This window comes from Gekko japonicus, unplaced genomic scaffold, assembly GCF_001447785.1.
Source record: "Gekko japonicus isolate JY-2015 unplaced genomic scaffold, Gekko_japonicus_V1.1 scaffold1394, whole genome shotgun sequence".
NCBI lineage: Eukaryota > Metazoa > Chordata > Lepidosauria > Squamata > Gekkonidae > Gekko > Gekko japonicus.
The window spans coordinates 14,043-85,660 of record NW_015170321.1 but is presented as its reverse complement, the minus strand read 5'-3'; the positions used below and the strand labels follow the sequence as shown (position 1 = coordinate 85,660).

General features: G+C 45.7%; 3 protein-coding genes across 10 annotated transcripts in view; 1 reads left to right on the top strand and 2 right to left on the bottom strand.

Moving 5' to 3' along the window:
* The window catches only part of MAP4K3 (mitogen-activated protein kinase kinase kinase kinase 3), a 99,765-nt gene extending 87,591 nt beyond the window's left edge, over positions 1 to 12,174 (bottom strand). For all 8 annotated transcript variants that reach the window (XM_015418068.1, XM_015418071.1, XM_015418074.1 and 5 more), the window contains exon 1: positions 11,885 to 12,174. In XM_015418068.1, coding sequence (XP_015273554.1) covers positions 11,885 to 11,992 — 108 coding nt within the window. In that variant the 5' untranslated portion in view covers positions 11,993 to 12,174. The remainder of the gene's footprint in view (positions 1 to 11,884) is intronic.
* Positions 12,175 to 22,374: 10,200 nt separating this feature from the next.
* On the top strand, positions 22,375 to 44,864 carry TMEM178A (transmembrane protein 178A). The gene is given in 5 exon segments (XM_015418079.1): positions 22,375 to 22,893; positions 41,130 to 41,230; positions 41,233 to 41,257; positions 41,742 to 41,879; positions 44,614 to 44,864. Coding segments are annotated over 5 exon segments (945 nt in total). The 5' UTR covers positions 22,375 to 22,454; the 3' UTR covers positions 44,856 to 44,864.
* A 2,135-nt stretch (positions 44,865 to 46,999) lies between these two features.
* On the bottom strand, positions 47,000 to 67,695 carry THUMPD2 (THUMP domain containing 2). The gene is made up of 10 exons (XM_015418078.1): positions 67,598 to 67,695; positions 65,945 to 66,077; positions 64,262 to 64,671; positions 63,483 to 63,560; positions 56,731 to 56,783; positions 55,928 to 56,015; positions 53,966 to 54,037; positions 51,532 to 51,646; positions 48,267 to 48,384; positions 47,000 to 47,380 (listed from the first exon to the last, which is right to left on the bottom strand). Exons 1-10 carry the CDS (start codon positions 67,646 to 67,648, stop codon positions 47,038 to 47,040), a joined length of 1,461 nt encoding a protein of 486 aa, XP_015273564.1. The 5' UTR covers positions 67,649 to 67,695; the 3' UTR covers positions 47,000 to 47,037.
* Positions 67,696 to 71,618: the final 3,923 nt, after the last annotated feature.

Sequence of the window (71,618 nt, the reverse complement as noted above, 5' to 3'; positions counted from 1 at the left end):
GCTATTGATTAAGTCAGCACCCTCTCTTGTGCCAGCTGTGCCCCTCCTGAGCACCCAAACACAGGCCCCCCCCCACAAATGGATCCAGGAGATCGCCCCATAACTCCAGAGGTACGGCACGCCGCATGGAATGCTGTCTCACAGCTCCCTGCTGTGCAGACTTAGAGTAGGTACACACGCACCTCAGTGGTGAGCAAAACACAGACAGGGCACTTTGCACTGCTGGGTAAGGAGAAGAAGGAGGAGGAGAGGAAGAGGAGATTGGATTTATACCCCACCCTTCACTACCCAAAGGAGTCTCAGAGCAGCTTACAATCTCCTTTCCCTTCCCACAACAGACACCCTGTGAGGTAGGTGGGGCTGAGAGAGCTCTTTCGAGGACTGCTCTTGAGATAACAGCTCTGACAGAACTGTGGCTTGCCCAAGGTCACCCAGTAGCTGCATGTGGAGGAGTGGGGAATCAAATCCGGTTCTACACCAAACTGGCTCTCTTGGCGGGTACACACCACAGGGAGAGCAAAGGCCACACCTCTCCCAGATTTTGACTCAACAGGTACACCAGCTGCTCCTCTGCTGGGATCCCAAGGGGCAGCCGCACACAAACAGGTAAGCAAGGCACCCTCTCCCCAACCCCCATCCCCCCCATCCAACAACAGTGGCCACGAGCCATACTGCTGTCGCTGTGCTACCCAGACACAGAGTGCCAGTAGCAAGTGGATGTGGCTAATCTCTAGTATGTGCAGCAGAGACAGGATGGGGCACCATCCCGCTATCGGCTGGCCAGGTCCTGTGGAGAGAGGGGAGAATGTTGATAAAGGTCAAGGGCCTCCTGGGCCAGCAACATACATACCCCCTTTCTCAGAGGCTTGTTGCCTGGCACTCACGGCCCCCTCCTGTTGGGTGATGGCCGTGGCAGGTGCCTGGGGAGGCAGGGAAGGAAAGGGGAATCATCATCTTCCCACAGAGGGCCATGTCACCCCCGCATTCCAGCATGTGGGTGGCATGGCAGCTGCCACACCTGGTAGTGGGGAAAGCCACCACCAGCCTAACTGGACCGAGGACAAGAAGGCACTGATATACAGGTTGGTGGTGAAGCATGCAAGTGTTGCCCTTAAGAACATAAGAGAGGCCATGATGGATCAGGCCAATGGCCCATCCAGCCCAACACTCTGTCACACCGTGGCCAAAACCCAGGCGCTGTCACAAGGCCCACCAGTAGGGCCAGAACTCCAGAAGCCCTCCTACTGTTGCCCCCCAAGTGCCAAGAATACAGAGCATCACTGCCCTTGCCAACGCCAAAAGCAGTTCCACCATATCCTGGTGCCATGCCTTCTGGCGCAAGGCAGCAGAGTGAGTGTCTGCCCCGGGACATGCCATCCAGATGGAGATGTCCACTATGAAGCACTGGAACAATTCCTTTGGTCCCACTCAGGAGCATGTCCAAGCACTCATGGCCAAAGGTATCCCTTACGAGCAGGCAGTGGAGGAGGGTCTGCCTGGAGTGGAAGCTGCCATAAGCGCAGTGAAACCCCCTGTGGTGGTGGGAGGCTGTGGTGGAGAAGAAGGCAACACAGAAAGCAGACTTGATGTCCTTGGATGGCAGCAGCCCTGCTCTGTGGGACAGAGGGGAGGTGAGGTCTAGCAGTGGCGAGTCCCCCTGGGCCAGGTGTTGTGGCTGCCAGTGGCCCAGGGGATGAAAGGGATCCTGATCCCATGCCTGGTCCCTGGGCACGGGGCCATGGCCTGTACAGCCCATCCCACCCACACCTTCCTCCATGTGGGTGGCAATAGAGTGGGAGTGGCCAGAGAGCTTTCTCACATTAAAAGAACTCATGAGCACTCAATAAAATTAATGAGCAGTAGGTTTAGAACGGGTAAAAGGGAGTACTTCTTCACCCAAAGAGTAATTAACATGTGGAATTCACTGTCACAGGAAGTGGTGGCAGCTACAAGCATGGACAGCTTCAAGAAGGGGTTAGATAAACCTATGGAGCAGAAGTCCATGAGTGGCTATTAGCCATAAGGTATAGATGGAACACTCTGTCTCGGGCAGTGATGCTCAGTATTCTTGGGCAACAGTGGGAGGGCTTCTAGAGTCTGGCCCTATTGATGGACCTCCTGATAACACCTGGTTTTTGGCCACTGTGTGACACAGGGTGTTGGACTGGATGGGCCATTGGACTGATCAGACATGGCTTCTCTTATGTTCTTAATTATAAGGACGCTGCCAATTGCCACAGAATTGATAAGATATTTGAACATTTAAAGGTACTAATATAGTAAAAGGTATACCTCACATCAACAGTCAAATTATGTTAATGAATAAAATACCAAGAATAAACGTGCAGGGTCTGCTTACAGAGGACTACCTCTGTTTTCTGTTTAAAATTAACAACAACAACAACAAATTATTAAAATGGAAGTGAAAGTAACCAGCATACAGTTTTTCTCCAGGTAAAGTAATCCAGATAAGCTATGAAATAGTAAGTTTTAGAAATAAAAGATTTTTTTATTTCTAGTTTATACTTTTCAAAGTGTATAAGCACAGGCTTCTAATAGTAGGTCTTACATATAAATCCAAGGATAAATAAAATAATCATAGAAACATATTGAAGTCATTTCCCCAGCTATGCCTTCCTATACTCTGCAGCATAGGAAAGGGCCAATATGACCCAATGGATGAAAACCAGAGATGCATCACTTCTACCTAAATACTTCAACCTTGCAAAGTCCACCCTTGTAATTGTTGTAAAGGGCCCAATGAGTTACAGTGAGTTGAATCAATTGTAACTGCATGACACTTCTTGGCACGGCATTTGTACTATTCTTGAACTGTTTTGCTCTGAGGAACTAAGAGCCTTTGCAATCCTTAAGAGAGCTGCGTGAACCCCCTTCAGTAGTACAAGAGGTGTGGTCCTTGTAGATTTTCACCATAAGCAAGCTGAACACATGCAAAAATAAAGAACAGAGCAAACGATTGCTGGGCCAAAAGCAGGCCCTATCTATCACCCCTGCAGCAGCAACTGAAAAATATTCAACAGCCAGCAGGCAGGAGGTGGCTCAAATCCAAATCTCCAAGTTTCCATCAAGAATAAATTTCTGTTCAATGTTGTACTTTTAACTGTTTGTTGCAATGGTAATCCTCTTAGTTGCCTGAAGCATGCCTATGGAGTTAAAATATAACTCTAATGCAGGTTAAGTGTGCCAATATAACCACAGATCACTGCTGGACCAGTGTGGTGAGAAGTTGAGACAGCACAGTAAATTGTGGGATTGCATACAATCATTATGCCTGTAAAGTCGTTGATTCTCCACTATACACTGTCCCTAAAAACAAAATTGCATATGTAATGTGAGGTTTTTCTGTACCAGGTTTTACAAACTATTAAAACTCAAGTCCCAAAAGAACAAGCCAATAAATAAGTACTCACCATCTTATATGAAATGCCACTAATGAAAAAAATTAACAACCTGTACAATATGCTCTCTTGAAAACTGGTCAGCATGACTGGGATAATGTCACAATTCTCGAAACAAGCCAGCCCAGAAAATCATCAGCATAAAAAGCCTCTATGTGATATAAACAGTTCAGTATAGTAGACACTAATTTCTATTACCTTATCTTGTGAGAGAAATAAAAGCAAGATGATAGCATGAACATTGCAGCACAGTACACTTTAAAGAAGAGTATGTCATTACCACCACCAATCTAAGCAGAGCTCTACATATTCAGTCCCAGAATGCCTCTGTTTCATAACAAAGAAAATAATTAATTCAATTTAGGATGTAAATAATTCTGTACATCTTAGAGAAATCTTTCTATTATAAAGCTGACTCAGCAATTCATGATAGTCATATGGAAAAGACCCCATATATGCTTCATACCTCAAAAATCACATTCGCTACCTTGTGCTACGTTCCAGCACCACTGCAGGGCTACCACTGTGAGTTCTCCCAATGCAAGCTAATTTATCTTTTGTTATCTATATTTCAGTCTTCTTTATAACCCGAGTATAGTATAGAAGCTACCCTGGTTGTCAGACAGATGCTGACAACCAACAGATGGAACATGTCCTAAACATTTAAGTGGCTTTTAATATTACTGATCCTGGTATTCTTTTGGGCCACATACCCGGGATGGGCAATACCATTTTATGACAATTCTGGTCCCACCCACCCTTTCAAGACTAAATTTCACAACTTGGATCTTAAGGTTGTGCTCAGCCCCATAGCCTCTGACTTGTCCCTATGCTACTTAAACATCCGCATGAAACCACCGGGATAGGGAATCTAGAAATATGGACCCAGTTCTCTCTCTCCTTTACATCTAACTCCAGGGAGGCAGTGGGAATACCAAATCAATGAAGGACTGGATGAGGCTGAATAACAAGCATAACCAAACAGAAGTGATGTGGAGCAGGAATAAAGTTGATATGGGAACAGGTCATAGAGTTGAAAGGGACCTTGGAGGTCACCTATAACCCTTGCTCAATGCAGGAAATCCAAAGCTATAGCATTCCAGCCAGATGGCTGTCCAGCCTCCACATCAAAACCCCACTGAGGGAAAAAGACACTCCCTGCACACTGGTAACTGGCTCCACCTTTGAACTGCTCTTAACCATTAGGAAATTTCTCCTACTATTCATCCAAAATCTATATTCCTGTAACATAACCCCATTAAATCTAGTCTTGCCTTCTGGAGCATGTTACAGCCTTTCAGGTACTTGAAGAGAGCAATTATGCCTCCCCTCAGTCTTCTCCAGGCTAAACAAACTAAGTTTTTTCAACCTTTGCTTGTAGGACTTGTGTTCCAGATCGAATTGTGTACAACATGTTCTGATAGTACTCCCTTTGAAAGATCAAGCTTGCAACATGGGTGCTCCTAGGCTCATCACTCTCTCTGGATAAGCAGGTTTCAGAGGTGCCCAAGAGTATATTTTTAGGGTGGTTTGCCAAATGTATCTATCTGCAAAGAAAGCAGTCCTGGCTACTGTCACTACATACTTTGACAACATTCCGATGTGGTAACTGTGGATCAGCTGAACTGAAAAATTCTTTAAAGGTGGCTGACTGAGGCAACAGATTTCTCCAAGGCCTCCCAATGAAGACACAACTATGATGGAACTGGAATGTAGTTCTGCTAAGTCCTACTCCAACATTTTACTGATGCATACTATCCAATCTCTGACTTGCTACTTTCAGGTTGATTAATCTTCTCTTAGAACTCTATGTCTAAAAAAACCACACACATGCATATAATTTATATCTATATACTAATAGCCAAGAGGCCCCCTCTGTGCGGATATCTAAATCCACACATTGGGGCACTTGGGGGGCAGAGAGATTTTCCTGCACACTTGGGGCAATCCCCATGTGTGCAGAAAAGTCTGAAAAGTGTAAAAAACTATAGGGGGGATACTTAAATCCCCTCAAAAGTAAGAGCGTTCCCTGCGCATGTGCAGAGAACGCCCTGGGAACTGTCCCACTGCCAGTGCTGGGGGGGGGAGAAGGCTTGGTGGGCCGGCAGCTGTGAGACGCTCAGGCCTTGCTGCCGGTGCCGCAGGGGGGGGAAGGCTTGGCAGACCCAGCGGCTGGGAGCTGCATGAGCCTCACCGTTAGGGCCGGGGGGAGGTTTGGCTGTTGCTTACCAGGGGGCGGGGGAGAAGGTTTGGCGGGCCCGGTGGCTGGGAGCCATGCGAGCCTCACTGTTGGGGCCAGCCAGGGGAGAAGGCTCACCTGCGGCGGCTTCCTCCTCTACATGGAATTCCTCTCCCCCACAAGTACCATGGGTCCCCACTTCTTGTCTTTATACTATTTCCCAGAGGATTCCTCCTCTACATGGAATTCCTCTCCCCCACAAGTACCATGGGCCCCCACTTCTTGTCTTTATACTATTTCCCAGAGGATTTTTTTGTGCATACTTATTTTCGCCACTCTCCCCCAACAGCTCTTTCTACAGACTCAAGGCCTTTCTTGGGTCTGCAGAAAAATCTAAAAAGTGGGGGGAAATCCCTTAGGGAAGGCTGAATTCCCCCAAAAACCTTTTGAAATGGCCTCTGCAGGGATCTAACTCCAGGCATCAATGGTAACATTTTTTTGTGGGGGGGAGGCTTCTAACTGGCTCAGTAAAAGGGTGGGGGAAGGGCCCTTTCCAGTCCTCTTTTGGCGTTTGAGGGAGGGAAGGAGCCTTGGGGCCAGGCCTGCCAAGGGTTGCCAGTGCCAGGCTGGGGAATTCGTAGAGGTTTTGTGGTAGACCCTCTGGAGGGCAGGATTTGGGGAAGGGAGAGGCCTCAGCTGGGTATAATGCCAAAGAGTCCACCGTCCAAAGCAACCATTTTCTCCAGGGAGTCAGATCTCTGCTGTCTAGAGTTCATTCTCCAGGCCCCACTTGGAGGTTGCCAACCCTAGACCTGGCAGCAGTCTAGGGTTGCCAGGTCCCCCCTGGGCACTGGCAGGGGATGGGAGGGAAGGCTGCCAGATCCAGAGTGGGAAACTCCTGAAGATTTGGGGGTGGTCCCTGGGGAGGACAGGGACCTCACTGGGGTACAATGCCCTAGAATCCACCCTCCAAAGCATCCATTTTCTCCAGTGGAAGTTATCTCAGTAGTCTGGAGCTGAGCAGGAATTCTAGGGGATCCCCAGGTCCCAACCTGGAGTCTGGCATCCCTAGGCAGCACCCTTTCAGTGACTTGATACCAACTGATTTGCATGATTCAACTGGCCCCAGCTGCTTGCTGCTGTTCATCAGTAGCCACCCTATGAAAGCTAGTGTGGTGCAGCAGTTAGAGCTTCAGAGTAGGGTCTGCAAGAAGACCCAGGTTCAGATCCCCAGCTTGTGGTGGAAGCTGACTGGGTGATTTTGGACCAGTCACATACTTTCAGCCTAACCAACCTCACAGGGTTGTTGTGAAGATAAAAAGGAAGCGAGAATAATGTAAGCTGCTTTGGTCACCACTGTGGAGAAAGACTATCATTTTCCAAGGTAGAGGCTGTGGTTGAGGGGGGTGGTGGAGACGGAATGGTGAAGACAGATAAAGGCAGATAAAGGTAGGTTGGCTGTTCGGTGGGAAAGAAATAGGGTTGCCAAGTCCAGGTTGGGAAATTCCTGGACATGGGGAGGGTGGGGTTTGAGGAGGGGAGGAACTTCAGACTGGTATAATGCCATAGACTCCACCCTCCAAACCAGCCATTTCCTCCATGAGAACTACCATTGCCAGCCTCTGGGTGAGGGCTGGAGATCACCCAGAATTACAACTGTTGTCCAGGTGACAGAGATCAGTTCCCTTGGATAAAATGGCTGCTTTGCAGGGTTGAGTCTATGGCATTATACCCTACTGGGGTTGCTTGCCTCCCCGAGCCCCACTGTCCCAAGGCTCCAGCCCCAGAAGGGAGAAAGACTGTGAGACAGATAGGGGTAGAGGGGAGGAGGCAAAGGTATAAGGAATGGGATGACCATCCTGCAAGTTTCTTGCGGGACTCCACTTGTCTATCGATATATATAAAAGAAAGTCCCCTCACCGTAAAATCAAACCACTGGACTTAGAGACACCAAATTTGGGGAGAGCACTCCCACCGTGGTGTAGGTGCTCGAGAAGAAGGGATTTTTAGAAATTCGACCCCAAGGGGGTCAAAAGGGGTAAAATGTGCTCCCCCACTGCTTCCTATTGGGTACCAGGCTGCTGCCTCCTTGCACCCCCCACCAGTGTTCCCTCTAAGCTGAGTTAGTGTGAGCTGGTTCACGGTTTTTTAGCTTCTGGCTCACACATTTTGTCTTAGCTCAGGAAGGATGGCTCCAGAGCAAACTAATTTATGCGGTAGCCAAATCACCTGCTCACAAGTTTAATGCCAGTAGCTCACAAAGTAGAATTTTTGCTCACAAGACTCCACAACTTAGAGGAAACACTGCCTCCCCACTCTCTGATTGGTCAGCTGCAGAGCTCAGTGTTCTGAGGTAAAAAAACAACAACACTTACAGGAGACTGAGGAGAGCCAATGACAGTTGAGGAAATCAGGAATGGCCAACCACCTGTGAGGTGCAACAATGCTGCTGGCCCAGCCTCCCCATGGCTTCAAACATGCCTCCCACCTCCTCCTGATAGGCAGCTGCCTGTCAGGTGCAGCAGCGGGAGCAGGGTGCTTAAAGCCATCAGGGAGCCTGCCCCAGCAGTAACACCTTAGTGATCCTGCCGGCCCAGCCTCCACAGTGGCTTCTAATACTCCCCCCCTCCACTGGACAGGCAGCTGCCTGTCAGGTATAGGAGAGGAGGTAGGATGCTTACAGCTGTCGGGGAGGTTTGCTCAGCAGGACTGCCTTAGGGCTGCTGCTGGCTCAGCCTCCCTGATTCCTTTAAACACCCCCCCTTACACCACACAGGCAGGTGTTTGTCAGGTGTAGGAGCAGGGCCAGGGTACTTTAATCCATCAGGGACGCCGCCCCAGCAGGATCCAGCCTCACCAATGGCTTTAACCACACTCCCACCCACTATGGAAATATACCCCAAATTTGTAGAAAAGTGGTTTCCTTTACTAGGTTATTTAACTTCTCACAATGATGGTTCTAGAAAATTGGTTCATATGAACTTGCTTAATATCTGATTGCTCAGATGGTGTTTTGAATACATAGTTATGTCCCACTTCTTAAATGTAACATAAATGAGAGGAAATTATGTAAAAAGTAGGGGGCATGCCCTCCCCCCCAATTCAATGCCAGGCCAAACCACTGCACCAAGAAACCCAAAATAAGGGGAGCGCATTCCTACCATTACGCCACAAAGAGATTTCTGAGAAACATGACCCCTAAGGGGATAAAAAAGAGGCAAAATGTGTTCCCCCAATCGTTTTCCATGTGTCTGGCAGGGTGCTGCCTCCCCCCGCCCCCCGACTGGTCAACTGTGTACCTCAGAGTTCTGAGGTAAAACCTGCCTGCTTGCACCCACCTCCCTCTGATTGCTCAGCTGTGGATCTCAATGTTCTGAGGTAAAATCACAGTTAAAAGAGACTACATACAGTTGAGAACAGTTACAGAAATCAGCAATTCAAGATTCCTGAATAGACATTTTTCAAAAAAAGCCAGCATGGCAATTGAGTCAATGAATGTTCATGGGGAGATAGTAAAGGACCTTTCTAGGAGCCATTTTGATGCGTGCCTCCCTCACGAACCTGAAGAAATGTCCACCATATCACCACTCCTTCACACCAACTCCCACTCCCACCTCTCACCGCTCCCAAGAAAGCTCCTGGCAAACGTTGAGCTAGATACACCAATGCTACAAGAAGGAGGCAACTCAGGAATGCGGCAAAGATATTTGCACATAGTACTCCCGCAGGGCACTGAGCTGCACAGGCCAAGTACCAGCAAGATCACCCTGAGGTGCTCAGAAGAACACAGTCTCCATATGAGCAAAACAATCCAGGAACACAAGTAGACAGGCCATCACTTTTGTGGAAGGTGGCAGGAATTGACTTAACAGACGACTGCTTCTTAAATGGACAGTTCTATGTGGCCTGCTCCAGAGTGAGCTCACCAAGCAGCCTGGTGATCCTAGCACCTGAGGGTAGAACTACCAATGTGGTCTAGAGAGAGGTCCCTCAGTAGAGGGGGGGGGGGAGAAGTACGCATGTCTCACTTCATTTTTTACACTACAGTCTTCTCCACTAGAATTCCTACAACAAATGTTACACTTCAAACTTCACATAATCAGTATTATAACTGGGTTTATGAAACTTAAATACCGTAGCGAAGCATGGGTATCAGGTTAGTTTTATATATATTTTACACGGAATACTGACAGATTCTCAATAAAGAAAATCTGTAAGGATTCTGTGTAAAATATATCCATTACATTTTAAGACTTAGTAACTTTTTATTTTTTAAAAAAAGAAATTAGTCCCAATTTCACAAGCTTTTTTCAAAGTTCTCCTGAACACCTGCCCCACTTCTCACAATTGCAACCAGGTTTTAAGACTCCAGGCACTCTGAACTTGGCCAAAACATGCATTCTTTGGGATTAAGTATTTGCAATTGTGCTTGCCTTCTTAATTTATTAGCTCTCATTATTTTTCATTGCATGGGGACAGGTGAACTAAAAGACAATCACCACAAACTGCACTGTAAATCTAAATTGTTTTCAGTACAACTGAGGGAGGGAGGTCATACATCTACTGTAGTTTTCCTACAATTTAGAATGAAAACCATGTTAAAATGTTGCTCTGAAGAAGCCCTAAGGATTCTGTACAAGTGAGGTGCTAGTGAATGATAGATCAAGTACTGTTTGTTCCTCTACTGCTTCACTCAGGAAGAAACAAAAATTACAAAACCCAAGCATCACTTCTCATGCCCTCCTTTTATCAGCATATGCTATATCATAGTTTGAGAAGCTGGTATGGTCCTAGTGGCTGGGAACTGACACTGACAACCCCTCTGAGAGTCCATCCTCTACCAAATACATGACAAGCCGTCTGAGACTTCAATTCTTTGGAATGGGAGAAGGATCTCTTGCATACGCACACAAACACAATGCCTTGACAGTTTCTTGATTACATTGATAGGCAGTGGATTTAGGACACATAAAAGAATATTTCTTCACCCAACACAATTAATATATGGTAGTTACCAAGACAGGATGTGGTGATGGCCACCAACTTAGAAGGCTTTAAAGGGGAATTAAACATATTCAGGGGCAGTGCACCACTGCATGCCAAATGCTGGAGGAAGGGCAGATGTAGAGGAGGCATTAGACTCTGCACGTTCTGTAGGCCTCCTATGACATTTGGTCTGCTACCGTGGAAAACAAGATCCTGGGCTAGATGGACCATTGGTTTTATCTAGCAGGGCTCTTCTTATAGCTGATGGTTCCGGAAGACTGTGGTGAATCTTAGAGACCCAGGCTGAGATCCCAACTCTGCCATGAAGCATACTCAGTAACCCTGTGACCTCTGCAGCTTAAACTGCTCCCCAGTGTTGCTATGTGGATAACAATGGGCAGGAAGAATCTTGTGTGCCACCCTGAACTCCTTCAGGGAAAGGTGGGCTAAAAATGAGATAGATAGGATAGATTAGGAGATTTGAGACAGAGGTGTGCCAGATTCAGAGAGAGGACCTCACCAACCAACCTGGCTAGGAAAACTGCATCTAGACTGCGCAGAAAGAAGGAGCCTAGATTAGTGGGGGTGGGGTTGAAGGACTGGCATTTATTGACAAGTCCAAAGTGGGAGGAACAGGGCAGGGGTTACAGCTACTGATGCAGACTAAGGGTCAAGGGGCTAACATGAGGGTAGAGGAGTAAGGCTGCCAAGAGGATGAGTTTAGGATACCAGGCGAGCAGCAGAAATGTTACCTTTTGGCTTCTTTGTTTAGAAAGAGAGGTAGGTTTGTGCAAGGAGGGGAGGAAGGCAGAGTGACAATAACAAGTCCGATGAAGGAAGGAAGACCTGTGGTGGCAGCCCAGCTCCCAAAAATACAGGTAATACTGAGAAGCACAGTTAATCCCCATAGCTAGCACCTTCTACGGGAGAGAGGCACTGTCACCTCACCACGGGTGTCCTCCCTCCTGGCATAAACACACTTCTACCCCAGTCACAGAGAGATGACCTGGAAAGGAGATAGTGAGGACCGGGAGTGCAGAAGAACGGGGTGGGGTGGAGAATAAGATGCCGAGAAAGGTTTGGGGGGCGGGGAGGGCTTGTTGACATGGGGCTAGGCCATAAAGCCTCAGGTGGGAAGGTGTCTTGCTCGAAAGCCCTGCCTTCCAAAGAGAGAGAGAGGAGAGGCCTTTTTTGTTGCTGTGTGTTGGGGGGGGGGGGGCGACCTGGCTTCCAGGATGCCCGCGGGAGGGAAGGAGGCGGGCGACGTGGAAACAGCAGGGGCAGGTACCAGACCGCTTACCTTATAGACGTCGCCGTAGGTGCCGCTGCCTATGCGCTGGATGAGCTCAAAGTCTTCCTGGGGGTTCCTGCGGGACAGGTCGCACACCCGCCCCCCGCCAACACTCATGGCGCGCCGCCGCTCGGAGGAGGGAGCTGCGCCCCCCTCGCCCGGCTCAGGCGCCGCCACACGGAGGCCGAGGGTGGGAGGAAGGGGAAAGGAAAGAGGGTAAACAGGTGGGTGGGGGGAAAGGAAGGGGGAGGGAGAAAAGGCTTGCCTCGATCACCACCAACAACGCCACCTCCCCCTTGCCTGCTCAGCCAACATGGCGCCCTCAGCTGTCCTCTGCGCAAGCGCGCGAGGCCGTCGGACGCCTGGCGGTTCTCTGTGTAGGGCGGGAGGGGAAAGGGAGTCCCCGGAGCACCCGGGAAGAGGCGGGCCCAGGCGCCAGCGTGAGGCCGGGGAGCCAGATTCACGTGTGGCGGCGGCGGCGGCGGCAGCGACCGACGCTGCCTGCCCGTGCGCTCGAGGCCGGCCGCCTCCTGGAGGAAGAAGGTGCGGCGTAGAGCGAACTGGAGCGCGGGGTTGGAGGCTTTGCCCACTTGTCTGTGGACAAGGAATGGCAAAAGCACAAATCTCCTCAATTCATAAAGGACGTGCAAACCTTCCCTTGGATGCATCAGCAGCGCAAAAATTCAGAATAAGAAGTCTTCATTCGCGAACGTTTCGGTAGTTGACCATTTGACATCAGTTATGGGACTACCTGGTCATGGACAAAATATAAGATGTTATTTCCTTGGCGGAGAATCCGGAGTTTCATTCAGATTATTTGGAACGCTGGTTTCCTTTTCCCGAATGTATGGGAAGACATAGTAAGCTTAAAAAGTCACTTCCTGATAATTTGAAGGTTATAGCTATATATTGAATTAGCCGTTTGGATTTATTGCTCTTGTGTTTTTTTGTGATTGTGTTGTTATTGTTTTGGTTTCCTAATAGTATGTGTAACGTTGTTATAGAACTAAAATATTATTTTTTTAAAAGACTGTGGTGAGCCCCCTCTCTGCCATGATTTGTTTATTCGTTACTTCCTTTCTAGTCTGTTTTTCTAGCAAGGAAGAAAACCGAAATGACAGAAGCCATTGGACTTGCTGCCCTATGCTGTCCAACTCCTGGAGGGAGAGATGACTATGATCGCACACACTAAATAATTCATTTTCAATCCACTTTCAGTGCACTTTCCAAGTGGATTTTACTATGTGAACTGGTATTTCCTTGTACCCTTTAAATCAATGGACAGCTTTTGAACTATACTGTTCCCCCCATCACCAAAATGATTATCTCTTTCTAGGCACCACCAAGGTGTCATACCAATGCTGCATTATGAATAGCACCCTGGCAGCTCATTAGGTTAGAATACAGCTTGAACTTTAGACAGCCCCCCTCCATCATGAAATGGTGGTGGTGGAAAGTGCCATCAAGTTGCCACCGACCTCGATAGGGTTTTCAAGGCAAGAGACATTCAGAGGAAGTTTGCTATTGCCTGCTTCTGCATAGCGACCCTGGTATTCCTTGGGGGTCTCCCATCCAAATACTAGCCAGAGCTTCAGAGATCTGAAGAGATTGGGCTAGCCAGGGCCATTCTGAAATATCACACAAAACTCGTAGTTAACAGGAAAACAAGCTCAAGGAGGTATTTTGACCTAAACATTTTAATCCTATCCTTTCTTTATGAACCATGGGCAGTATACATGGCCCTCTGGCATTTATCCTCACAAGCCTGTGATATAGCTCAGGCTGAGAGAGGGAGTGGTCACCCAGTGAGTTTCATGGTAGAAGGAGGATTTGAACTGAGATGCCTCAGGTCCTAGCCCTGGAATAGGGATCTGAAATAATGTTTCAGCCCAGTACTCTAACCAGTAAACCAGGCTGGCTCTATTTTTTACATACAAGGGAATAGCAATCGGTGTGAAAAAGACACTAACACTAGTTCAATAATGACCAAAGTATTAATACAAATACAACCATATAAGCACAATATTAAAGTAGTAATATGGTTGTATTTGTATTAATACTTTGGTCACTATTGTATTAATAAAGGTAAAGGTTCCCTTGCTCGAAAGCCAGTCGAGTCTGACTCTAGGGTTGCAGTGCTCATCTCCGTTTCAAAGCCGAAGAGCCAGCGCTGTCCAAAGTCGTTTCCGTGGTCATGTGGCCGGCATGACTAAACACCAAGGCGCACGGAACGCTGTTACCTTCCCACCGAAGTGGTACCTATTTATCTACTTGAAACTTCTTGCTTTCAAACTGCTAGGTTGGCAGGAGCTGGAACTAGAGTCGGGAGCTCACTCCGTCATACGGCACACTCGGGTCTCGAACTGCTGAACTACCAACCTTCCACAGCCTGCAGTTCAGCGTCTTAACCACTTGAGCCACCGCAGCTCCTTATTGTATTAATACTGAACTAGTATTAGCATCTTTTTCACCCAGATTGCTATTCCCTTGTATACCTCAAGAAGAAACTCTTCTACTTTAATATTGTGCTTATATGTTTGTGTTTGTATTAATACTTTGGTCATTATTGAACTAGTGTTAGCGTCTTTTTCACACAGATTGCTATTCCCTTGTATACATACACTGTGTGTTCCTCTTTGGTTGCTGTTAGTCTATTTTTTACATATACTCAGCATGGTCTTGAGTTTTTAAATCTTAAAATCTGCAAGGGGCAGGGGAGGAATACTTTAAATAAATATCCAGCTAAGCATGCAACTGTAGGAAGGAAATAAATCCAAAATAAGGGAAAGGGTAAAAAAAGGATAAAAGTTGCAGTCACCACAAATAAGGGAGTGTGTACCCCACAGAAGAATGATGAATATGGTATATGTGTATATTGGAATCCATGTCTCAGCTTGAGTTGACATTATTCACAGCCAACTCGATCCTGGGTAACATGCAAATTATGTCCAAGCAGTTTTCCTGTTTCCGTTTCCCTTACAACGGCTGGATGAAGACAGGTGGTCTAAGTGTTCACAGAGAGCAGCGAACTATCCTTACACAAACAACATGCTATCTACTTTGGATAAATGGGGAGCATTTAGAAATCCTTAGGTCTGAATTCTCACAGTCTCTGCCTTCGGACTTATATTCAACTGTCAGCATCACTTCCGTATCAACATTCTACCATCTCAGCCCCGACCTGGGTAGCCCAGGCAAGCTCCACCTCGTCAGATCTTGAAAGCTAAGCAGGGCCAACCCTGGCAAGGAATACCCTCCAAGGAATGCCAGAGCCTGGGGCGCAGAGGCAGGGAATAGTAACCCACCTCTTTAAAACATCCAAGCCCCACTAGGGGGTCACCAGAAGTCAACCACGACTTCCAGGCATACAGGTATTTGAAAAAGTGTACGTGCACATGAAAACTCATACCTTGAATAAAACTTTGTTGGTCTTAAAGGTGCCACTGGACTCTAAATTTGTTCCAGGCATACACACACACGCGCACACACTCAAAATACCAAAAAAACCCCACCCCAAAACGTTCTACCATCTCAGCCCCACCTTTCAGATAGAACCATATGTAAATTAGCATGCTGGCTGCACCTCTCCTTTGAGGTCTTAGCGCAACATTTATTTTTTTAAAAACCTTCTGGTGATCTGGAATCTTTAATCAATTTAATTATGCAGCTGACCTTTTCTCTTGCATGGATTAAGTTTCCAAACACATTTGTATGTTATTTAAAAAAAGAAAGTTCAGGGCATTGGCTCTTTTCATGTTTCTTTAGTTCAAATGCTACTTTATGAATATATCAGATGTTATTTGTTTATACGTTATATGTGTTTTTATTGAATTATGTTAGAATTTTAAATATGTTTTCAAATGTTTTTAATATTTTTATTTGCACCTTTTGGGGACCTTGATGGGTGGAAAGGTGGCATGAAAGTGTTTTAAATAAATAAAATACAACATTTTTCTTGCTTATATGAATGAATATACTTTAGGGGTGTCGAACTCACTGGAAATGTGTTATTTAAAGTTTAAAAAATCTTTAATTATGTTTGTCTGTGTCCTTTATAAAGTTTATATCTCTGCTACCTGGCATTATTAGGAGCTGCGGTGGCTCAAGTGGTTAAGACACTGAACTGCAGGCTGTGGAAGGTTGGTAGTTCAGCAGTTCGAGACCCGAGTGTGCCGCATGACGGAGTGAGCTCCAGCTCCTGCCAACCTAGTAGTTCGAAAGCAAGAAATTGCAAGTAGATAAATAGGTACCACTTTGGTGGGAAGGTAACAGCGTTCCGTGCGCCCTGGCGTTTAGTCATGCCGGTCACATGACCACGGAAACATCTCCAGACAGCGCTGGTTCTTCGGCTTTGAAATGGAGATGAGCACTGCAACCCTAGAGTCGGATTCGACTGGCTTTCGAGCAAGGGAACCTTTACTTTTTACCTGGCATTACCTTTTATGACACTCATAGCCCGGCCCAACAAGGTCTCATATATGTCAGATCCAGCCCTCATAACCAATTAGTTTGAGATCCCTGCATAATGTTGGATATTATTTCACATTAGTTGTTGCTTTGGTTATTTAGGTAAACTCTTTGGGGGGGAGAGATAGATTCAGGTGGGTAGTCTGAATCTTTGAGGGGGGGTTATCAATCATATTCCTCTGATGGAAAGTCCCACAATAGGGCTTTCTCAGCCATGACCCAGTATGTCTAGGTGGAGACAGTCCACCAGGTACCTTATATTCAAGGAATTTACACCAGCAAGTTGTATTGGGCCTGGGACCATACTGGACAAGACTAAAATAATATACTTGCTGTGGCCAGCCCCTAGGAGGACTGGCTGCCATGTTCTAAACCAGTTGTTTGGTAGTCAGCTCTATCTCTCCCTTTCATCAAGATGCATGGAAGCTGTGTTTGATTGTTAAGGGACTGGATGAGGGTGAACAAATAGAAATTAAATATGTCTGAGCAATCTGAGGATCTTCTTTCAATGGAAATTCTAGATCGGGTGATAAATCAATTTTCAGATACTGAGGAAGTTGGGGTAGTGGAGGAAGAACTGACTGAGCTACAAAGTGACATTGAACTGAAGCTAAAGTTTAAGAAATTGTACCAAGAGTTTTGGTTACAGAAGGAAATTTCTGATCGCTATCCTTCACTATGGACATTGCTTATGAAGTTCCTTGTTGCATTTCCAACATCATACTTGGTGGAACAAGGTCTTAGTGTGGCCATGCAACTTCTCTTCAAGCAAAGAAATCAGCACTAGGTTACTAAACGTGGTGATTTAAGACTCCTGCTAAGTGACTTTAAACCAGACATTGGGAAACCTGCATCACTTCATCAAGCCCACCCATCACATTAAGAATTTACTGAACAGTGAAGTAGTTACTAAATGCGGTATCTAAGATTCTTGCTAAATGATTATCAGACTTTTAAAAGCTGCTATTGCTGGGTAAAATTAATCAATTTTGTTGAATCAATTAAACTTAAGTTTTAATTGGATTTTGAATAAAGGTGCAATTAATTCTTACTGTTTTGAAATGTATTATTATTATCTTCCTTAGTGGGTCATGCAAACTGCTATTCTGAATAATGCTTTTTATAACCCAGGAGTCACTAGGGATTAATTTATGGAACCAAGGGGGCAGTGGCCTGAAAAACTTTGGGAACCTTGGCATTAAACTGCCTCCACATCTCATGTATTTGCATTAATTTTATTTATTAAAATATTTCTATCCCACCTTTCCTCATGGCTCAAGGCACCTTCCAAACTACAATCTAAAATTTGAAAACAAAATAAAATCCCAAATAATTAATCTCCCCCTAAAAAATACTGGCATACTTAAAACCCCTGGCAAAATATAATGGCCCTGCAATGCCTCCTGAAGATTTTTACAACAGGTCTCCCCTCCCCTCCCTTGCCTAGGGAGCCCATTCCACAGGGAGCTACAAAAGGAAAAGAACGGACACTGGGTGATGTCAGGGAGGCTACCTTGGGGGTGGGGTGGCAGCCCTGGGACCGTAGTTGACATAGAGCAGAGGTGGCCAAACTGGGTTAGCATAGGAGCCATGTAGAATAAATGTCAGATGTTTGAGAGCTGCAAGACATGAACAAATATTACACACGTTTTTATTGAAAAATATGCAAATTTGCTCTTTATTAGTATTAAATGAGACTGCCAAAAATAAAAACAAAAGGGGTAAAAACATATTGATAATGATATCTATTTGTCCAATGATATTTATTTGTTTGCTAGTGATATTTATTTGTCTGAGAGAGAGTGCGCAAATAGATGGGAGGAGGGAGGGAGATGTGGAAAGAAAGCAACTTTAACTTTAAATGTGTCCTCCAAGCCCCCCCATGCCCCCACGTCAGCTGGCTTGGCTTGGAGAAGGGATTTAAAGAGACAAATGCCTTCTCCAAGCCAACCAGTGGGGAGGGGTATTGAGAACGCATTTAAAGTTAAAGTTGCTTTCTTTCTCTGCTCCCCTCACACACACCTCAAGCCTACCCAGGGAGGGGAACATTGGCTGGGGAAGGGAATACAAATTGGGGAGGCATGCCTCCCCTTCACTTCCCCAGATGCCCTGCCGGGACCCACACAATATGTGTGAAAGAGCTGCATGTGGCTCCTGAGACGCACTTTGGCCACCCCTGGCATAGTGGGACATATGGGAAGAGACAGTCCTTTATATATGTGAATCATAGGCTGTGAAGGGATTTAAGCACCCTTAACTGAATTTGGAAACACACAGCCAATGTAGTTGTTCTAGGACAGCCCATGAAAACCACATTCTGGACCAGTGGCATTATCAGGCTTGCCTTGAAGGGCAGCTGAATGTAGAGTACTGTTGACTAAAGTTCCACTGGAGAGGAAGGAATCAGAATGTACTCTGAATGAGCATATTAAAATGGAGTGGGTTACACCTGTTTTTACCCCAGTGTCTGGAGCACACATAACAATGCAATGGGGTAGATCCTACCTCTGTTCTTCCACTCCACTGAGCAAAGTTTGAAACCTTGCTTCCACCAGCCTAAAGAGCCACTTAAGCTGGAGTAAGGCTCCTTGAAGGGCCATTGGTCCCCTTCAAAATGTCCCTTGGATATTGAAGTATCACAATACAACTTGGCATGTATGTTTACAACTTCACACAATTCCTTCCTTTGAAGTTCAGGCACCAGTTCTGCTCCTATACATGAAGGAAGATGCACTAAACATTCTGTTATCTGAACTGAGGCCCTTTAATGTCTAAGGCTCAATCTCAGAACATGTGCACCAGTCTATATTAATAAAACACAATATTGATACACATGTACCAAGTCTGAGTCTGAAATCAACACCTTTTTCCAACAAAGCCTCTGAACAGGTTGTGTGATAGGTAGAAAATCAAAGCATGCGGCTTGTTTGTTCACTGTATCTTTTACCAGTTGAATGTACTCCTGCCACATAATCTTTAAAGGTACAGGAGTCCTGCCTGGGGTTGTGGGTGATCAAGTGGACCCCTCCCCCCCCGAGCCCCAGCCTAAAATAAGCTACATTTATTAAGATAAATAAATCAAGCTCAATAAATTGCTATGGTTATTATGAGAGAGCTTGAGAACTCCAACTTTTAGGCACCTAGAATAATTTGCATCTGACTGAAGATTTTTGTTGGACTCTAGATACATGGATGGTGCATTATGCAGAATCAGGACCCTTGTCCATCCAGCTGAATGTAAAACTTTGGTGTGTGTGTGTGTATCTATCTATCTATCTATCTATCTATCTATCTAATAGCCATCTAGTGGGAGAAAATGATGTTCTAGGTGGGAAATAATGTGTCTAAGACTAAGGCTGTGGTCACGGTGGAGTTTAGGCATGTTCTGGGTGCATCTCTAAGTGCGCCGGTCAATGCTCCCTCTAAGCGGTGGGGTCTTGTGAGCGAAAATCCTACTTTGTGAGATACTGGCATTAAAGCTGTGAGTAAGAGCTTTGGCTGCTGCATCAATGAGTTTGTTCTGGAGCCCTCCTTCTTGAGCCGAGACAAAAATGTATGAGCCAGAGGCTAAAAAACTGTGAGCTAGCTCACACTGACTCAGCTTAGAGGGAACACTGGCGCCGGTTCATATTGTTGTGGTAAGGACCAAACAGACAGCACACCCTGCGGCAGTTTTCCCGCATGCTCTTCCAGTGGCGAGGCTTCCACATTACTGTAGCACCTCAACCACAGAACGTGCTGCACAGTTGGTTTCTTTAAAAAACAGGCAGGCACATGCCCATATGCACTCATGTACTTATGCGAATATCGGCAGCTACTAAAAACCCCCACACCTGGCAGAAACAGATCTGTCAGTTCAGGCTTTCCCTCCGGCTTCAGTTCGCAACAAGGGAGTTCAGACAGCCGGAAAAACGGAGTGGAAGTGCTGGCATCCGTAAAGACCAGACTTTCCCCAGTGCCTGGTTACTCTGCTTCCGAAGTGGGGCAAAATAGGGTGGCCATGACTAGGGGCATGGAAGGCAGATGTCATTGTCTGATCATGCTCTTTAAATCCACAAAGGTACTGCAAGGATATTGCTGCAAACTGCTCATGTGACTACAGCCTTCGTTATCTGATTTGAGGGAATTAAGTTATTTGCTGTAATATAACACATGTGTAATTGATAAAGCTAAAATGTTAGCATTTGTGGTTGAGACTTTGCTAATTCTGCCCACCCTGGCCTCATGGAAGAGGGACTAAACTAAAGGGTGTCCATCTCGGAAATGGAAATGCAAGACTGGAAAGGGGATGTCCTATTTGAATGTAAATGCTTCAGGCAAGTTCTTGACCTGTCTTAGTGCAAGGCTGGAAAAAAGTATCCCTGGGAAGAGATGCAGCTTACTGTTTGCTGAACTGCTGAATCACTGTACTGAGAGTGTCTGCTCTGGTATGGCCCCTCTTCCTTTACACTTGCACTAAAATCAGTGGGGAAGAGGAAAGGCTTCCATGGTAGCACTTCACTGATGAAAAGTCACAGGAGCTATTGTGTGCTAGGCAGTTTAATTTTCACAATGCCTTCTAGACATCAGGCCAAGGGCATTCAGGAACATCCCTACAGGAACTGTTAAGACCATGTAGGGCCATCCCTGCTCTATCTATGGCACTTTGGCACTGGGTCTTAATGTTATACACTTGGGGGAATGCCTTAGCATTTGGTGCTTGTTCGTGTAGGTTTCCTGTTTTAATTAAATATGGCCCCAGGCACACGGGCCGGATATCGTGCGGGGGGGAGGCGTGGCTAATTGCCCCGGCGCAGTTTGATCCGCGATTACGCGATCAGACGCGCCACCAGCACAGCACGGGTCTTTCCCTCGGCGCCAGTGGGTAAATGAGGGACCGGAGGGGAATGCCGCACGCCAGCATGATCACACCACGGGTGTCTGAAGGCAGCCCATGGCAAACGTTTACTAGTACCTTGGAGGTACTAGTTTTTAAATGCGCATTGTCGGCGGTAAGCCATGGGTGCGCTCCACTTCCCAGATGTTGGGGTGTGATCGGGCCGGATAATCCGCCCACCTTCCATGCCTCTCCCGCGGCAACTTTGCCTGTGACTGGGGCCTACGTTTATTTTGCCCTACTGATTTGTGACAACAGGAACACTCAAACATTTATATGAAATCCCGGTTTGGTGGGTGCAGGGGCTTAAAGCAAGAAGGAGAAAGATCCCTGAATCCAGCCCCTGGCTTGAAGCAAGTGGTTACACCCATATTGTCTATGCATAGCACTGATCCTCCGAGAAAGGCTTTCCAGAGCACCTGGTATCTAATCCCAGAGTGAGAACCTTTTCACTGGAGATTGCAGGGGCTGAACCCACGGCCTGCACAACCACTGATTATTATTCTCGTGGCAAGAGTTTTGAATCCACTGTGTAAAGTAGAAAACGGGGCTGAGGGATACAGTGTAGGTGGCTCCAACCAGCCTAGGACTCATCGCCCCTGGACGCCCTCTCCTCAAGAGGTGTGTTTCTGGAGGGGGCGAGAAGAACAGTTATAATTAGAGAGACAGGAGACACAGTCTTCATATGCCACAATGGAACCCCTTTCTTCTACAGAAGCACTGCACATCTCTTGGCACAGCGTTGCCCGCGCTCCAGTCTTCAATCACTGGCACAGTTCTCTAGGAGTAAGTCCCACGGGAATCAGTGGGTTCACTTCCGAGTAAAAAACATGCGCGGGTTCGGGCCTGCGCGGCGCTTTCCCCCCGCCAAAGGCTTGCGTCGCTTTCCTGCCGTCGCCTTTCCCTTCGCGCGCGGAGCTCTCCAGGGCACGCCGGAGTGGCAGGCGAGACTGCCCTTCTGCGCTGCTCCCCCTGTCGCCCGTCGGGAGTTGCTGCAAGTGCCCGAGCTGTCCTTTGTGCGCCGCGGCCCGCCCTTGGGGAGTGGACAATAAGCGCGGGACGCCGCCTGCCCGCCCAGTCCGTGCCTTGGCCGTGCGTGAGCCGGGGGTGCTGCTCCCTCCTGGCCGCCCGCCCGCCCGCCCGCCCAGCCAGGATGTGCGGGGGCTCTGACGGCAGGGGCGTCCGCTGAGAGGGGAGCAGAGCGGACGAAGGGGGCGTCCCCACCCCGAGCCAGCCATGGGCGGGCGAGCGCTGGTGGGCGCGCTCAGCCTGTGCCTCAGCCTCTGCTCCCTGGCGCTGCTCGTCACAGCCATTTTCACCGACCACTGGTACGAGACCGACCCCCGGCGCCACCGGGAGAGCTGCGAGCACCGCGCCGGCAGCGCCCACCCGCCCGAGCAACGCCGACGCCTCCTGCCCCTGCCGCACTTGCCCTTGCGAAGCGCCCAGCAGCGGCTCCCTCGCGGCGGCGCCTGGGAAGCGGCGGCGGCAGCGGCAGCGGCGGCGGAGCCTCCCCCGGGCGACGTGCTTCTCTTGGACCACTGGCCAGCCCTCCTGGGGCTCGGGGTGCTGCAGTCCCGGTGTGGCCGTCCGCTCTTCGCCACTTACGCCGGGCTTTGGAGGAAATGCTACCTGCTGGGCGTCGACAGGGACCTCGATAGCCTGGTGGAGCGAGGTAAGGGGAGGAGGACGAGAAGGGGGGTGGCACCAGCTGGCGTTCTTCTCCTCGGTTCCACCCTCCTCCCCAGATGCACCTCCCTCATCGCCCCCTCCAGTCCTTGGATTACCATAGAATGCAACACACACACCCCGGACCACCGTGCACCCCGTCATTACTGCTCTAATGCATGGCTGGGATACCTTCTTCTGGCTCTTCCCCAAGTCGCGGCCACTGGTAGTCTGCCATTCCCCACAACTCCATCCGCATCTTCCCCGACTACCTCCATGCAAAGTCAAGACACCAGTCTCCTCCCAATGCAGTTACCTTAGGTCCCCCTTACCCTTGTGTTCACGTACCATGGGCACATAACTCACAGGCACACCCCTCTTCCACTCCCCCCAGTGACACTTCTATGCAAAGTCACTTGTTTAGCGCACAAGATCACTTAACACAGCATTGGCACATCCCCCCATTTCCCTGCTGCATTGTCACTGCAACTTGTGTCAGTTCTGGTAATTGTCCTTATGCCCTCCAGTGAATTGCTGGCATGCAGTTCTATCTTACAACTCTCCTCCATATCAACCATGCTTTGTACCCTACTCCGCTTCCTCCTAATTAATGCATAGGGTGCTCTATAAATGTGAAGATAAGAGGAGAAGGGTACAGTCCATTGAGAATCTGCTGGGTGCATTAGTGATAGTGTGCATTGAGTAGAGACCACAAACTGGCAGGATCTTCAATATATTCCCTAAAAGTAATCAAGATGTTTCTGATTTATGTTCACTATTCAGTGTAGCCCAGTACTTCTCAGTTCATGGACACTGGACCAAACACATCAAACAAATGCAGTGCGTGGTCAATCTGTAGTCAGCTTCTTCATCAGCCTCCTTATTGCATTAATGCTATGAATTAGTCCATCTACCTTATGTATAAAATTGGGCACTCTTGATCCATTTCTCCTAATCCTTCACATTTTCTTCCATGCTCCCCTGAGTTTTTTTCAGATACCAAGGCATAGTAACTGCACATAATCCCTCACATATACCCGTTTGCCACATCGAAGCCCCACACTCCCATTCTCTGGTGTTTTATTCACAAACAACATGACATGACTGTGCTTTTAATAATATTTTGGTAGTGGAATTATCATGCTAACAAATAGTAAAATAGCTGCCCTTCCCCCCCCACAGGTGCCAATCAAGAAAGCAGCTAAACCAAGCCACCCATATACAAGGTCACTATATACTCAAGAGATTCACTAGGTATGCAGGGAAAAAACCCTTTGTAAATTAACCAAAAGAAATGGAATCCCTTTGCCCCCCCAAAAACAGGCTTGTAAGGACTGAGTATGCTCCAGAAGCTATGAAATGCTGAGACAGTTGTGAGTCAGGAGAAGGGGGAAAAGTTGGGAGAGGAAATTAGTCTGTTCAAGTCACTTATACAATCCTGGGGAGGGAGATATTTTTTTGGGGGGAATTTTCAGATTGTTCCTGCCCCCAAAACGATTTCCTGAGGAGTTCCCTCAGTTTGTGTTGTCTTTACTCCTCAAAATACAAATCCCCTTTGCAGGCAGCATTTCCTCTTATCGCTTCTACACATTTTTTTTACTCTCTCAGCATGAGTATCTTTTTCTCCTTAACCTTAACCTTCCTTTCACAATAAATAGGCATTGTTTAATGTCTTACCAAACATCCCCAGCATTCACTTTTGCTTTAAACACCCAAGAACCATGAACCATCTTCATGCAATGATATGACAGGTCTCCTAGCCTGAACAAAACCTAGCATCTTGTCCCTTAGTGCCTTAGTACTATGTACTGCTCTTGCTTCTACCTCTGGTACACAAACCTCAAAAGCAGGCTTCTAACAAAGCACTGGGTGTTTATCAGAGGCACTTTATGTGAGGCACGCAAAAATTATTCACACTGAAACCTAACAGGGCTGGAGTTTAAATTACTTCAGTTTCATTAGCTTTAATTTATGGATGTAAATTATTTTTAGCAAAAAAAAGTGAAGGTATTTTTATGGGGTCATAATGTTAACAGTTATGCCGGCGCAGACTCTGTGTTAATGTCTTGCTCACTGCTAATTCACTTAAATAACATGCATGCGCACGCGTGCACACACACAGAGTTCTGCATTCTTCTCTTCTCTTTGCATCCTTAGGTATTGCTGCTTCTCCTTCCCAAATCACACTACTTGTGAACCCTAAAGGAATGTTTGACCTGTATAATCTATATATATAAAAGAAAGTCCCCTCACCATAAAATCAATGCCCAGGCCAAACCGCTGGACCTAGAAACACCAAATTCAGGGAGAGCGCTCCTACCATGACGTAGGTGCTCACTAAGAAGGGATTTTTAGAAATTCGACCCCTAAGGGGGTCAAAAGGGGTAAAATGTGCTCCCCCCATTGATTTCTGTGCGGCTGCCAGGCTGCTGCCTCCTTGCACCCCCCACTCTCTGATTGGTCAGCTGCAGAGCTCCGTGTTTTGTGGTAAAAAACCCAACAGTTACAGGAGACCGCAGAGAGTTCATGACAGTAGAGGAAATCAGGAACGGCCAACAACCACCTGTGAGGTGCAGTAATGCTGCTGGCCCAGCCTATCTGATGGCTTCCAACACACTCCCCCAACCTCCTACACCTAACAGGTGTCTGTCAGGTGCAGCAGTGGTTGCAGGGTGCTTAAAGCCCCGAGGGAGCCTGCCCCAGCAGTAACGCCTTAGTGATCCTGCTGGCCCTGCCTCCACAGTGGCTTCTAATAATCCTCCCTCCTCCCCCTCCTACACTGGACAGGCAGCTGCCTGTCAGGTGTAGGAGAGGAGGTGGAATGTTTACAGCCGCCGGGGAGGTTTGCTCAGCAGGGTTGCCTTAGCCCTGCTGCTGGCCCAGCCTCTCCGATGCCATTAAATACAATCCCCCCCAACACCAGACAGGCGGGTATCTGTCAGGTGTAGAAGCAAGGCCAGGGTACTTTAATCCATCAGGGATGCTGCCCCAGCAGGATCACCTTAGCATTGCTGCTTGCCCAGCCTCTCTGATAGCTTCCAAAACACTCCCCCACCTCCTACACCAAACAGGCAGTTGTCTGTCAGGTGCAGTAGCGGTCGCAGGGTGCTTAAAGCCACGAGGGAGCCCACCCCAGCAGTAACACCTTAGTGATCTTGCCAGCCCCACCTCCACAGTGGCTTCTAATACTCCTCCACCCTCCCCTTCCTACACTGGACAGGCAGCTGCCAGGAGGAGGCAACTTAGGAATGCGGCAAAGACATTTGCGCATAGTACTCCTGCGGGGCACAGAGCTGCGCAGGCCAAGTACCAGCAAGATCACCCTGAGGTGCTCAGAACAACACAGTCTCCATATGAGCAAAACAATCCAGGAATACAAGCAGGCCCGTAGCCTGCGTGGGGCCCACGGGGCCTGGCCTTCCCGCTGGTTTTGCGGCCCCCCTCCCCAATCAGCGCTGCCGCCGCCTCCTTCTCTGGCCCTGACTGTCAGGGTCCCGGCTCCGGCCACAGCCCTTCCTGCCTTGGCGGCGGCCTGCCTATCGCTTCCCACCCCCGCCCCCGGCGGCGGGCCCGCCTTTCCGCCCGCCTGAAAGTGGGGGCTGACCGGCCGGACGATGGAACTCTCCGCAGCCGCAGCCCGAGAGGGGAGGAGAGGCAAGGCGACCCCGGCAGCAACAGGCAGCGCCTCCGCCCGCGCGCCTCCGAGACGCAACGCGGGCGGCCCTCCTCGCCACACGTGCGCCGGCCGTGCCGCTCCGCTCTCCGAGAGGCCTTTCTGGATGTCACATTTCAAACTTCACATCATTGGTATTATAACTGGATTTATGGAACTTAAATACTGTAGCGAAGCACAGGTATCAGGCTAGTCTTAGATATAGCTGTTAGTGTTCTGAAAAAGAAAGTTACAGTTCCTGTGTGATAGTACAAGTTTCAGGTTACATCTTCCTATCATGTGGCATGTTCTGTTTTTTTTTTTTATTTGGACTGAATCCTGTGGATAGTTATAAGGTATACTGCATTTAGTGAAAATTTTTCTGATCAAAATCTTTTCAGACAAACTTCTGCTTAGGGCAAAGTACACATAGATGCAGACACATTTTTGGAACTTGGCAAACAAAAAAGTGACTTGGAAGGAGCGGGAAGTAATCTGCAGGGAAAGGGTCAAGCATACCTTCTCTTTCTCTTTTCCAGATTGATCTCCCCCTACTCCATTGCTTCTCCTTATTTGTTAATGAATGTAATTGTACTTCTGCCCTCAGGGAAGCAGCCAGCGGGTTCATTATTAAATCAAATGATACTATTCCAAAGTTCAGTTCTGTTCTCTTATTGTCTCTATGCAGAATAGGGGCGCTCTGGGAAGAGGTTCAATGAATCCACTCAAGGAATGTTCTTAGAACTTGTTCAGAAGGTGTCTCTGTCCAGTCTATGAGAGGTGACCTGGAGTTTAAAAGTAGAAAACACAGGTGTTTTTAAAGCAGAGGTGTTAAACTCATTTATTGCAACGATCAAATCTGACATAAATGTCACTTTGTTGGGCTGGGCCATGTGTGTGATAAAATGTAACCTGAGGTACCGGAGCTATAAACTTTATAAAGATTATTTCAGATGCTGAATGGCAGTCGACTTGATTGGATTAGGTGTGATATGCAGAGGAGTAGTAGGTGTGGAGATATCAGTAGGGTTGCCAAATTGACTCCCCCCTCGGAGCGGGGGAGCCTTGCCAGCATCTGGGAGGTCGCGACAATGCGCGTGCGCGCGCCTGCAGCACGTCACCAGAAGTGACGTGCGACGTTGCTGATGTTGGGGGCGTGGCCAGGCTCATTGGGGGGGAAACCATATGGTTTTCCCCCCGACAAGCTCAGCCACGCCCCCAACGTCTGCAACGTGGCTGCGTCACCTCTGGTGACGCAGCTTCGGGGGCGGGGTTCCCCCCAGGCCCCAATTCCGCCGGGGCGGAAATCGGGGCCTCCGAAGCGGGGGATTCCCCGCCCCCAGGCCCATTTGGCAACCCTAGATATCAGCATTGGTAATGAGACAGGAAACCTTGGTCTCAGTTTGGTCCAGGAAGATTCAGTCAAGGAGGACGCAAAGAATAAATGGAAGTAAGTCTGAAGAAGTGAGCAGTGACTCATGAAAGCACATACCCTACCACAAATTTTGTTAGTGTTTAAGATGCTACTGGATTCTTACTCTTTCTACTGCTATTAGAAACCACAACATTCAAAAAACAGTGGGGGGGCATTTTAACCTTCCAGGACATTCAGTTGCTGACCTAAGAGTAGCAGTTCTCTTACAAAGGGATTTCAAGGGGAGATTAGAAAGAGGGACTGCTGAATTGGAACTGATAATGAAACTCAAGACAATGCATCCTCCTGGACTGAATTGAGACCTAGGTTTCTTCATGGTTGGATTCATGGACCTCCCACAGTTCTGCAGGGCCGTGAAAACAGAGCTTTTTAGGCAGACATTCTGATAGGAGCAGCACCTCACCAGCTGCGCTCTGTGTTGACTCAGACCCAGAAATGACCTAGCGCTCTCTAACTGCACTTTACTGTTTTCTATCGCCATCGATATAAATGCTTTTAAATGATGTATTTGTAATTTTATAAGATGTATATTGTTTTATTAGTTTTACGGGAGCCGCCCTGAGCCCGCCTCGATGGGGAGGGCAGGGTAGAAGTCAAAGCAATAAATAAATAAATATGCTTGGTTGAAACATCGTACCCAATGAGTGCTCATAAATGGCTCTGTATCTACGTGGAGGGAAGTCTCAAGTGGAGTGCCGCAGGGCTCGTTCCTGGACCCGGTGTTGTTCAGTGTTTTTATAAATGACGATCTCTCCAAGTGCCATGGGATGGACTCTCTCTCTCTCTCATACCTGGAATAAAAAAATTTTGGGTCTTAAACAAAGGACTCCCCCCCATACCTGGAATTAAAATGTTTTGGGTCTTAAACAAAGGACTCTTCCCCCCACATACTGGGAATAAAATGTTTTGGGGTCTTAAACAAAGGACTCTCCCCCCCATACCTACCTCCCTCTGAAGAAAAACTGTGCTTCTACCTACAATAAAATGTTGCTGGTTTTCTTAGAAATCCCACGAGATGCCATTTTCTCCCCTGTCTCTGGTTCTTTCCCTCCCCCTCCCTTCCCAGAGGAGGGAGAGGAGCACTTAGCCAATCGAGGGAAGGGAGGCTTGGCTTTCTTTCTGTCCTCTGTGAAGCAGGAAATAGGAGCTGCGATGCAGGGAACAGGAAGCAGCAGAGAGCCAGTTGCTCGTGGGCCAGATAGGAGCCCTGTAGGGGCTGGATCCAGCCTGCAAGCTGTATGTTTGACACCCCTGTGTTAGAGTTTCATTACCTGAGGCCGTGTAATGAGACTCTAATGGGTACCTTTTTTGACCCAAGATTTGTCCTGTAGCATCCTTGGTATAATATGCAGACTAGATTGGTGAAGCTGTACCCAAGTACAACACTTTGGGACTAGTCTTTTAGAGAGAGAAAGAAGCATAAAGGCCAGGAAAAGATGTATTCTTGTCATTACATATCTTGTTCAGCAAAAGCTGTAATATTGTTCCTGAAATCAAGAATCAAAATGGTAGCTGCAATAGTAGCCGGCGGGCAGGCAAACAAGCAGGGCGGCCGGGGGGGGGAGACCGGCCTCGAAGTGGGCGTGCGGGGGGGGCCCCTCGCTGCTGCCGCCGCCCCCGCGGCCTCGGGGACATCGAGGGTGGGGATGGAGGAGACGGAGCTCTTCTCCCCCCCCCCGCGAGTATCGCGGGTCCCCCTCTTGTAATTTTCTAATGGCCATGTATAAGTCATCTGTGATAGCTTGTTGGGAACTTACTTTCAGGAACATGAGTTAGTATGTCAGGCTAACCAAACTGTTAAATTATTAGTGAGAAAGAACACATTATATTGCATATAGAATATATTGACTCAAGTAAAGCCCCCCATGTTCAAACGTTTCCTGTGGTCTATAATTTTTAATATGCAATTAGAAGCAAGGGAAATAGTTCCAGGAGGGGAAATACTGTGTGGGGTATGTGTGTTACACATCTGTGTGTGTAAGCACCATTCCCTCATGTATGTAGATTGTTGCAGCTTTGTACAGTCCAGAATTTACCACATGAATACCAGAGTATCAGTCTGGGATTTGTTCAGGCATAATACCCTATGCACGTTTTCATTGTGCTGAATAAGCAAATATGAAACCCAAAGAAGACCTCCATACATGAGTACCCACAACATGAAGTGGGGATATTATAGCTCAAGAGTGACTAGAGCTATTACGCCCATAGCTGTGGAGAATCATTTACATGGTATAATAGTGCTTAGCAGAATTGCATAACCTCTTCCAAAGCTTTTGCGCAACAGTGCCAACGGTACTCTTAAGGGAAGGGTGGAATGAATCCAAAATCTGGGGGCTGATATGTCACATTCCTTGAATTTGTGGAGACATTGTTGGCAGGCTAGTAGTGCCTAGAAGCTGGTTCCAGTGCTGAAATAAACAAAAATGACTAACTGTCAGGAGTGCATCAAGCCTACATATTGAGAGACAAGGGTCAGGAAATTAATACACCTCCTGAAGCGGAGGCAGAAGCATAAAAGGAGGAGTTTCAGGGGAGGGGGGAAGATTGTATTCAGATTAAAGAGCTTTTAATGTATCACCACCACCACCCCTTGAGCAGTGAGATCAGGATCAAGCCCTTTACTTCCCTCATAATTCCTGGTGTGTGTAGGAATTAATAGAAATGGATATGTAGAAATGAATCCAGTGATTCCAGGTTCTATTTGAATATAGGATCTGCCTTGAGTAATAGGTTCTGAATTCATTAAGCAAAGTGCTTGCAATATCTACCAGCAAGGGAGATCCCTCATTTCCATAATTTCTGGATGTCTGATCTAGGAATTCAATTTAGAGCATTTTGAGGGGGATGTAGAAAGAAGCAGGAAGAAAGTCTTGAGCCCAAAGCCTACTCTCAGTCTCAGGCATTTTGGTTGTCACCTTACAGGGCTGGATTAGGCCCCATCTGGGGGTCCAAGTCTTTGTGTCAAAGTTATATTTTTGTAATTCTTTGTGCTACATACAAATTGCCTTGCCTGGCACCCCAGTTGGGTCCTCCATTTTGGAATCACTGACCTAGGACACAAGATGGTTAGCCTATGACAATTTAACTTCCCCATTTGTGTAGCAATCCTGCTAACCTCTGTTCTGTCTTGGGGCTTTAAAGATGCCTTGTTTCACTGCTTTATTAGTCTACTAAACCCACTGTGACTCCGGTATACTGAAAAAGACACATGTAGCCCTTTTAATAATGCCTTTTTTTTCCCTCCGGGAGGAAATAGAAAACCTAGTCAGCTGGCATTTTCATCATCTGCTTTCTCCACTCTGGAGTGTGACTTTCTGTTTACAAGCACAACAGTTCACCAGAAAATGAAGTCCTTGGCTGCGGTCACACGGAGCATTAGTCACGCTACAGAGACGGAAAATAGGCGGATTTTCCGGGCGCGATCACAGCGCCACATCTGGGAAGCGTAGAGCTCCCGTGGCGAACCCGAGGCTTCCTGCTGGAAGATGCGAGTAAAAAACTAGTACCTCTGAGGTACTAGTTTCTGGAAATTGCGGGGCAAGGGCGGGCGCCTGATCGCGTTTCCGGTGGTAGGTCGTGGCATCCGGCGCCCTCCCATGTCCCGTTGCTAAAAGGTTTTTTTCCCCAAGTCTCCATGGGATGCACACAAGCACCCAACGGTGCATGCACACACTTCGTTTTAAAACAAACAACAGAGCCCCCTCGACTTTTCCGTACCCCCCACTCCTGGCTCGGCCTGCTCGAGAGGAACTCTCTGCACCGGGCAGCAGAGGGGGAGGTGCAGGGGGGGGCGTGGCGGGAGGGCGGCCCGGCTGAAGCTCCTCCTGGAGGGGACCAGACGGAGGACACAGTTTGCATTCCTCTGCAGCCCTGGAAGGGGTTAAACTCGCGGAGCCTTTTGCTAGAGAGGCCGCTTCTTTGCCGTGCCACAGGATTGTCCTGTGATTGGCACGTCCCCCCTGACCACCGGACCTGGACGGGACCTCTACAAAATGTCTGATCGCGCAACCCTGCGTTATTTTGCTCCGGGGCAAACAGCCACGCTTCCCCCCCGCATTTTCCTGCCCATGTGACTGGGGCCCTTATAGGGCAGCCAAACTTTGAAAAATGGATTAAGGGTTTGCAGGATGGTCAACCAGTTACGGTAGCATGCTGGACTCCTGGTTTACAGGAATGGGAAAAATAATTTTTGATAAAATCTTAAACCAAAAAATATCTAATCTTGTTTGTGATTTTCAGCAAGGGAATCAGGGCGCTGGTGGCTCAAGGCTACCCATTAACTTTATGGGTCAGTGGGGATTTCAGCCTAGGTTCTCTGCAACCAGCTCAGCACTCCAGTCATGGAATCCCCTGACCCAAATCTTGCCCACTGAGCAGCACCAAGCAGCTTCTGAAGCTTCAATCCAAAGGAAAACAGAGGAAGTGATGAATGTGGCTGATATTGATTGATTGGAATGAACCCTGATCCACTGCTCAGAATTCCCTCCTCAGAAAATGGCTTTTTCATAAAACTGGTTGTTGACCACCTCTGGCCAGTAAACTGCATCAGCTGGTAATCTCACACAATCACAAGTGGTGTACATTAATTTAAAACAGGTTTCACTTTAATATTACGTGAGTACATAAGGAACTGTTGATCACACTATTGATTTGAAGAAGTGAGCAGTAACTCACAAAAGCTCATACCCTGCCACAAATTTTGTTAGTCTTTAAGGTGCTGCTGGACTCTTCCTTTTTTCTACTGCTATTGATTTATTCATTTATATTTCACTTTTCTCCCCACTCATGACCCAGGGTGACTTACAACAGTCTCTCCCCACCATTTAATCCCCGCGATGACTGCCTCTGAGGTGGGCTAGGCTGAGAGTGTGTGACTGGCCCCTGGTCGTCCAGCAAGCTTCCATGGCAGAGTGTGGAATCAAACCAAGGCCCCCAAGCTCCCAGCCTGGCACTCTAACCACTATGCTACAGTGGCTCTCATCACTACCAAATAATGTATAGAAATCCAAATAGTAAAGTGAAGCCCACGATGGGAGCCTTCTGCGGTTTTTGGTCAGTGGGAGCTGGGAGTAAACAACATGAAAACCAGATCAGTGTTTGAAACCGTTGCTTGATGGTTCTCCTTACCCTGTTCCATTGCTCTCTAGAAACCCAACTAACTCCGCAGACATAACCTTGGTTTGTTTTACTCGGTTGTTTGCAGATATAGGCTTTTCCTATATATGATGCACACAGCATATCATACTTGTTAAGGCACAGCACAACACTATTTGTTATGATGAAATGTTTCAGCGTAATGCCTCCGAAACAGCAAACATGCATTCACTAGATTGTCTAGAGAATTAGGCTGTAAATTGTTTTAATTGTGATGTGTGAACTGAAGTGATGGAGTTTATGTCAGCATTGGTCAGAGATATGCTTCTCTGTTCGTAGTGAAATGTAAAAATAGATATTGCTTTAAGTGCTTTCATGATCATAATCGGCAGAATCATTATGGCATTTCACTACTTGTTTCTCTAGGGGGGACATTTAATATTTATAGCCATCTACATTGTATAGCAGAAGGAAATAGCTTCCTTGCAATAGATGCTGGGGCTTCTCAACCTGACTCTGCTCATGACCCCATACTTCTGATTATGTCACTTTGCTTGATGCTACAGTGGTTCTTAACAGGAAAGAAGAGCCAGAGAATTATTTGATATGTTAGCGTATATTCAGACGTAGCCCATCTATTGGACAAATGGGTCCACGCACTAGCAACTAATGTGCCACTGTCTGCAGCAGTAAGGCTTCGTCCATACCAGTCATTTAACTGGCTTCAGTGGAGATAATTAAGCATGTTGTACATTCTAGGTGCAGTGGGCTCCATAATAAACTCATCCTTTGTGTGGCAGTTCAGATATTATGCTCACCGTACTGTGGCAGCAAACAGGAAAAAATAATGAACACATTTGTGCAGTGGTGGTGGCTCTACTTGTGAGCCATATCATTTGTGAGATGGTGATCAAGCTGATCGATTGATCATGTGGAGCTGACAAGAATGTATGGCGCTGTCATAATAGAGATGTTCTACCAGCTGAGCTAATCCACATGGTCAGCAGCTCACAAATGCCATTGTCACCCTTCAGGGATTCACCACCAATATCTAAGTGTTTTCTGGGCATTTAACATTTTTAAATTTGTTTTTGTCTGTAACAGACTAATATGGATACCTCTGGAATGTAAAATGTGGGAGCTGTAACTTTTAATCAGTCGTACGTCATGACAGGAGCTGTGGTGGCTCAAGTGGTTAAGATGCTGAACTGCAGGCTGTGGAAGGTCAGTAGTTCAGCAGTTCGAGACCCAGGGTGCCGCATGACGGAGTGAGGTCCTGTCTCTAGTTCCAGCTCCTGCCAACCTAGCACTTCGAAAGCAAGACATTGCAAGTAGATAAATAGGTACCACTTCGGTAGGAAGGTAACAGCGTTCCGTGTGCCTTGGTGTTTAGTCATGCCAGCCACATGACCACGGAAACATCTTCAGACAGCGCTGGCTCTTCGGCTTTGAAACGGAGATGAGCACCGCAACCCTAGAGTTGGATTCGACTGGCTTTCGAGCAAGGGAACCTTTACCTTTACCTTTTAAGTCATGACAAAGGGGCAGGGGAGGAAGACGGAGAATGGAAGCAGCACAATCTGGTCCCAAAACAGCAAAAATAGCTTGGCCTCTTGTGATGGATGACCTCTTAATCTGCAGAAAACCCCAAGATAACTCCATCCAGCTGTGTGAGTTATCAAGGTGTTGCACACACCAGTAATGGTGTGGCCCAAAATAGTTGGATCAGCTAAAATAATAAATCAGTATTAGCATACCTAGCAAGTGTGAAACTGCTGGTGCTCTTCCTCTCTTTTGGACCCACTTGACAGGAAAGGCTGAGGAATCATCCACTGTAGCATCATCCCCTAGTGGGGGGTCCATTTACATGTAGTGGTAGGCTTCTTCTTGTTCAGCATGTCTGCTTGATGTGGCCACCTGCAGTTCCTCTTGTTGCTCTTCAAGGAACTCCCCTCCTCCCCCAAAAAATAGAAACCAAATGAGGGACACTGCCTGGATGAGTTGTGGATTACATCAGCTGCTTCCAGAACATATCATGGGAAACAGCAGAGTGCTAACATTCTTTTCCACTTCATAGTTCCACAGAAATAATTTGCGATACTCCAGAATAAGGGTTTTGTAGATCACAGTATATCACACCATATCTGGCCTTTCCCCATCGGACCATGTACAGAAATTCCCGCCATCTGTTTATAGCAGCACTTTATGTATAAGAAGAAGAGGAGGAGATTGGATTTATACCCCGCCCTTCACTTGGAGTCTCAGAGCGGCTTACAAACTCCTTTCCCTTCCCCTCCCCACAACAGACACCCTGTGAGGTGGGTGGGGCTGAGAGAGCTCTCACAGGGAAATGCTCATTCAAAGACAGCTGTGCCAGAGCTTGTGACTGACCCAAGGTCACATCAGCAGGTGCAAGTGGAGGAGTGGGGAATCAAACCCGGTTCTCCCAGATTAGAGTCCGCGCACTTAACCACTACACCAAACTGGCTCTTATTGTAATTTTAGTATATTTATTGGTTTTATTGTATTTTAACTGTGTAAGCCGCCTTGAGACACTTTATACCGGTAAGGCGGGATACAAATTGAAAGCAAATAAACATTTCTTGCTAGTTTTACAAGCACAGTGATGACTGCCAAACATTTCCAGTTTCTGCTCCCTTATCTGACCACTGCTCTTGTGCTGCATATTGATGTTCAGAACTCCAGGCTTGTTTGTTGTCTTCTTGAGACAGTCGGATATTCTTTGGGTTTTCATCTCCCTGACTCAGTAAGCCCTTTCCTTCCATGCAAAGGAGTTACGCCAGAGCTGGTACATAACAAAGAACTGTTTGGATTTAAGACTTTATTCTACAGTAATGCAAGCTTCTTAGTAGTAGTGGCCTGGCTGTGCCAGCTACTGAGCAACCTGCTCCTACACAATTGCACAGTGCTAGCTGGAGTAATAGGATATACTGTGCACAATCTTATTGCAAAGTAGAGAGTGGTACTCCCTGTAGGGGTCATATCTGCTTTTAAGTCATGTTCTACTTACTACAAAGCACTGCCATGTAGTATTATGCCAGTAGCAACTCCTGAAGGCATTTGTGCTGCTGATACTATTGATGTCACAGGGATGGAGTCTGTACAAAATCTGCAATTTCCTTTTACATAAAGAAGGCACATCACACGTTCCTTTAGGGCATTGTGTGTAATCAACAAACCATTTGTAGATTGTCAGGGGGGAAAAACCTGGAAAAATCAGGAAGAAAACTTTTTTTCTCCCACCTAACCCATTTCCCCATAAACTGAGAAGAAAAATATTGATTGGTTTACCCAGGGGTCGTTTCGTAGAAAAAGAGCTAGGGGAACTCATTAGCATAACTCATTAGCATATGCCACACCCCCTGACATCACTGGAAGTGTGTCATAAGGCCACACCCCCTGACATCACTGGAAGTGTGTCATAAGCCACACACACCACCCCCAACGGTCCCGGTGGCCGCCGCCTGCCTTGCAGCGCCACTGCCAAGCCCCATGAGGGGCCCGGCGGTGGACCTGCAAGGCCGGCGGGAGTGCAAGGAAGCCCCGCGAAGGCCCTCCCTGGCCCCAGGCAAGCAGGGGTGGGGAGAGGCAGGGAGGAAGCAACTTACCCTCCATCTTCTCCTGCCTCCTCCTGGCTGAATGAGGGCTGGAAGCGGGGCGGCCGGAAGCGGGGGGCAGGGCTTCGTCATGTGCCCCACCCCCGTACCTCACCCGGGGGAACTGCGATCCCCCGCGATCCCCCCCGAAGTGACCTCTGGGTTTACCATAACAGAAGTGCTTTATCGAACATTGTCTAGTCAAATGAGTTCAAAATAAAGTTAAAACAATTCTTAATATTGTTATTTCCACCCTACAGAATTTCATAATAATCCAGCCCTCTTTTAAAAATGAGACTATATCCAAGTTACTATAGTGTTACGTAGGAGACCACCCAACCCACTGGTACTCCTATATTTGTTCACCCCAAATGACCCTCTTGATTGGCAGAGGCTTAGATAAATACCCAGCGTGATATCGAAGCAGAGGAATTTCCCTGGACACTGTCACATGGAGTCACCCAACTGCTGGAGTGCTCCAGAGAGCACACTGATTAAAGGCCTTCTCTCTAAAGCCTCTAGAGCTCCCTCAAACCTGTGGCCATGAGCAGTTCACTCATTTGCTGGACAATAACCTGAGACTCCAGAGCCCTCTTCACATTGTGGTGGTGGTAGAAAGTGCAGTCAAGTCGCAGCCTATGGCGACTCCATAGGTTTTTCAAGACAAGATACAGAGGTGCAGGGATTTTTTTGTAGAAAAAGCCCAGCAGGAACTCATTAGCATAATAGGCCATACCCAACAGCAGAAACTCATTAGCATATTAGGCCACACCCCTGATAGCACAGCTCATTAGCCTATTAGGCCACACCCACATGTTACCAGAAGTGTGGTCATCCAGCCTCACCCACCTTTTGCTTCTTATTCTGTTTACCTTGTTTGTTGTCAAAACCCAGGGCTTTTTTTGTAGCAGGAACTCCTTTGCATGTTAGGCCACACACCCCTAATGTAGCCAATTCTAATGTGTTTCTGCTGTTGGGTGTGGCCTGTTATGCTAATGAGCTCCTGCTGGGCGTGGCCAACTCAGGAGCCAGCCGGAAGTCCATTCCTGTGCGTTCCTGCCCCAAAATAGCCCTGCAGAGGTGGTTTGCTGTTGTCTGTCTCTGCATAGCAACCCTGGGCTTCCTTGGTGTTCTCTTATCCAAGTACTAACCAGGGCTGACCCTGTTTAGCTTCTGAAATCTGATGAGATTGAGTTAGCCTGGGCCATCCAAGTCAGGGCCTTAACAGTGCAGCCTTCTCCATTCGTTCAATCAACAGTCCAGGGAATGTCATTAAGTTGCTGCTTGAGCCAGCTTGTGCCAGTCTGTCACTCAAAAAAACTCAATCACCCCCCCCTAAGTTATTTATTTATTTACAAAATCAGTAGCTTGCCTTTCTGCCCTCATCAGAGTCACCAAGGTGGCTAAAAGATTAAAAACATACATCATAAAAACGTGTTTAAAACCATTATTAATAAACAAAAATCATTAAAATATATGATTTTCCTTTCTCACTTTATTTCCCCTTAGCCTCTTCATTTTCACTCCAATTAGGCATAACCAAGGATAATGTTACTGTATTGCACTGTTGTTTTACGCTTTTGCTTTCCCTTGCATTTCATATTATAGCGTTATATCTTTATAGGGTAATACGGATTTTCTAGTTTGTAGTTCTCTCTCTTTGTCTTATCTTTCTAAAGGAATTGTGCTAGAAAGGGATCCATATATACAAAGACTGCAACAGAGCCAGATAAATTACCCCAGAACACACAAAAAGAGTAGGTTTTTATTCCCCACTTTACCCTAGGGAGTTTTAAAGCGGAGTACAATTGCCTTCCCTTCCACTCCCCACAACAGGCACCTTGTGTGGTAGGTGGGGCTGAGAGAGTTCTGAGAGAACTGTGACTGGCCCATGATCACCCAGCAGTAGGGTTCCCAAACGGCGGCGGGGGATCCGCGCGTGTTCGCAGGATCGCTGCCGCGGGGGACAGCGATCCGCGCTGCACCGGCGTCGCCAGGATGTGACGCTATGCGTCGCCCTGGCAACGGGACTCCAAACAGCCCCGTTGCCAGGGCGACGCATAGCGTCACATCCTGGCGACGCCGGTGCAGCGCGGATTGCTGTCCCCCGCGGCAGCGATCCTGCGAACACGCGCGGATCCCCCGCCGCCGTTTGGGAACCCTACCCAGCAGGCTTCATGTGGAGGAGTGGGGCATCAAACCGGGTTCTCCAGATTAGAGGCAGCTGCTGTTAACCACTACACCATGCTGCCATGCTGTACACGACAGACCTGTGACAAGGACCAATTTGGGTAGTAATAGCTGCCTGTCAATGAATTTTATAAACAAACAAAAAAAATCTTCTCATTAAATAGAAGTAGACTTTTTTGCCTGCTTTGTTTGGTAGTGCTTGTTTGTTTGATAGTGGCTGTCAAAGAAGCCTTAACTCCTTGACTGAACCTAGGACTTTCTATTTTGCCACTGAGTAACATTAAAAGGTAACAAAACTATGCGATCTTCTTTGTTTTATTAATCTAGGCCTTGTGTTGAGGGCTTTTGTTACCTCAATTGGTCATCACGCTGGGGATGAATATGTAAAATATCCACTACATGCGCAAAGCAAGACATGGATGCTGGGGGATCTTTGAGTCTCGTGTACACAAAGCTTGGGCATGGCAGAAAATCTTCTAGGAAAGGCAAGAGGAAAAGAAGACAGATACTTAACCAGAAAATAAGTTTATTGACCAAACCCAGATATGGAATAGCATAATAGTGCTGGTACAATACAGCGCAGCTGAACTGTTCAATGAAAAGAAATAAACAGTTTTTGTACAATCCTGGTGCTTAGTTGTAAATTCAGTTAAAGTTACTTTTACTTACATTGTGTTCTTGCCATGTGGCTAGTCCAAAGAAAAACCAACCCAGAAAGAAGAGATAGGTGAGTGATTGCCCCAGAAAATGAGACCAAGAGGTACTGAGGGATAAACAGGGAAGGATTTTGGAGTATGAAACACAGATTCCTTCCATGTGACAAGTGCTAGTGCAGAAGGGCTGTTTAGTCAGGTGAGTGGGTGCAAGCAGATAGAAGGATGTGAAAGACAGGTGTCAGGAAGGGAAGCAGAATGGGAAAGAGAAAAATCATACTCTGTCCGTCTTGATGAGGAAGTCTGGTGATTTCATGCTTGTAGTGATGGAAGAAAAGTCAGGAGCCAAAGCAGCTTTAAAAATGGAGGGCTTGGCATGCCTGCTTTATGAACCTGAATTTAATTAGGCTTGGATAGGGGAAGCAGTGCTGTTGGCCAAAACTGGTGCAAAAATAAGCTCTTCAATGCTATTTGGCCAAAAATTCAGGATCTAATTGCTGTTTGGTGAAATTTGGGTTGCATTGTGATTGGTGGAACTTTAGGATATGGAAAGAAGGTCAGACTCTGAGCTGCCATAGGATATTGGTGGAAGGTCCAACTCTCAACTGCCAAAGGATACTGGTGGAAGGTCAAACTCTGAGCTGCAATAGGATAATTCATACTTGTGAGAATTCTGGTGAAAAGTATAAATACATGATGCAGTAGGGAGGGGAGATATGTCCAGCTGCAAATGATTGAGTCAATTGGGCATTAAGTGTTTGACTCATACCCCTTGACAGTGGTCAGCAGATGGGTTGATGGCTCTTGCTAGTCCCTTTATTAAGTTTACAGAGAAGTCCACATTGTGAGGGAGATTGTGAGAGTGTAATTATTGTCCAGCAAACATGAGTTGTGACTCATTGCCAGGGTATGAAGGGGCCACACAAAAGAGTTGTGTACATGCCTTAACTGAGATAGTCTGACTTTATATCAAAAGACAAATCTATCCAGGCCTCTGACTCTGCTAGGCCAGAGCATTTAGGGGTGGTAAAAAGATAGTTCTTGGTGGGGGAGGCAACACCTTAGCCTCTTTATGTGTTACTTGAGGCAGTGTTACAGATGTGTCCCCATTTTCTGCTTCCTTCCTCCTTTTTTCCAGTGATAAAACTGATACTTTTCCCCCAGAGACAAACAGAATTGACTCTATTGGAATAAACCTCTCCTCCGCCCATCTCCATTTTACCTTCACCCTTCAGTCTTTTCCCACATCTACTTTTCCTCTCATTCAACTAAATGCACCCAAGTCAAAGAACTTCCAGTGACTAGGGGTGAGTTTCCCACTCAGCACAGGTTCTCTTCCATTCATGTTCCAAGGGAAATTATCTACTACTTTCCATGTCACTATACTTTGGCACCCACATAGCTGCTAACAACTTTTTTCTAGTGTTGTCACTGCTCTGGCAAAATTATTTGTGAACGACTGGTAAAAAGATTCCTGTCCTTTGTACAAATGAATGTGCCTTGTTAGCCGCCCTGAGCCCTACGGGGGAGGGCGGGGTATAAATCTGATTAATAAATAAATAAATAAATAAATATTCGCTCATCTTTTCTTTGCCAAAGGAATTGCTCAAAGATGCACAACAATCAAGTACCACTTCTCTGTGCCAATACGTTTACAGAACATCCCATTCAATTTAACCAAGACCATTCAGCAGTTTTTTTTCAGCAGGATGAATGGCATCTGTTACGTAAGTATTTGTGCTTTCAGTTTGTACAAGTAGTCTTTCTAAGGTGATATTAAATATTATGAGGAACTATTACAAAGTCCAGGAAGCGATCCAGAAAATACTGAATTTTGGGTTAAGAAATGTTGAAAGTTATTGTCGTACGTTCTGTTTGATATTCAGATATTTGACAATGGCTATATAAAGTAATTTTTTTTAAAGGATGCAGGAAATTTCCCATCTAAATCCACACTAAATGTATATCCCGTAGCCTAGATGCTGCCAATTTTGGTAGTTTGATGATATGTTGACAATTCTGTTAGATTTGCACTGTCTTTACATTCCTCCATTGCAATTCCTCAGAAAAGGATAGTTTAAACCTGCTTGTCTGTAAGATGGTATCTGTTCTAGTACGCTGTGGTTTATTTGTGAGTATTCAGATCCTTTAGTTTTTTTAACACGTTGGAAGTAATTTAACCTCCTGTTTTTGTTTTCCTTGTGGAAACAGATCTAAGAAGAATCACAGCAGGTTTCCTTGGGATGGCAGCAGCTGTTCTTCTATGTGGGTGTATTGTAACAACAGTCAGTTTCTTTTGGGAAGAGAGCCTCACACAGCACGTTGCTGGGCTTCTTTTCCTCATGTCAGGTACCATTTCATCTCTGCCTGCTAACATTGTTGAGGTGAAATTCTTCTTTTATAAATTCATATGATAACCATTCAATCCTATTAGTTCAAATTAAATCCCATTTTCTATTACATAGAAGCCATCAGTTAAGTATATTTGAATGCTCCCCCCCCCCCCGGTCTGGAGACAATTTAAGGCAGGTTGGAAGGGATAATTTCTTGGGGTGTGTCCAAACATCCTAGATTCACCTCTGTCAGATAGTCATAGGGCATTTTTTATATTTAAAAAACCAAAACAAAACCCATTTCATGAGAAGCGACAACCAGGATAAAAGAAACATGGGAGGTGATGATTCTGTCAAACTGCTTAGGGCCTACCTCTGAGCCATCTTCCTGTACTGAAACAGCACTTGGGGGAGTTACTTCCTCATATTTGCTGCTCCATGTGCACAGAATACACCATGTGGAATAAAAAAAACAGGGAAACAACTCCCTTGTAGTGCTGTTTTGCCTTGGGAAAATGGCCTGTAGGGGGAAGGCAGAAACCCTTCCTTTCCTGTGGCAGCATTCCACTCCCATTTGGGCTCCCTTTTATGTTTTAAAAGCCATTCCCTGAACCTCCTCTGTAGTTGTGGGGAACCCAGGCCCAGCTCATTAAACATCCAAACATGTAATTTGGCCCTTAGTCTTTTGGCATCCAAAGAAGAGAGATTGTAATTCACACTCCTAGCCCAGGCAGAAAAGGAAGAAGCTCTTCAGCACTTTTTTCTTCTTGTGGATCCACACACAACAGCTGTGATTAACATGAGATTTCTGACTTTTTAAATTATGATGTTGTAAATTGGAGCAGAACAAGTCAACAGTGCAGCCCTAGGAAGAGTTACATCCTTCTAAGCCCATTGACTTTAATGGACTTAGAAGGATGTAACTAATGATTGTCCAGTTTAATGTGTAATGGTATGGTACAGGTAAGTCAATACATACTTATTCTTTCCTTATGACGTAGAGGGGAATGACAGGACCTAGAATGATATCCACTTGCTTTTCCAGTTCACTAACCACTCTTGTGTCTGTACAAGAACTAATGTTGGTATTATAGGGCAACAATAGATAATTTCCCATAGCAGGGCAGCTACAACATTTAAAATTGGGGGGGGGGGGGGATAATGTAGATTACCCTGACCTCCTTGGAAGAAGGGCGGGCAGTATACATCATTCTCCCCCCTCAGGTGGGGGATTCTCCCCTTCCTCCATTTTATCTTCAAAACAGCCCTGCAAGGTAGGTAAGGGTGAGGGAAAAAATGTTAATTTTTTTGCAACATGCAAAGCTACCCTTAGCATGATACTTGCTGACAGCTTACAGTCATATAATACATTGTTGAGTGGACAGTCATGGCCTCCTTTACTGTGCAGACACTACCAGGTTCAATCAAGAAAAACATAAAAGTTGAATAGGCAAAAGCAGTTAGGACTCAATCTTACTCAGGTCCGTTCAGTGGGTTTATTCTCAGGAAAGTGTTCTTAGAATTATATTGGAAGTGAATCATGGAGGAGCTTGTGTCTCCATAAGCCGCCCAAGCCTCATTGGAGAGCAATACCTCGTATTTTGAGAGCCAGAATTGAAACATACAAGATACGCATCTTCCACTTTTCCTGACTGCCTTCAAACTGTTAAGAAAAATAATACTGCAGAATGGCTTCCATTCTTTCTGTTTTCAGCAGCTTGGCTGTCATTTTAGAGCTTGCCTGAACGAAGCTGGTTTTATACAAAAATATTATGACCATTTTTAAGAAGGAAATGAAAAAAAATCATACCAGCTCTCTCTCTCACACACACACATAGAATCATAGAGTTGGATTCTATCTATCTATCTATCTATCTATCTATCTATCTATCTATCTTAAAAAAGCAGTTGGAATTTTCAGTGGTATTTCTCTCACAATGAGTTCTTTCTCTTTCTTCAGGAAATTTTTAATGTGTTATAATTACATTGAACCACATAGACATATTCAGAAAGCTCTTAAGACATGACATATGCCAGAATATCGAGGCACATTCAGATACTAATAGAATGAACATCTCATTGAAAACAACGCAATACAGACCAACCACAGTCACGATACAGGGGTGCATTCCGATGCATATTTGCATTGCAGAATGAGATACCAGTGGAGAAATCTGCTTAACACGGAGATCTCCTAAGGTGAATCATGATCCTGCTAAAGCATATGTCTAACTCTCCTACTGAAATCAATGAGATTTAAAAGTGCATAACGGGGACTGGATTATGTCTATTATTTTTACATAAATGGCTTCACTTTACAAATAAGTGCGAAGCTCTGTTCTACAGAAAATAACTTGTCACTGTGTATGCTTAATTTCACTTCTTAATTTTGGACAGGGTAATTATCTGGCTATTCTTGAACACAGTGCAACTTCTTGGTTTCTGCCATCATTAAGCCAGTGCCTATCCAAATGATTCAAAAGGGAAAGCCTGTGGCGCAGTGAGATGCTTTGCATGCAAAAAAGGGTCCCAGGTTCAATCTCTGGCATCTCCAGTTAAAAGGACCAGGTAATAAGTGATCAGAAAGGCTTGAGGCTCTAGAGAGCTGCTGCCAATCTGAGCAGACAGTCCTGACCTTGATAGACTAATGGTCTGACTCAGTATATGGCAGCTCCATATGCACACTGTGATGTTGTGAGCTGTTTGCTAACCATGATGATGTGATTTGGGTTTTATTATTTTTTTTGCAGGCATCTTTTGCACTATTTCCCTCTGTACTTATGCAGCAAGTGTCTCCTATGAACTAAACCGCCTACCCAAATTCATCTACGGTCTTCCTGACGATGTTGAACATGGATACAGCTGGTCTATATTCTGTGCTTGGTGCAGTTTAGGACTCATAGTAGCATCGGGATGTCTTTGCACCACTTATCCCTTCATTAGCAGGAAAAAGATTAGCCATCTAAAGTCAACCAGAGACTCTTCTGTATGAGTGCTTATTGGGAGATAATCTTTTCTTGAGAGGCGGCAGGTGAAGAGTAGGATTTACCAGGGAGCTAAATTCACAACTCCAAGCACAAAAGCCTGACCCTTAAAATGCCAAACATTGTGTCTTACTAGTCAGGAAACAAAAGGGAGTTCTTCTCTACCTTCAGGGTGGCTGAAACAAAAGTTCAGACAACAAAAGTTCTTGTAGAACGGACAATGCAGCACATTGTATATGCACACATCATAAATGAGTTGGGGCAGTTCCCACTCAGATAAGAAAACTGTGTTAAGAATTTAGGGCTGTTTTTATTAATTAATCGTTATTAACATAACAAATCACAACTGCCAAACACCCAGTGGTAAGAATATCCCCTTATGGTCCTTAATCAGTCTTAAACTTGAATTTAGACTATTAAAATTGTGAAATAAGTCTTCAGTCCTCTTCAAAGTATCAGTAGTCATTGCCAAGTGGTAGCATGTAGGAGCCTTTCTCAAAGAGTTCTGATATTATGAATGACTGGGAGGGCAGTGGACATTAGAAACAGTATAGAAGGCGGCACTGGACTTCCAGGAGAGGGTAAGAAAGCCATTTGAATTTTGCCAGCCAGTCCTGTTGGTGCAAGTTTAAAAAAAAAAAAAGATTGTTCTGTGATAGCAACATTCCTGCTCGTAACATATCTCCTTGAAATATCTTTTGTATTTCAGAATAAACCAAATGGCATATGTAAACAATGTGAATGAATGGGATGATGCTTGTTAGTACCGTTGGAAGTAATACCTATTGTAATGTCCTCAGCCTTTGTTTTAAAAAGTTCAGCATTAAAAGTCTCCTTTCTGTTATCAGACTTGGAAATGTATTCTTCTTAAACATAGGTACACGTTTAAAAGAAACACACACATAGCACACACAATCAGGAATGAAAGGCTCCATCACCTTCAGGCATATGGTTACACACTATTTCAATATTTCTGAAGATGTCACTGGAATTTCTCAGGGCAAGGTGCTTAAGTTGAAGAGGGGAGTGTAGATGAGAATGCAAAGGCCGGCTCAGAGCTTAGGTGCAGAATTCAAATGCTGGAGTCAAATGGCACTGTCAGAGCATGGGGTTAGTTTCAGGAAGGGCTGCTTAGTTTCAGGAAGGTTACCGTATCAAATGCTTTCAATACCGTATGCTGGCCTTAAAATGTCTCATCAGATACAGAAACATTCACAGAACTCCTCACCCCCTGTTGCTTATTCTCAGCTCCCGGCACAGAAAGACCTTGCCTTCTTCACTATTAGTAGCACACACTGCACTGTAAGTCAATGAAGACCAAACTAACCATATAACAGGATCTCCCAGTGTACACTATAAAGCAGCTGCAGAACTCCCCTATTTATACAGGGGCTGGAGCAGTGAGATTGGGGGGGGGGGTTAACTCCTTTCCCTACATATTCTCCTTGATGCGAATCATTCACACAAACACACCCCATCTCCTATAAGTACCTGTAAGTAAAAAAGACAGGTACAATATCCCCCTAGAACCTTTGAGGTGGGGTGGGGGCTCGAGTCCTACTGGAGCAACAGCAAAGAGAAAGGGCTACTCTACCTCAGTGATACAGCCCCTGTCCAAGCCCCCCCCCCAGGTTAAGTTACACATCAGGAGATGGAATCACAGATCCTAATGTGCAATGTGGAACAAATGTTTATGACACTGTTTTGAAAGCAACTGCTTGTTCGGCTGCAGCCATGCCCAGAGCCCAAATATGTGACTACAACCAAGAGAATTCCTCAGCTGCTGGCTTGCTTGTTGTTTTTCCCATATTCTGCCAGCATAAATGGCACGTGGGCCTTACTGTAGATATAGTTGGGCTACTGCAGTGTCGTTGTGCGAGCAATAGGTCTGAAGTCTGATGGCAAAAACAGGTGGGATGAGCAGCCACGTCACGAACACTTATTCTGCTGACCACTTGTACAGTATACCCCACCATACAAGCAGTATACATTTTAAAACACACTGTCCCACATAGGGTTAGATCTGGCCCAAGGGTATCCAGCTACCGACCGTTCCTATAGGCCTTTGGGTTTCACTCAGACTATGGAAGCCAGTGCAACTCTGTTGAGCTTACCAAAGCCCAGCTACTCCAGCTCCACATGATCTGAAGCACAAGCTTTTATGTGTACAGTCATTCTGATGTGCTGCTGCTAGCTTTTTATACTTGGAAGGCCTGCTAGTACTTTCTTATATTTGCACATGAATGCATCTGTTTTGCCAAGGCTGACTTCAAAGGATTGTACCAATACGAGAGAACCAAGAATTGTCTTTGTATTGCTGATGTCTTCTTTCCCTGTACCTTGAGCTACTGTGTTACCAGTTTTCTCCTGGGTTTTTGACTCAAGGGATACCACTGCACATTCTGCATAGTCACTCGTAGATTCTATAGAGTTGTGATTCTCAGTCTCAGTACCACTGGAAACGCCACCGTTGATGCGGTTATGGAGTTCTCGACTAAGCAACAGCACAGCAGTCCCTCCAACACAAAGCACCCTGAAAAACAGCAAGGGGTACTATTAATACACCTTGGGTGAGCTCCCCATTTTAAATAATATCATTCCTGTAACGCTTTTCACTGCATAGACCACTGTGCAATTCTTCTCCCATTTCCCCCCATTTACCTTCACAATAGTTTTATGATACATATTATGATAACCTATCCAACTGAATCACAGGATGTTAGCTGCCAGAATTCCATGAATGTAGCTGTCAGTGACCATGAATCTCTTCCTTGTGGCTGCCAGCCATATCCCAGCATATGAAACACCTCTCTGTGAACTGCAGAGAGACAGGAGGAGGGAGGGGACTTGTGTGTCATCCGGGGGGGGGGGTAGATCCCTCCTCATGAGGAGACCTCTGAAGTTGTGTGGGGAACAACATCCACAGCACAATCCTAAACAGAGTTATACCATTGTACGCCCACTGAAATTTAATTCCATACTTACAAGAACTTGCAAATAGCGAGTGGGATTCTTGTTGCCTTGCTTCTGAATGTCTGCAAAACCCAATTTGACTCCTCCCTTAAATCCTTCAATTTGCCACAGAAGACATAGAATTATGCAGCATATCCACACAGAACTATCTGCCAGGAACACCTTTTAGGTCTACAATTCTCACTGCATGCTGTAGCCCACCCTCTCCTTTTCTGCCAGTCTCTCCAAGGTGTTTTCATATAACTCCACTCAGCTCTTCTGAGTTCACTAAGAGCTGCTAGCAAAGTGCTTTTTCTACTCCTGCTTTGAAACTATCACTTTTCAACAAATTTGGTAATAGAAACAACTCCATTTCCTTGTCTTCAGCAATGACGGGTATTTAGCTTGCAAAGCACTAGTAGCCAGACTGGGATACAGGTTAGAGTTAGCCACTGAAACTCACGTGCCTTTCAATTTCTTGCAAAACATCTGGTAGTAACTTCATGTCGTTTGTTATTTTGAACTTCTTACCAAATGGAATGTCAGCAAAAACAACATTGATGCTTTCTGGAGGCAACGGCAATTCTAGAGATAGAAGTCATAAATTTCAGCTGGGCTGTGATTAAGGCAGAACTGCAGAATGTAACTCCTTAACAGTGAAATGCTTAAGCACTGTTTTCTTTTGTTTACAAAAAAACCCTGATGTACTTCAAACCTTGTTCTCACAACACTGAGTATTCATATTGGAGTGATAACATTGTATGAATGGACAGTGTTCTATTCCCTCTTTGAAAAAGTTTTCTAGAAACAGATTTGTAACAGGCTGGCAGGCTCCATCAGCAGTAGAATGGATATTTCCTTTCAACAGTCTTCAGGTATGCACTTTTGAAACTAAATAACTTGGAACACTCATCTGTTGCACTTTGAAATTAGCAAACTGGAAATGTTTATTTGGCACAAGCACTTTATGCCATTAAGAAATTTGGATGAGAATGGAAATGCTTACTGACTGAGCAATATATGGATTATGATCTGGTTGGTTGTCGTATGAATTATGTTAATATTAATACAGATTGTGTACAAGAGTATTAATTGTAAAACACAAATACTATATTTGGTTCATAGTAATTTGTTCATGGATTTCTTGACAGACAACAAGAAGAGATGCCGATTTAGACAATCATTTGCAAGGGAGTTTATTTACCATACTTTTATCCTGCTTTTTCAGCCAAAACCGACTCTCTAGTTGGCTAGCAAGAGTTAAAATCCAAACACAAATTATATTAAAGTTCAGTCATAACAAAGGGAGGCCTGCCCACTTCCTCTCCTCCCTGTGACGGTTCTATCAATGGCTTATGAAAGCTGAAGGGAGGGTTTAGCTAGAACTGGAGACAGGCATGATGGAGGGATGCCTGAGGGGGCCACTTCCTGTTCTTTTTTAGAGGGCCTCATCAATAGCAGTTGAAAGCAGAAGAAGAGATGGATGCAGACACTTGAGAGTTGAAAGTGGTTTGAGAGCAGAAACTCTTCCTGTGCTTTACGCTCATTTATTCTGTCCTGTCACAGCTGGTTAAACAGGTTTTTGGAAGTTATTGAACCAATACAGATGGAAAAGGAATAAATGTACATACCACACCCCTCCCTCTGTCGGAGTGGGTGTGTGGTGGGGGGGGGGGGGGGCTGGATAGTATGGCTTAGCTCTAAAAAGATACAGATCAGGTGGAGATTTTTTTTGATGTGTCAAATAAAACCTTTGAGTTTGGTTATTAAAAGCATAGATATTCTTTCATCCGTACTGGATACACAAGTGACTAAGTTTTAACACATTCTTCGACCATATGATATGTATGCATTTTTGCTTTGAGGAAAAATCAAGCCTCTGTGTAGCCTAGCTTCTAGATTGATATTTGATAATGCACTTTGTACTGGGGACCTTTCCAGTATCTGTTCTGGGAGAAGAATCTGGACAACGGACACTGAAGCTATGGAACCCCAGATGTCCAGGATGTGGCAGGAGAATAGTGGAAAACAAGCCAGAAGGAGAAAGGTGAATACTAGAGGAAAAGGGGGATTTCAGCTTGCTATTTGTCAGCTTGCAGTCTGAAGCACTTCTTTCACTAGTAGGAGTCTACCTTGTTTTATAAGGAAAAGAAGCCATCTGACTGTGCTACAGGGAGGGTCTCTCACTAGTGGGAAACATGGAACTTGCATGTTTCCCCAGAGACTCAATGTCCGATGCCAAGAACAGTGTCCAAATCCCAAACAGACACCCCATGATAAGGCCTCGGGCCAAGTGACCATAGGTCCTTGGAAGACCTTGACAACAAGCTGGTAAAGATCCAGAACTAGGGTAGGGGCTGTGGGTCAGTGGCAGAGCATCTGCTTGATACGTAGAAGGTCCCAGGTTCAATCCCCAGCATCTCCAGTTAAAAGGATCAGACAGTAGGTGCTGTGAAAGTCCTCTGCTGGGGACCCTGGAGAGCTGTGGCCAGTCTGAGTAGACAATACTGACCTTGATGGACCAATGGTCTGATTCATTATAAGGCAGCATCATGTGTAGTTGTATAACAAAGTTGGCCACGATGATTGTTTTTGATTGTTCTGACATTCCTGTGTCAAGTAAGCCTGTGGTAGGAGGGGGAAGATACCTTGATAAGGGTAGAAATAGTAGTAGCAGGGCCCCAGCAAGTCAGAGAAGGCCTCTGGCCTCTCTCTCTGTTCTTTTTCAGGTTATTTATTACCTCCCCTTCTGAGGAAGTCTAAAGAATGCTGGCATTAAACCTTCCCAACCTGACTGCTCCAATTAGATGAGAAGTAGTCAACTCATTCTATTGTTACATTGTTTTTGGCAACTGGCAAGATTATTGTAATCTTGTGTTTTGAAGAGTTAGCACTGAGGTAAAATGTGTTAGAATTTATTGCTTTTTTGGTGCTAGATCTCTTGGTTGAGGAACTAGCAGAGAATTTGTCTTTTAGATTTTTTTTAACTGTAGATGCTACTTCCTCTTGGTTGAGGAACTAGCGGAGAATTTATCCTCTTGGGTAGAGGAATCTGTAATAAGATGTTGAAATGAAAGAATGAACCTCCTTGCCTTAAAATCTTAATTGCTTTATAGCTGCAATAAAGTAGCTGAATAGTATTTTGGGTGGTGTCTCCTTCCTTTCAAATTTGGATTTTGGCTTCTTTTGAGCTGAAGATAAAAGATGTCTTGTCACTGAACGTTAACAACATTATAAATGAAGATAAACATATCAACAAGAACAGACGTCCAAAGGAAGGAAGTAGATTCCAACCAATTAAACAGACCTCACCTAAATATTAATTTTCCAAAGGCTCTAGTCAAGAGAAACCCATCTGAACTTCAAACCAAAAAGGTTACAGAGAGAGAGAGAGAGAGAGAGAGAGAGAGAGAGAGAGAGAGAGAGAGAGAGAGAGAGAGAGAGAGAGCGCACAAGCCAACTTTGCCTTTCTAAGTAGTTCCAGCTTAGAGAAGTGTCGTGCAGAACAAATCTGGGAAACCTGCCATCCTACTCTTCCCAACATAGTAGGTCCATAAAAGGTATGATCTGTGAGCCATATGTCAGTCTACCCATTTTGAAGGAAAAAATAAATAAAAAGATTTTGCTAGCCACAGAAGTCCTGTTTTTATTGCCCCTCACTTACAGAAAATATTTTAGTTAATTCTGCATTATTCAGAATTCTTACAGCTGATAGCCTTGCCAAGCTTTTACCTGTCACAGAAGCTTTCAGTAAGTCGATTTTACCCACCAAGCCTGCAGCTTTGATATTAGAATAAGCTCCTTGTAACTGTGAATCACTTATGTCAGTTCCCAAATAATGCACATTCTGAAGAGGAAACAAACATTTAGTTAAAACATTCTGAAAGGCAACAATGGTAAAACAGTGGCACTTTGGCACCACCCATTATTCCAAAACAAGAACAACTACAATATTATTACATGCGACACAATTCATTGTTTGCTTTTGGGGGAAGTACTAAACTAAAAACGAATTTCCAGAAATAGTGGTCTGGATGGAATCTGGATCCTAAACATTTCTGTTAACTGAAAGGTGAAAGGGGGGAAGGAGGGAGTTTTGTTGATTTTTCGTCTCCCACTGCAAACCTCCAATTCGTCCATGCTGTTCCAGGGGGGCTCCTTTCCCCCAAGAGCAACATTTTGGGAATCTCTTGAGGTGTGGAAGTTTTGTTGTACTGATGGAAATCCCTTTAGTCAATGGGGATTTACCATGAGACCCAAGCCCTATTTAGAAGCTAGGATTTCACCATGGCTGTTGCGTGCTAAAGGATCATAGCGATACTGTCTGGAAAACACACCATATTTGGCTTTTCCCACATAGATGTTTTGCTCCAGCTTGGCTTCCTTACAGCACTGCTTGTCCTGCTTCTATGATTTCTTCATTTTTGCTGTGATATTTCCCAAACCTGGTTTTGGTACAATCCTTTTAGAAACACAGAAGCAAAGTCACTTTGGACACTGCTGACAGAAAGATGTCCCACAGATGCCATATACAGTTTCCTTTCTTCAGTCCCTACAGCAGCTATTCCCACCCCCACCACCTGAGGCCTTTTTATCAATAAAGGATATACTAACATAACATTATTGCAACCAAGCACTATATGCCACCTTTCTTTTTTTTTTTTTTTTACAAAGTAATTCAATAGCCCTTTTTGTTGGGGAGTTATACGGAGAAAGGTACTACATGTTCATTATACTATATATATATATAAGTCCAGTGTATTGGCACTTTCCAGCTCTCCCATTGGCTGTGCTGAGTGCTCCATCAGCCATTGGCCCATCAGCCACCACTCAAGAGTACTCGCATGCCATTGGCTGAGTGCTGGGTCTGCACCTCTCCCTCACCCACTGTCAGCTTGGCCATTCCCTGTCTGAATAAACTGGCAAAACTGTTCTGTGGCTCACTTTTCCCTCAGTGGCTATTGCTAGGCAACCAAGCTTGGTTCTGTCAGTAAAAAGCCAGGGGCAGGAGGCCCTTTCCAGGCCTACTTTGGCCTTTGTGAGGATCTCATTGGGGCCAGTCCTGACTAGTGTTGCCAGCTCCAGGTTGGGAAATTCCTGGAGATTTTGTGGTGGAGTCTATAGAAGCCAGAGTTTGGAAGGGGAGAGGCCTCAGCTGAACAGAATGCTACAGAGTCCACCCTCCAAAGCAGTTATTTTCTCCAGGGGGGGACCTAGGCTTCTTGCTGTGGAAGCTGAGTGGGTGATTTCGGACCAGTCACAGAGTTTCAGCCTAACCTACCTTATAGGGTTGTTGTGCAGATCAAAAGGGGGAGAAGAGAATGATGTGAGTTGCTTTGGTCCCCACTGCAAAAATTGTACTTTTCCTCCTGGGGAACCATTGCTACCAATCTCCAGGTGAGGGCTGGAGATCACTCAGAATTACAACTGCTCTCCAGATGGCAGAGATCAGTTCCCCTGGAGAAAAGTGTGGACCCTGTGTCATTATACCCTGCTGAAGTGGCCCCCCATGACAGCCAGTGTGACATTGATGGTTGGCTGGGAAAGACAACTCCCAACTCCAGTTTGGGAAATTCCTGGAGATTTGAGGGGTGAAGCCTGGAGAAGGTGGGGTTTGAGGAGGGGTGGGATCTCAGACAGGTACAATGCCACAGACTCCACCCTCCAACCCAGCCATTTCCTCATGGGGAACCATTGTTGCCAATCTCCAAGTGAAAGCTGGAGATCACTCAGAGCTACAACTGCTTTTCAGATGGCAGAGATCAGTTCCCCTGGAGAAAATGGTGGACTCTGTGTCATTATACCCTGCTGAGGTCACCACAGCAAATTGATGCCAAGTGCCCAAGGCCGGAGCACCTGCCCGGAGTCTCTTTCTAGAGCTTGTTGTATTTATTTCCACAATGGGCCTTATTCCTAGTTTGTTATAATTCCACAAGGAAAAGGGCTAGAGGCTTACTTTAAAAAACCCCAAAACCCTGAAAGGTTCCCTGGTGGTGGGAGGGGGGATGGCAGCCATGGAAGACAGAGACAAGCAAAATATGGGGAAAACCTCTGTGTGGATGCTCCATTGTCACTGCAAATACCTCTGCATTTACAGCAGCAATGTGAGCTGCATGGAGAATCATCTTCATATGGAAGCAGCCCTTATTAAAAGGACAAAACTTACAGGCCATTCAGTTGCAGCTTCCAGAAGTACTGTTCCCAGGCCACATGTAGGATCCAACACGAAGTCACTAGCCTGCAGAGCAAAACAAGAACAAAAAACTGACACATACATAGGGTTACACCGTCTGTAAAGTCAAGAGAAGTTAACTCTCAGTCTCCTGAGATAAAAATGAGCCTATGCATTCACACCAGCTGAAGAAAGTAAGAGGCAATGAATAATCTGGGGTTACTTGAACCAAGAGGTCAAAGTTGTGCCTGGTGCTGTTCATTTTGGATGAATCCAAGAATACGGATATAAAATACAGCCTGTGCCACTATGTGAACAGAATAATAAACTAGGGGCCTTGGGAACACATATTAGCCACAGAATTAATTAATCAATAGCTTTGGGCAAGTCAGTATCTCCAATCCTCTGGCACATATCTGTAAAATTGGCCTAAAATCTCCATAGAACACTAGGATAGAGTAGAAACTAATTGTAAAGCATTCTGCATAATTGACACGCATAATAAATTATTAATAATAATGCCAGCAAGGTTGTAAGAATTCTTACAAAGGAGAAGAGGGCGATGAGGATGATCAGGGGTCTGGAGACTGAGCCCTACGAGGAAACGCTAAGGGCCTTGGGAATGTTTAGTTTGGAGATTGAGGGGGGACATGATTGCTCTCTTTAAATATTTGAAAGGCTGTCATTTGGAGGAGGGCAAGGAGCTGTTCCAGTTGGCAGCAGAGGATAGGACCCGAAGCAATGGGTTTAAATTACATGCAGAAAGGTATTGGCTGGATATTAGGAAAAACATTTTCACGGTCAGTGTGGTTCAAAGGTGGAATCAGCTGCCTTGGGGGGTGGTTAGCTCCCCTTCACTGACAGCTTTCAAGAAGAGGCTGGACGAATATTCGTCAGAGATGCTTTAGGCTGGTCCTGCATTGGGCAGGGGGTTGGACTAGATGGTCTGTATGGCCCCTTCTAACTCTATGATTCTATGAAAGTTCTCCTACCTTGAAATGCAAGCATCTAAAAATATGTGACACATGTAACCACCATAAAAATGCTAAATGCACGGCAATTGTGAGAAATCTGCAAGGCAAATTTCTTCATGTATATTTCAGTAATCCTTACAGCTATCCTACAAAGTTAAGTATTATTTTCATATTTATCCCAAGAACTTAGGCAGAGCCACAATGGCTTCTTTAAGGCAGAATCGAACTACCCTCTATGATAGGTTCGAGTCCTGAAGCACCTTAGAGACCAACAAGATTTTCCAGGTATGAGCTTTCGAGGGTCAAAGCTCCCTTTGTCAGATTTGACTCAAGTTTAGCTGTTCTACTGCAGAACAAGACAGCTACCCTTTGAAACTGTCTGCAAGCTATAAGTTTATTTTAAACATTTCTCCCACCCCTCTGCAAATTGAACTGCTGGAGTTATTTTTCCAAGGGCAGAAAACAGTGTGGGTGTGGATGCTTTAGCCCTTTCCCGCCCTTGCTGTTTTCTTGCTGAAAAGCTCATCCCGATAAAAGTGCAGTTTGACACGGAGAGAGATTGAAATGGTGGATTTCATGATCCACACTCTTACCATGCTTCACCAGTCCTCAATGAAAGTTTAAAATTATCCTACTGATGGGGTGATTTCCCACAAGCGCTGCTCCGTGCTCACTCTTCTCTTTGGCCCGATGGTACGTGTCAATTTCACACAAGCTGCTGCGCGACCGCATTTTGCCCCGCAGCTTCGTGCAATTTTCCCCGCGTCTACTCAATCCTGTTTATTGGTGATTGAGTACACGCGGGGAAAATCGCACAAAGCTGCGGGGCAAAATGAGGCCGCGCAACAGGTTGTGTGAAATTGACACGTACCATCGGGGCAAAAGGGAGGAGTGAGCACGGAGCAGCGCTTGTGGGAAATCACCCATGGACTCTTGGGAACTTCCCAGCATAGTTGGCCCTGCAGACAGTTTGTTCACTTACGTGGATTTCAGCAAAGGATGCCATGGCCCAAGCAACAGTAGATCGCAATCCGGCGGTTCTGACATATTCTCTGCTCGCTAAAGGAAGTCTGCGAACAGACACAGAATATACCTCACTATATGTATGACAGATTCAAATTTAGGTCTGAAAACAAAACACCACCCTGATATTGATCAGAAGTATAATATTGATCAGAGGCATAAACATAGACATGGGTACTAATGGGGAAAGGTACATTCTTGAACAGTGGGGCCAAGTGCTGGGGGGGGGGGTCAACAGTGGGAGGGCTTCTAATGTCCTGGCACCACTGGTGGACCTCCTGATGGCACTGGTATTTCTGGCCACTGTGTGACACAGAGTGTTGGACTGGATGGGCCTTTGGCCTGATCCAACATTGGCTTCTCTTATGTTCTTAAGGCCGTGCAATTAATGGGCCACATTTCCAGATCATCAGCTGATGACCTCATAGCAAGAAAAATAGTATCATCATAGAGATTAATGTCTTATCAGGGACACATTGGAGCTTTGCATAAAAAATCTGACAGAGCCACTATTTCACACTGCCCTTCATGGCTTTCTGGGTCTAATATTGACCATCCTCTGGGACCACAAGTGTATCAATTTATTTGACTACTGAAATAGTACCTTCATGTAATCCATAAAAGTTTCATGCCCCAACACAGTTGTTAGTCTCAAGACGCCTTGACTGTATTCTTACAACACACCACTATGGCTACTCCTCACTATTCATTATTGTGATTATTGGATTGTGAGTAGCCATGTTTTAATAATAAAATATCTACCTGAAAACAGGGATCCCAATCACAGAATAAATATCATTTAGGTGAACAAAGATCTGAAAGGCAATGAAAACTTCCATTAGCATTTTCTGCAAGTTAACGTAATGTGGCACAGGTGGCCATCCTCCCACCCAAAGGCCAAGGGTGCAACCTACAGTTCACACAGAGGAGGAATGGGAGGACACACGGGGGGACAACAAGAGGCCTGGATCTTACCCCATGAGGTCCAGAGAGGGGTAGCTCAGCAGGAGAGGTTGACCTTGAGGACGGCCAACTCATCTATCCTGGCAGGGTCCAAGTGGGAGCAGCGGGGGCTGAGAATGTCTCCCAGGTGGGAGAACACCCACTCACTGTGGACACTGGAAAGGACAGGAGAGGAGACTCAGGGCCACACAAGAGAGGTCGGGCCAGATGCAGCCTTACATGACCAATACTCTACGGGATTGGCGGAGGCGGGCTCAGGGGACTCAGCCTGCAGCCTCCACAGTTCTTTGAAGAGCTCATGCTTCCATTGGATGAGCTCTGCATTCCAGAGAGCAATGCTGCCTTTTATCCGGGAGTCATAGATACAGGCCAGCTTGTACTGGCAGAGAGGATGCAACCTGGTGGTGATGTCCACCTGCAACCTCTGTGCCAAGTCCCGGACCCATGGGAGAACAGGTGTCCCCTCAGGGCCCAGCTCCAATGTGGAGCATGTCGGTGGTGTCCTGGAAGGGCTTGAGGATGACCTCCTCTTCATGGAGATTACATCCTGCACTACGCTCTTCTGCTCCACCAAACGTGCAATCATGGCATAGGTGGAGTTCCAGCAGGTGGGTAAGTCCCCCTTCCTCTTGTACAGCAGATGGGCAGACTTGATGCTGTATGAGAAGTGGGTGACCAGGTGCCAGCAGGTCTCAAGCAAGGACTGTATATCACCGGGTGAAGCATGTGCATCAGACAAATGATGCCCTTGAGGTGCACAGCCTTCACCGCTGCCAGCATGCCCATGCACATGTACAATGTTGCTGCTGCCTACCCACTCCCTCAGGCTACTCTGTATCATGGTGATGTTTTGTACCATGTGGTCTGCATCCATCCCCTGCGGATGGAACAGAACCACTTTGTAGACTGGTGGCAGGACTGTCCCCTCCTGGGGCCTGGGCTGTGCCCCGACAGTCCAGACACAGAGGTTCCTCTGGTAGCCATTCTGCTGGCTGCTCCAGAGGTCTGCCGTGAAGTACACAGTTCCTCTGATGTTGACAAGCTGGTCTTATTATTATCTGACACTGAACCGTTTTTTGAACCGCTCGTCAGTTATAGAGTGTCTTTTTTTGCCATGGCCACCAAAAAAGTCAGGGCTAAGACTGTAGTTTCAGAAAATTAACCTTTTTATGACTAACCGGACTTATTTTTTTTACAGGTTTATTGTTTATAACATTAATAGCTGGTCTGTATCACTGTTTTATCTATGTATGATTAAAATTATATCTATCTTAATTCTGTATTGTGACGGCCTTTATAAAATTCTGGATATACAATTCTGCCTTGCACTCTGGAGAGCTCAGCCTTGACCACTGCCACTACAGAGTGGTGCATAGTGGGCAAGACTTATTGGCTCATGGTCCCCCACGAGGGGATGGAATACCAAGAAGCCAGATGCTGCAGCAGCCAGCGAAAGGCTACATCTTTCAGGAGGGAGAAAGGCTGGCCATCCATAGCAATCATCTCACCAAAAAGGGTGGCCTGTCTTGATGTTCCACCCACCACACCCTGAGGGCAGGGAGCCTTTCTTGGTGGGGCCTCCTGCTCCCTCTCTGCTTTTTCCCTGCTGAGAGGGACTGAGTTTCTTCTTCCTCCTGCTGGCCGCCTCTCTTTCCTCCGTCAGCAACATAGTAGGGTGCACTTTTTGCAGGTGCCCACAGAGGAAGACAAGTATTAGGGGTTTGCACCCCTCTGGACATGGGCGTGGCACACCTGGCACTCTGCCACACAGGGGTCACTGGCTGGAAATGGGGCCCCAAGACTGAAGAAGCTGGGAGGGACAGCTGCTTTCTGGTGCTGGGAGGGGCCAGAAGGGTGTACTTGAGGCAGGAGCAGGAACAGGGAGTTGTGTGGAAGGGAAGGATGCTCCCCCCACTGCTATAGAGTCCTCCTCTCCAAAGAGTATTAGCAACTGCTAGTCTCTGGGCAGTGCTAACAACTCTTTTGCCTCTGTGTGGAGCCCTGGCACAGATTTTGAAAAGGTGTCTCTGAGACCCCTGGTCATGCCCTGCTAGGCACAAGCTTCAGTGGGCTGAGTTTGGTGCCCGGGGACAGGGGCCTGTGGTACGGGTGTGTGTGTGTAAGTGGAGGATGTCTTCCCCAGCCCCCAATGAGCACCCTTTGCACTCATTTTCACCCTCATGGCACAGAAGGGTTCACAATAAGGAGGGTATAAAATGTGGATCCTCAGCTGAGGAACCCACTAGCGAAGTCCCTCTGCTCGGCATTAGCAGAGTCAGGGCAGCTCAGAGCCCTGAGTCCACCTAATACCCCCAGACCCCAGCAGGGGAGAGGGGTTCACATTCAAAATGTGGGTCCTCAGCCAAGAAATCCACTAACTGAGCCCCTCCGCTTGGCATGAGCAAAGAGACAGGGTGGCTCAGAGCCCTGAGTCCACCTAACACCCCCAAACCCCAGCAGGGCAGAGGAATCACAATTAGGAGGGAACTTTAAAATGTTTAGAATGTTGAAATGCTTCATCTGTTTTTAGGATGATTTAAATTTATGTGTGTGTTTTATTCTGCTGTTAGCAGCCCTGAGCCAGCCTTGGCTGGGAGGGCGGGGTATAAGTCTAAATAAATAAATAAATAAAATAATGTGCTCTGCTGGTCTGCTTTTAACAAGTTCCCTGCCTTTCTGTGTAACTGCGTACAGCTGAGAGAGGAGAGGGTATGAAGCTGAGTTGAGGGCATATATAGCGTTCTGATCCCATAGAGAAAAATGGGAACTCTGGAGCTTCCGGTACGGCGCAGTGAGCGAGCAGGCATTCTTCGGCACTCCTGAATTGCCTGCTCCCCTTTTTGCTCCTTTGATGCTTTCTCGGCTTACCGGGGGCATTGCCCAACCTCCTGAGGGAGGTGGGTTAGCAGGAGGCTTCACTCGGTCACCTCCCGCACCTGGCAAGTGTGGGGGTGAGCCGTTTTTCGCCTCGAAGCAGGAGCGACCGAGGGAAAGAAACATGGCTCCCATGTTTTTCTTTAGCTGCGACCAGTTGTTTTAAAGATTGTTTCGTTCATGGGGGGGTTTTTTTATTCATCTTGCAACAAAAGAAACTTGTGAGTACGCAATTGCTCTCTTTACAATCTGTGATGACCCTCATTAAATGACTCCCACAAGATTAGCTCAAACGTTTGAAATGTATAAGCAGCCATGGAAAGGAACGGAGCAAGTGATAAGGAAATGGCGTTAATTGGGGAAAAGGAAGAAGACTCAGCAGCAGGAGAAGCAATATTAATTAACTTAGAAAACAGTGAACTTGGATATATAACCTTGGACCAATTCAAAGAAATTCTATTTAACGAGGTGCGGCAGGCAGCTTAGGCTGCCTGCAAAAATATTATTAAATATTTTTCTAAATAAAGACCTAGAATTGGAAAGCAAACAGAAACCAGACCTGGAAGAGAAGGAGGAGCCCCCACAATGTCAGAGTTCTGTGATTTTAGAGAAAGAACGAGACTGCCAAGATAAAAAAGCACAAGACTCATTTTGTATGGAGACGGAAAAGAAACGCTCCCAGATAAAAAGTCGAGTAAAGCATTTTGCAAAGCGAGCCAAGACAGTAGGATTTAGAGAGGAAATGCCCAAAAGCAACTTAATGCAGATATGAAGAAATGGAGTAAAAAGAAAATGAGACAATTTCCAAAGAAAAGGACTAATGACTGCAAAGCACATGTGCCAGATCTGATTAAACAGGAAAAACAAGATGGAGCAGATATATATGAGTATAAAGAGGAGAAGCATCAAGAAATGATCATAAAGAAGAGGGCGCTTCAGGAAACAGGGCTGCCATCTGTATTAGATGGTAACATAATTCTTTTTCTTTTTTATATACCGAAATGTGGATGGTGTTAAAGGATGGAAATGAATGTACTGGACTAAGGCATCTTGATTTATTTTGGAATGATAATAAGAATTTTAGACCTCTGTGCAGTTTAGTGGTTAAGTACTTTTGGGCTATCTTCAAAGCTTATTTCTGTTGTTGCTTAAAAGGATTATTTTTGTTAGCGTAATACAAAGAAACTAAGTACCGTAAGAAGGATTGGGGTAGTCTATTAATAACTTTTACCTGAAAAAAAGAAAGTGAGTGGTAAAAATTAATTTATATCTGACTCTAGATCATTAATTTCGAATATCTGATTTTTGGGGCTAATTATATGCTTGGATACTCCCCAGTAAATGGTTATATACACCTGAGTTATTTCTAAAATTTTATTTCTAATGTTGTTTACAGGGGTTATTTTTGCCATTATAATGTAAAGAAATGAAATAGGACTAAAGTTGTGAGTTGTAATTTGTTGTTAGAATATATTCTGATTTATTCTGGAATGATAATAAGAACTTTAGACTTCTGTGCAGCTTAATGTTTAAGTACTTTTGTGTTATCTTCAAAGCTTATTTCTGTTGTTGCTTAAAAGGATTATTTTTGTTAACATAATACAAAGAACTAAGTACTGTAAGAAGGATTGGGGTAGTCTACTAATAACTTTTACCTGAAAAAAAAGAAAAGAAAATGAGTGGTAAAAATGAATTTATATCTGACTTTAGACCATTAATTTTGAATATTTGATTTCTGGGGTTAATTATATGCTTGGACACCCCCCAGTAAATGGTTATATATACCTATTTTTAAATTTTTATTTCTAATGTTGTTTACAGGGGTTATTTTTGTCATTATAATGTAAAGAAATAAAATAGGACTAAAGTTGTGAGTACTAATTTGTTGTTAGAATATATCAAATATATGGTTAAGATTGGGAAATAAGGTTATGGACCTGTTGGGGCCTGGTTAAACATTCAAGAAATTTTTGCTGAGAAGACTATTGAAGAACTCAGCTGTTGTTGATATCCGCTGAATTAAATAAAAGAAGATAAGGTGATAGGTAAGTCTAAGAACCTTTATATTTTGGGTTGAAAAGTAGATTGATAGATTATGAGAAATATGCGTTGATTTATAGTGGAAAAATACATAAGATATGAAGAAATATTTTAAAAAGTTAAGTTTGACTGTTGCAAAGATGTTGAAAAATGTAATTTTTGGTTGGGTATTTGTTTATCTGTGTTTGTTATGTCTTTAAAATTCAATAAAGAAATTATACCCCCCCAAAAAAAAGGGAACTCTGTTATTGGCAGCCAGCAGTGCTTTGGAGGGCTCCTATTAGTGTTTCCAAGGCTGGACAATTCTGCCCTTCCCATTGCCTTGGAATTTTGTAAACAGTTTAATTAAGCAGAGACAATCTGTCTGGAAATATATCCATTCACGAACCGCCATGAACAGCACCAAAGTTTGTGAAATGTTTGTCCTGGGAGCCTCTCCATGAACATTGCTTCATGAACCATGAACCAGCCAAAACTCATGACAAACTTTAGTTTGTGAGCCAGTTTGTACTAATCCCTATCTGTGAGGGGTGACAAGAAGTGAAATTTCTGATCTGTATGGACTCCTGTCCCTTACAAAGCAAACAGCAAAGGAAGGAGGAAAATGTACACCAGGAAAGTGTCACAAAGAGAACGTTGAGCCATCTCTCTTCACAGTAGGGTTGCCAAGTGTGGATTCAGCCGCAGCGGGGGACTCCCGGCTGGCGGCTGGAGCACCGCATCCACATTGCCCGGAAGTGACGCGGGCACGCCGGGGGTGGGGCCATGACCATCCGAGGGAAAACCATAGAGTTTTCCCTTGGATGACCGTGGCCCCACCCCCAGCATGCCCATGTCACTTCCGGGCGACGTGCACATCAGGGTGGAGTTCCCCTCAGGGCCCGATCTGCCGGCGGCAGGGAACGGGCCTCTGGGGCGGGGCTTTCGCCGCCCCCCGGGGGAACTTGGCAAGCCTACTTCACAGTCTTCATTTAAATTACTCCCTCCCCCAGAGCTAGCTGCTAAGACTACAAAACCCCAAACCAAGCCAACTCTCACCAAGCAAATGCTACGGTTTCACACTCTCTGCAAACTCCCTTCCTCCCTTCCAGAGCCTATGAATACATCTTGTGCATTTAGTTCATGTACAGTGCTTGGTATATTTTAATAAGGAGGATAAAATATGATTGATTGGAATTGGCTTTCATACTTTCAGAATTCCATAACTGGTAATTGGTGAAGTGTCTTTAGTACATTAAGCATCCAGAGATGGGGGTCAATAGCAATAGAGCAGACTGTATCCTAATGTTTTGTTGTGTTAAACTCTCTAAAGGCACTTAGGTCTTACGACTGCTGAAGCCAAGAAAATGGATTAGATGGAATCACTAGTTTGATTCACTGTGGTTGTTCACAGAGGAACTGGTGGATTTATGGGGAAATTCAGTTATATCAGTATAAGACCTTTATTTCGTGTTCTGATGCACAAGGCCCCCATCCAGGTCCTTTACAAGCTCACAAAATTGCACTCCTATGCAGAGTTACTCAGGTCTAAGCCCACTGATATCAATCTGCTTGGACTGGAGTAACTCTGCATAGGAGTGCACCATTAGACTCTGAGGAAGGCAATGCCCAAGGCCTCTAATGCTTCAGTTCAGTACCTCTATACCAGGATTTCTCAGATCTGCCTTCCATCCAAAATGCTTTGTAAGAGCTATTCCAATTATTCTTCCCATCACCTGAAAAGGAAAACAGAGATACCTGGGTGGCTAGCTTGAATAATAGGTCCTCATACAAGTACTTGGGGTGTGTATCAGAGAACTGAGAAGCCAAAACTACATATTTGACCCAGGGCACACTGACGTAAGTTCTACTGAGTTTGGGGGGGGGGATAAGGATAGGCGGAGGGAGAGAGGATGAAGGACAGGCCATGAAGCAACTGGATTAAAAGACATTAAGGCAGAGTTTGGGTTACATGTCAGAAAAGCTTCCTACTCATAAAACCAGTTGCGTAATACAGAACAAGGCATCTACAGAGACTTCAGCATCTGCTCCTTGAAATGGCTTATACATCCCTGCTAATAGCTACACACAGCTATGAACGATACAGGGTAACTGTAGCAAAAATGTGTCCCTAAGTTTCTGGGTAAACTGGCAGTCATCTCCATGATTGATCCTTAGCTTATGCCAGCAGCTGTGATCACAGAAATGGCTTCTTGCACACAACTGCATGAAGGAATTGGTCGGTGTGAACCAGGAGTACATTTTTAAACAATGAAGTCCACATAGACATTTATCATGACTGCTTTGTGGTACAAAACTTGTATTAGAGATCCTCGGCTGGTGCTTAATACACTGGTATTTGATCATCAGATGTTAGTTCCACTTTCACAGATTTAATACCTTTTCTGGAATTTTGAAATAATGATTTTTGGAATACCTGTGCAGGAAATATTTTAGCAAGTGCTCCGCTACAGCGGCAAGACACGCGGAAGCTGAAGCTGCTGCCGCCCTCATTGCATTTCTTTTGGATACCTTCATAGGTCTTCTCTAGAAATAATTTGCTTTCAGACAACACATTGTCTATATCAGCTTCAGATATGTCACATCTCTCTTGGTTTTCTACTTGACTTTCAGCAGAAATAGTCTCTAATCGTTGTTCTCTCTTCTGTCTTTTGTTGTTTGTACTGCCGTCTTCTTCTGATTTCCTTTTTTGAGAATCCGGATAGTCCTGACTTGCATTTTCTGGTTTCAGTTCTTGACCATGAAGACTTTTCCAAAGAGTAATAATATCCAGCCAACTCTTGGAACCTTCATTTACAAGTTTCTGAATGTCATGGATTACTCTTCCTAAAACAGAAGCACATTCTTAATTCACTCAGTTAAGGCTTTAACATATACTCACAATTTTTAATCACATATAGAAAACCCTGCACAGCAGTTTTATAGTAGAATTCACCATTCTGGGGGACTGTTTCCACAACCAGCCACATGTTGATGGAGGAAAATGCTAGATTTCCTGCATAACCATTCTTGAGTCTTAGTCATTGCCTTTGTACTTCAAAGATGTGGCAAATTTGCAAGTATGGCTCAGCGTTTAAGGTAAAACCAGAAGAAAAACTTCAGAGGAAGCATAAGTTGCAATTCTATGCAGGTTTACAAGTCCCACCAAAAGCATTAGAACTCATCCCTATGTAAATTGTGCTGTTAATTTTAAGTGGCCATTAAGCTATTAAAGATGGGCCATGACAGCTTGGTAGTAGACCACTCTTTGCATGCCAAAGGTCCCAGCAACTCAAAAAAGGATCAAATGTAGCAGCTGCTGGAAAAAACCTCTCTGCTTGACACCCTGGAGAGCTGTTGTAAGTCACAGTGGACAGCGCTGAGCTAGGTTAGTGGTATTACTTGGTGATCAAGTTTTTAGCTCTTTAGAAAACAACTGAATTTCAGTAATTACTGTTTGACTGAAAACATTTAATTTTTGATCAAGTAAATGGTGTTCAAAAGCAGTCAGAGAACTGCTTTCCAAATGGAGCAGACCAATCCATAAAAATTGTCTTTGTGAGCATATCAGAGTGATTTATTTTACCCATCCAATACAGGATGATGAAGTATGGCATTAAAGCTGCGATGTGTCACCTCAGCCTCCAGGAGCCCTAGGTCTACACCAGCTCAGCTGCATCCTGTACCACTGCACTAGCATAATTCCTCAACTGTCAGCAGTTACAAGCAGAAAGAGACTTTTGTAGGCCTTTCCACACAATTTTTATTCAAAGAGGAACATAAGCAACTTTGAGAAAGGTTGTGTGTGGACTTGCTATAAGAAGCCCCTTGCACTGGATTAATTTCTTTCAAGAAGCAGAGAGAAGCACTTTGTAATCACAGAGTCAGTACATCAGGCTGAGAAACTGTTAATTTTACAAGGCCTCTCAGTGAGCTCTGTAAGCTCCTGAACTTGGAGTACCCATATCCAACCTCCAAACTGCATCATACTTTTAACAAAGTACCCATATCCAACCCCCAAACTGCATCATACTTTTAACAAAAAAGGGTACAGTACAGTCCTCACCACAGAATAAAGACCCACCACAAACGGATAAGACGACAGTAGTAAATATAATACCTTTATTTTTAGAGATGGAAAGTGGAGGATATTTATTCAGCAGTAAAAACAACCGCTCCGCAGATTTCAGCTTCTTCAGGGTACGCAGCTCAGCACTGGCAGTAAAGAAGACTTTCCCCAATACATATTCCACCTTGACAAAGAACATACACTGCTGATATAATAAATCTGAAAAATACATTTTCTGGAAATGATTATACCTATAGCACAGTCGCGAAGAGTCGGACTCGACTGTGCAACTGAACAACAACAACAGCACTATGGCATACCCTCACAGTAAAAACAAAATAGGTTGTTACAAAACCTTAGCATTGTCTTTTGTTGACTTGGTTGGTATCTACTTGGTTAGTATCTTGGTTGGTATCTACACCACAGAAAGGAAAATCTCAAACACCCTTCTGCTGAAGCTACTGTAATAAGAAAGCCTTTGAGAGTGGGGAGATTTCTGCCTGCACAGGCGCTCATAACAAATCAGAGGATTCTGCACAAATACTTTTGTTTCTATGACCATGTTCTCAAAATGACTCAGTGCAAGGCTGCCTGCCTTTAACATTCTGAAATAACTGTGACACACTCAGAATGCTTTATAATATTTTTGGAAACAACAGTAGAGACTCTAATCTAGAACTCTGAGAATGAAGTAAGGAGTGATCTACAGTGTTCTCTGTACACAACAGAAGAAGAAGAGGAGATTGGATTGATACCCCGCCCTTCACTTGGAGTCTCAGAGCGGCTTACAAACTCCTTTCCCTTCCCCTCCCCACAACAGACACCCTGTGAGGTGGGTGGGGCTGAGAGAACTGTGACACAAACTGCTCTTTTTCAAGGACAGCTGTGCCAGAGCTTGTGACTGACGCAAGGTCACATCAGCAGGTGCAAGTGGAGGAGTGGGGAATCAAACTCGGTTCTCCAAGATTAGAGTCCGCACACTTAACCACTACACCAAACTGAAATTGATTAGATCTGCAGCAATAAACATTACACACCCATTTGAAAACAAAAGGCAGCACTAGGTTCTCCCCCATAATCGCATAATCCTTGTCCCTGCCCACTTTAGTAACTGACAGTGTCATCCTAAACATAATTATACTCTTCTAAATCCACTTAAATCAATGGGTTTAGAAAGGTGTAACTCTGTTTAGGATTAACATCAGTCAAGTGCCACAAAGATGTATCCTCCAGAATTTTTAGCAAGACATACAGAAATCCAACAAGTGCAGCAGCAGCAGCAGCTTACAAGTCAGTAACGTTATGTAATACTTAACCTGTGTAATGCATACTTATCGTACAACTTGTAAGTTCAAAGGAAACTTGTCATGGAAAAAAAAGTTAACAACCCAGCCCTTAGTTACACCTAGGGAGTGCAAAAATACAAAGTGTTCCTTCTCGTCTGAGATGAGGAACCCCACAGGTACTGAGCAGAAATGAGTTACCGAAGGTATGATTTCAGATATTTATAACGACTTTCTTAGATACACATCTATACAGATGAACAAACTGCCCCCGGGAGGGGTAAACTCGCTCCAGGCTATTTGACCGTCTGCATCCTCCTACCACTAAGCAGGCGGGGCTGATGTACGGCAAGGATACGGTTGTCCTGTACATGAAGTCAGGGGACCATGTATTTGGGGCAGAGGAGGTGGATCTTCTCACCTGCGTGGCACCCAGCCTAGCCTGCACCTCCTTGATCAGGAAGGGCTCCATCCCACGTCCGGCCGTACAAAAGTAACGGGCAGAGATCCCAGCGGTCCAGCGGGAGCCCGTGGTCTCCTTTGGCAGTGCTGGCGGTGACTGCCCTGTATCAGCCATCGCAGCCCTGCCGCCAGGAACCCAACAGCCAGGCGAAGTTCCTCCTTCCTGCTTCACAGGATGTGCCGCGATCTGTTGCCTCCTACAGGCCACGCCCCCAGGCAGGAGGCGGGAAAGACACCCCCCCCCCTGTTCTGGAGTTCTGTGGCTTGGCTGAGGATATCCTAGTTCGTGCTGCCTCCTTCCGTGAGAATCTGAGCTGGATGTAATCGGAGCCTTTGGCACCTCCGCACAGAACTTCGGAAGCAAGCCCTACGGAGAAGCTGAGCACAAAAGCAGCTTCCTGCCTTTTGAGCGTGTTTAGAACAGAGAGCGGGTTTGGCAGGCCTTCGTTGTGCAGGACATTGGGATGCCAGCTCAGGGCTGGGAATTTCCTGAAGATCTGGGCGTGGAGTCTGGAGAAGGGTGGGATTTGAGGAGGGGAGGGACCTCTGCAGGATAATGGAGAACTCCCCGAAACAGCCATTGTCTCCAGCGGAATTGATCTCTGTTGTGCGGAGAGACGTTATAATTGCAGGCTCCACCTGGAGGTTGGCAACTGTAGCACCAAAGCTGTAAATGTTTGCCAAGGACTGGCTCAAAAGAGGTTTAGCAGCTGGGGAAAACAGCTGGGGAAAGCTTTAGAATCCCCTCAAATGGGCTTAGCTAATTCTATGTATGTTTTACCCAGGATAGTAGAAACTTACATTTGGTACATATGAAACAAGCAAACTTCCATAGTGCTTTTGTGCATATCTATTCAGGATTTAAGCCCAATTAAGCCAGCTGAAGCTGAACCCGGCGAAGACAGAGGTCCTGCGCCTGGGTCCGGGTGGTATAGGATTGGGGCTCCCGCTCCGGGCACCTTTGGTGCCAGCTTCAGAGGTTAGGAGTTTGGGAGTGCTCCTGGACCCCACCTTAACGATGGAAGCCCAGGTGGCGGCCACTACCAAAGCAGCCTTTTATCATCTACGGCTGGTGCGGCAGTTGGTCCCCTTCCTTAGCCGCAGTGATCTGGCCACAGTGATCCATGCGACGGTCACCTCGAGGTTAGACTACTGTAACGCTCTCTACATGGGGCTGCCTTTTTTGCAAATTCGGAGGCTGCAGCTGGTGCAGAATGCGGCGGCCAGGTTGGTAGCGGGTGCCTCTAGATGGGACCACATCCAACCTGTGCTGAAAGCGCTGCACTGCCTGCCTATAGCATTCCGGATTCGCTTCAAAGTGCTGGTGCTTACATTTAAAGCCCTACATGGCCAAGGTCTGGCATACCTGAGGGACCGCCTTTCCCCACACAGGCCCCAAAGAGCACTTCGGTCAGGGTCACAACACCGCCTAGTGACCCCGGGCCCCAAGGAGGCCAGGCTTGCGGCCACAAGGGCTAGGTCCTTTTCAGTGGCCGCTCCTACCTGGTGGAATGAGTTCCCGGAGGAGATCAGGGCCCTGTGAGACCTGGTACAGTTCTGCAGGGCCTGCAAGACGAAGCTCTTCCGCCAGGCTTTTGAGTAGGAGCCGCCGCCGCCACTACCACCACCGTGCGACTGCAGAGCAGTTCCGCCGTGTCGGGCTGACTGGCCAGCTGAAATATTGTGGCCCATGGCATCCCCCCCTTTTTTTGACCCTATTGGGATATGCAATAGGGAGTAAGTATTGTAGTCATTATGTATCCTGTGAGATGTGCATTTTTGCCTAAACTGTTTTAACTGTTGACTTTTACTGCACTTGTGCCTTAATTGTTTTAACTTGTTGTATTTTTATCGCACTTTTGTGCCTGTGTAAGCCGCCCTGAGCCCACGTGCGGGGAGGGCGGGGTATAAATGAAATTAAATAAATAAATAAATTTTGTTCAAGCTTACTCCCAAGTAACTGTGTAGGATTATAGTTCACATCTACCAGATATAGTTGTTACATCAGCACCCATATAGTCTCTTCACCCAGAGAACAGATGTCAAAAGGCCAGGGGAAGAAGCAGCATGGATCAGACTCTGAATCTCACAAAGACATAATTGCTAAAATTAGCCAAAATGTAAAGTGAGGTATCCTTTTGCAAGAAAGTTCATCTTAAAAAGCAAACACGTTGATTAGCTGAGGTAATTTCGGATTTCTGCCACAAGAAATGTTCAGAAGAGCTAGATTTGAGTCTGGGTGCACTTCAGAGGTCAACAACATTTTCAGGATATAAGCTTTCGAGAGGTAAAGCTCTCCTTGTCATATTGGTCAGTGTTTGTGACAATAAAGGGAAAATGTTACAGAAGACATAAAGGGATTTTCTTAAGCCACATGTGTAACACATCCAAGTGAGCAATTTGGTCTCCTTCTGGAGTTAATTATAAGGGCAAAAACTCATCGCCTGAGCCCGAACACACCTGTAAGCAAATGTCCATGGATTGTACTAATCTCACAATCAGCTTTTGCCACAAACAAACACTAAGCAGGGATAGTCACTAAAATCTGCCTCCATTCCCAAGGACTGGAAGGTAGCTAATGTAACCCCCCATCTCCCTTTCTCACAGTGCAAAAACTCATGGGCACTCAGTGAAATTAATGAGCAGTAGGCTTAGAACAGATAAAAAGAAGTACTTCTTCACCCAAAGGGTAATTAAAATGTGGAATTCACTACTGCGGGAAGTGGTGGTGGATGCAAGCATAGACAGCTTCAAGAGGGGAATGGGTAAAGATATGGAGCAGAGGTCCATCAGTGGCCATTAGCTACAAGGTATAGATGGAACACTATTTCTGGGGCAGTAATACTCTGTATGCTTGGTGCTTGAGGGGCAACAGTGGGAGGGCTTCTGGTCCCACTGGTAGATATCCTGATGGTGCCTGGGTTTTGGCCACTGTTTGACACAGAGTATTGGATTGGATGGGCCATTGGCTTAATCCAACATGGCTTTTATTATGTTCTTAAATGATTTCTATGAAACAGGAAACTAGCTGATAAAGTTAATTTACTTTGAAATTGCCACAGGACTTCCCTAAAACAAAAAGAATTTCAGTTATCTAGGAACTGGGATTTCAGCTACAAAATGGGCTCACTTTCTTTTCTGGATTGACCTCCACTACCACTACAGCATCAGGACAACAGAATAAGGTAAAGCATGGTTTACAACCTCTCCCTCTCTTTCCTTGTCACATGTTCTCTCCCCCCACCCCACCCCTGCATTCACCCATAATATTTTTAACCATCCCTCTGGAAATACCATCCATCCTGTCCCAGGTTCCCTCTTGTCCTTCTAGTTCATCACTAGAGCCCCACATCTCCCCCCCCCCCGCTCCAAGCATCTATGCAACCCAGTAACTTTTCTTTACTCCCATCCTCTGCAACATCCTTAACCATGACCCCTATTGCCCTGCCAGTCTCTTGAAGTGGGGGACGGGATGGGACAGAAACTACTTCTTGAGGCTGAGTTAAAGGTATAGAGGCCTGGAGTTCTCCTGGAATTACAACTGATTTCCAGACTACAGAGATCAGGTTCCCTGGAGAAAACAACAACTTTGAAGATTGGACTCTTTGGCATCATGTCCCTGTTGAGCTTGGTTTGCTTAGGGCCACTAGCAATGCAATTCTAAGGACACTTCCCTGGGAGTAAGCCCCATTAAGTAGACTTCAGTAGGGCTCAGAGTAGACCTACTTAGGATTGCATTGTTAGTGAGCTTGTGACAGAGACAAAAATTGAAATGGGAACCTTGCAGCTCATTCCCATGTGTCCTGATCCTCTGTGCAGTCTTAACTATTTAGTAATCTGCGTGCTGTGTAAAGCTTCTGTTAATTTCATCAAATCAAACTGTTCCTAAATGCAAAAAAATATAGAGGATGATTGAAGACTTGGCAGTTATTATGTACTGAGATCGAGGCAGCATTTCAAACAAGTGATTTTTTTATTAG

Coding starts and splice junctions, on each gene's coding strand:
- THUMPD2 (XM_015418078.1), bottom strand. CDS start 67,648: ATGGAGCCCTTCCTGATCAAGGAGGTGCAGGCTAGGCTGGGTGCCACG. Junction 54,038..55,927: donor CATCCTTTGCTGAAATCCAC/GTAAGTGAACAA, acceptor TTTGCTCTGCAG/GCTAGTGACTTCGTGTTGGA. Junction 48,385..51,531: donor ACTGAAAGCTTCTGTGACAG/GTAAAAGCTTGG, acceptor TTCTATCTCTAG/AATTGCCGTTGCCTCCAGAA.